This window comes from Netta rufina, assembly GCF_964035555.1.
Source record: "Netta rufina genome assembly, chromosome: 1".
Taxonomy (NCBI): domain Eukaryota; kingdom Metazoa; phylum Chordata; class Aves; order Anseriformes; family Anatidae; genus Netta; species Netta rufina.
Genome location: NC_140123.1, coordinates 110,792,893 through 110,857,564, shown reverse-complemented (window position 1 = coordinate 110,857,564; position 64,672 = coordinate 110,792,893). Strand labels below are relative to the sequence as shown.

At 46.2% G+C, this 64,672-nt stretch overlaps 2 protein-coding genes across 5 annotated transcripts; one reads left to right on the top strand and one right to left on the bottom strand.

Moving 5' to 3' along the window:
• Nucleotides 1-7,521: 7,521 nt before the first annotated feature.
• On the top strand, nucleotides 7,522-42,912 carry ILDR2 (immunoglobulin like domain containing receptor 2). 4 transcript variants are annotated; one of them, XM_084301635.1, is made up of 10 exons: nucleotides 7,522-7,657; nucleotides 15,138-15,470; nucleotides 16,534-16,653; nucleotides 25,009-25,065; nucleotides 29,464-29,610; nucleotides 30,360-30,536; nucleotides 35,764-35,877; nucleotides 37,496-37,706; nucleotides 38,635-39,313; nucleotides 39,839-42,912. In XM_084301635.1, exons 1-10 carry the CDS (start codon nucleotides 7,612-7,614, stop codon nucleotides 39,872-39,874), a joined length of 1,920 nt encoding a protein of 639 aa, XP_084157761.1. In that variant the 5' UTR covers nucleotides 7,522-7,611; the 3' UTR covers nucleotides 39,875-42,912. The 4 variants fall into 4 exon arrangements, with proteins under 4 accessions (XP_084157761.1, XP_084157760.1, XP_084157763.1 ...); XM_084301634.1 differs by having other exon boundaries at nucleotides 35,761-35,877; XM_084301637.1 differs by lacking the exon at nucleotides 25,009-25,065.
• Nucleotides 42,913-51,443: 8,531 nt separating this feature from the next.
• LOC311206556 (uncharacterized protein) lies at nucleotides 51,444-55,658 on the bottom strand. The gene is made up of 4 exons (XM_084281931.1): nucleotides 55,631-55,658; nucleotides 55,185-55,400; nucleotides 53,837-53,935; nucleotides 51,444-53,253 (listed from the first exon to the last, which is right to left on the bottom strand). The coding sequence occupies exons 3-4, from the start codon at nucleotides 53,895-53,897 to the stop codon at nucleotides 52,334-52,336; spliced, it is 981 nt and encodes a 326-aa protein (XP_084138057.1). The 5' UTR covers nucleotides 53,898-53,935; nucleotides 55,185-55,400; nucleotides 55,631-55,658; the 3' UTR covers nucleotides 51,444-52,333.
• Nucleotides 55,659-64,672: the final 9,014 nt, after the last annotated feature.

Here is a 64,672-nt window from a genome sequence, read left to right as displayed (position 1 = left end):
AGAATAGAAGATCATGTTTAAAGTCACTGTCATTCTTGTGGAAAATTACTTGTATCCAGGACTAGTCCTTGATACGTTAGTTTAAATCTCTGAAGAGAGACTGCAAGAAATAACTTATATCTTTTAAATACAAACTTCTGCAGAGTCTATTTTTTTAGCCAGAAGGGCAAATATTGCTGTTGTGTTACTATATGAGTTGTTGCTAGGAGTACATCTGTGCACAGTTGCTTTATTTTCCTTCACACCATGTTCTTTTCTTGTGTGCAGTTTTGTGACCCACCCTCTAAGAGCCCATCCTCTTAAAAAAATTAGATAATGTGTGCATCAACTCTTTAAAGAAGACAAGACTCCACTAATAGCTCTCCTAGGGCTAGAGGTGTGGTTGGAAAATAAAATTCATAAGCAGTGAAGAGAAAGAATTATCCTACGTGGATTTGGGAGAGAGAAAAAAGAGGGAAAAGGTCATCTTTGGAGCACCATGTCATCAGTATTCTTGGCTGGGACCCTGGGGAGCTCCCTGTGTTTTAACTGGAAACTCATGTTTTAACTGTTTGATTGTCTGCTGTTTAACTTAGCTGGCAAAGGAGTTCTCCAGACCATTTATGGTGATTTGTAAGTTACATTGGGGCCATTCCAGGGAATAAAAGCAAGGGTTGTGCCAGTGTTTAAGTATTATTTTTAAAGTACTTAATTCAATTAAATGACTTGATATGCCAACACCTAACTCTTAAATAGCTGGCCTTGGAAACCCAGCTCCACAACTGGGGACCTGCGCTTTCTCATCAATACATGTAGTTCGTTAGATGTCTCAAAATAGGGTCTACGTACATTGAAAGAGAAAAACTATTTGAAACTTTTCTGTCAGTAATGCATTTTCATTCATTCAGGATTCATGACTATCATCCTCCTTCCAAGATGTGTCTTACAGTTGTTCCTTAGAAAGAACGAGCAAAGATATTCTGCACAAAACTTGGCAACTACATCTGCTGCTACCCAGTGATCTGCTGCTTTGGGGCTAGCGCCCTGTCCCACAGAGTGGGAAATATTTGGTGTTCTTGTTAGGGAATTCGAGAGAGATCCAGCTTTTCTATGGCCCTGGCCCACCCCAGTGGGTCACTTGGTTTTGTCCACTTGGGTCTCTCCAGTCACTGGCACCAAGGCACCCAGGTCCTCTGACCCATCTGAGTCTCATCACTGGTGCTCAGATCCCTCATACACGCACATACACACAAAATACAGTCCCTCACCCAGGAAAAGAGCTAGAAATGAATTTAATTAGAAGATAGGACAGCCTGTGCTGAGCAGGCGCAGGGCATGGCCAGACAAGCACATCAAACTGTTGACATGCAACCAGCTCTTCTTATTCCCTCATCCCTCCCTTTCCCCACACTTGTTCCTTCCCAAATCACCTAGCTCCCTCCTTTTCTCTGCTTTTGATTCCCCCCCCTAAATGTCCCATAGGAAGTCCTGTGCAATCCTGAACTGCTCTTGCCCTTCATCCCGCAATGTGTCCTATATTCCTGGGCTGCAGTCCCAAAGTTGCTGTGGTGTTGACTTGATGTGTTTCACTCCTGAACCCAGGGGCTGTCTGAAACAGCGCTGGCAGGGGTCCAGACAAGTTGTTCCTTCCCTTCAGTTCTAAATTTGGGATTCTACCTGCCCTTTTGTTCCTGTGCTTCTCTGGACTAGTGGAGGTGGGCCTTTGATGGGCTGATGGCTTTTGTGATGGGCCAGGGAGGAGCCAGGGTGGGGTATTATCTGGGCTACCCCCATGCTATTGTCTCCCTGCACTCCTTTGTGGGTGTGCAGATGAGCTTTTGTCACATAATTTTGCAGTTTGTATCTTTCTCAGCCTGGTAAAGGAGCTTTTAGACCTGTGGCAGTTTCCCTGGAGAGTGATATAAAATGGGAACTTTGCCTTTCCAGTCCGGTAGTTATTACTGGTTTATATGTAGTGCATAAGCATTTCAGGAACCAGAACCTTCAGGCTGTCCCTCCCTCAGGCAAATGATTTAAGCAGTCCACTATTAGCAGTCAGCTTTTCTCTTGGTCTTACTCCTGATCTAATGAATCTTGGGTTTCTTTCTGAATGGTGTCACAACTGCAAAAGGAGTGGAGAATGCCGTTCCCCTCAGCTGTGTGACTGAGGATGTAACTTTGGACACCTAAGAGTCACGAGGCCTTTTTACAAAAAGTAAGCCACATGCCCCTGCCTTGTTCCCTCGCCTGCCTTTGCAGGGCTTCACTGAGTGTTGGACGTCTTGTGAATGTCTTGGATCAGGCCTCACAGGTGACATTGGCATCTTTCTTCCAGGTTTTGAGGGGGCCTCAAGTGGGTGCTGCTATGCTTCTGTCTACTCTTCAGAAATACTAGCTTTTGTGCTGGGAATTGCAGTGCAGCAGGTGATGTGGCTGTGGGATGCATGGTGCTTGCTGGGCATGTGCTGTATCACTGCTGACCAGTGTGTCCCTGAAGCACTCAACATATTACAAGGTACATGTCAACCAGCTGCCTGTGTGGGGTGCAGCTGCATCCCGTCTATGCCATGTATTCCAAATATCTTTAATGCTGTGGCCCCAGTGAAGCCACCACATTGTTCCAGTATCCTGGACAAATACTGGAAATCCTTAATATTTGGTCAGACCTCAACTAAGTTTTCAGGTGGAAAGCTTCAAGTTGGCCATGACAACCCACATGTATGTAAGCCTTAGGTTGGGTTCTTTGCTTAATGTCTTATATGCCCACGACAGTCTGGACACACAGGGAAGCAAAATTGTAAGTGTATAGTCAGTCAACTTTGACAAATGTCTCAAATTGCTGCTGAATGAGGGGTTTTTAGATTGCAGTTTTACAGTTTGGTACTGAAAAATTTCCAAAGTCTTTGTTTTGGATCTGGCCCTAAATAGGATGACCCATGTGATTATAGACCTGTCAGACTGATGAGGATCCCAGGCAAGAGAATAGAATTACTGATACAGGAGTTGCTTCAGTAATGAATTAAAGAAAACTAATGTAATTAATGTCAATCAACCTGGGTTTGCAGAAAAATAGATTCTGTCACGTTAGTTTGTAATTGCATCAGAGATATTAACTGTGGTTCCTAAAGGTAATGCATTCAGACACGTGTGAGGCATATGACTCGACCACACAACACTAAATCAAGGAAACAGAATGACACAGAGACAATGTTGTCCCCAGTAAATGCATTAAAACATTAGCTTAGGATGTCTCAAAACGTAATTTTACAGGAGGAATTGTTATTGCACGTTTTCAGCAGGATTCCTCTTATGCCATTTCTTGGCTGTGTGCTACTAAATATTTAATACCATTGAAACAAACATCCAGTTGTCACGGACGCTTGCAAATGATACAAAGATGGAGGGAATAGTTAGGAATGAGTGTGACGGAGTGGGATATCCACCAAATGGGATCTCCCCAGGTGATGCTATGTCAAAAGGACTAACAGTTCATCCCTGGAAGGAAAACGAAGTATCAGCAGTGGAGATGATGCTGTAGTACATCTGCTTTCATACTTTCAGCAGCTGTGCCTGGGATCCTCTCTCCAGATCTGGTGTTAGCTCCAGAATATAGCAAAATAACAAAAGTCTGTTGAACTTCCAAAGAAAACGTTAAAGGGTGCTTTGATCACAGTCATTGCCTCTGTTCAGAAATCCCCTAAGAAGACTTTTCCATCTGGCTAGGCAGTACTAGAAGTTGGATGAAATTAGGTGCTGGGTGATGTCTCTTCCAACTCGAAGTAGTCTGTAATTCTTTTTCTAACAGATAAGCTGTGGTTCAAACAGGATGTAGTGTGGCAAAGTGGTGTGATTTGTTTCATTAAGAAAGCTGGATAAGACTATCACAGCTGAATCCCAGTTCCCAGAAGGTATTTGTGCTGCCACCGTTTCTCTGTAGCCAACAATCACAGACAATTTAACAACTTGTTATATCCTTGGCTAACTGTAGATATGAAGTAGAGTTTGTCTTGTTTCAATTCTGTGTATTTTTTGAGTACAGTGACACATAAAAGATTATGAGCTGGGAGGATTCACTTTTGAATGTGTACTTGTATACTAACCTCACAAAACATTACTGCTGATATGCACTTAGTATTTTATTTAAGTGCAAATTTTAGGTCCCATCTCAAAGCATAGCAAATAGAAACTGTGATTTTTGGTGTCTAAGAAAGAATCAGGAACAGCATGGGAAATTTATATGGAGGAGTGAATATTGTAGAAAGATGCTGTTCTCTTTTTTTTTTGTATAATGCTGAATTGATATTACAGATACGCACATCCTATGTTCTCACTGGAATGAGAAAATCAAGTTTCTCCATTAAGCATTTCAAATGTTAGTTGTTACAAACGACATGGTTAAGAATAAAAGCAGTTTATATATCCATATCACCCACTCCTGATGTTAATGGGAAGTAAAAGCTCCATATCACTGTGCGATCAAATGTAGCCAGGCAGCTGAGAAAAAATAGCATATACAGAGAGAATGCATATATTTCTGCAATGTCTTGCTGTGAAGCTATTGAAGATTAATAAGAGATTCCAGGGTAACAAAGCAAATGAGGAAAAGTTTTAGTTAGTAGCTATTCTGAAGAGACTCACTAAACACTGTGGTTTGATGATGTGTCACTTAATAGCTTCTGTAATGTGCTGGTCTCAGTACTAAATCAAGAGAATAGTGCCTAATGGCTGAATCTAGTATGACATCCCAGAAAGCTGTTGAAAACAGTTTGTATGGTAATTTCTACCAAGGAAATTCAGGGAGCTGAATGGATATACAAAAGTACTCATGAAGAGAAATATTTTCATGCGACATGTCAGGTTTTTGGGGATGTTGCCAAGATGGATCATTCTGAGTGAGGTGCTAGTGTATATCATTCCAGATTCTGGAAACATACTAAAAAGCTGATTCTGCTTATCAACAGAGGAAATGACCACAAAAGACTGGTACTGGAAGATCAAAGAAGGAAGGGAGGAATTAAGTAGTTTGCAAGAAGAGAAGAAAGCCATCAGTTACTACAGCGTGAGTAACAAGAAGTGAGTTTGTTTGTTTCTGTATTGCTCAACTGAATTTTGCATGATCCCATTGCTTAGAGAACTGCTCCCAGGTGGTGTTGAGGTATCACTTACATCAAACAGTGTTGTAGAGTGGTATTCTTCCAGTTCAGTCTGGGGCTAAATTGTGCAGGATAGCCCCAGAGAACTGTTTTTCAGGGGACAAAGAATCCCTGCTGGACTGCAGGTTGAAGTGATCTGGGTAATTGGTTAGGAATTCACCCACTGTCCGAAGGTGAAATGGGGCTAACTGTGGTAGTGCACCTTCCTGTCTACAAGACTTGGCTAAAATGAAAGCGAACATCCCTATGTTACCTATTAAGCCAGCGCAGATGTTGCAATATTCAGATCAAAGGTCTACAGAGATCTGGAACATCTATTCCAGGCTCAGACATCTATTAATCCATCATACATGTATATATACAAATGACAGCTCACTTTACGTGAAAAAGAACCGTACACTGAGTTTGAGTATATGAAAATTTCAAAGCAGCTATAAATCTAACGTTACATGCAAAACAATGGTGCTTCCATGTATTGAAAATCTTTCCTTCCTTTGTTGTGAGTCAAAAGTTTAGCAAAACCGTTGTATGCCAAATTTATTTGCAAAAGCTGGAGTAGATTAAAAAAAAAAAAAAAAGCAGGGAGTAGCTAACAATAGTGATACATAAGGGATTGTCCTACTCCCAACCTTTAACATATGAGATAATATCACATCAACGTTGTCTCAGGAAACTGGTTCAGCCTCCTGCCCAATTAAGTTACAGAAAGGCAAGGCACAGGGATTTCACTTGAATTTTTGAGGGTTATTAAGAAAAATGATTGAGGGAGGGAGAGAAAAAATAGCTTTGTGTTCACCTTTTAGGAGCATTAGTTCAGTGCATACAAACCTTCATGGATTATATGCTACAGATGTTTAATCATGGTGAGGTAAGCACTCAGATGTTCTGAAGTATCATGTCACCATGAGTTTTCTGGAACTCCATGTATTTCTTGAGGCTGAAGTTGCAGCTCTAATAAGAGTTTCTACTTTGCCTTTCAGCTGTGAGTATGCACAAGGGCAGTCAGGTGTCAGATCTCTGTGAGCTGAAGGAGAACAGCACTGTGCTGCTGGGTACCTATGCTATTTACATAGTGAGGTCTTAGTTCTTAATTGTGGCTTTTAGCTGGTACTGCAAAACAATTAAACTAATATATTGGGTCAGAGGAACCTTCTGAGCCCCAAAAGGTCAGGAGACTATTTGGGGATGGGTGTGTATTTCTTTTTAAGTAATGCTGAATAAAAACAAACTTCTATTTGAAGTGTATTTTTAAATAACATTGAATAGCTTGGAATAAAACACTTAAAAACAGACCGGCTGCCTTGGGATTGTCTCCTTGCCCAAATCCACTATAACTACATTAGCAGAGGAACTACAACTGTTCAAAAACAACCAAAATGTTTCAACACATCTTTTATCACAGCAAACATGCTGTTTTGCTTTTTCACTTGGAAATTATTGATCTATTTTTGCTCACTGGTTTGAAAAAAGCTTCTTTTGCCTGTAGAGAAGTTCAGTCTGAAAGGCAAAATTAAAAGGAATCTACAGGCAATTGGAAAATACCTGCTAGAATGCAAATAGCTTATAAAGTTTTACTGCAGGCATCACTTGCAGGGTGCCTTTAGCAGAGGGACACACCTCGTTCTGCTCCCCCTGGGGCCCAACGTGGTGTTAGAAAATCAGGATTGTTTATGTTCTTTGGCAGATTTCGGATGAGAAGAGGTTGAAGACCACTCCCTTCTCCCATGTGGGTCACTGACATCTGCAGAATCCGCGCTTCGGTTACAAATGCAAGCCAAGCCCCTGGAAGAAAACGCCTCGAGGATGAGCAGCACACAGAGGGGATCTGTGCTGGCGAGGGCCGTGTTGGAAGGTGCTGCTCTTTGGTGCTGACCCACCAAAAGTTTAGTGGGTGGCATTGGTGGTAGGGTGATGGTTGGACCAGATGATCTCGGAGGTCTTTTCCAACCTTAACGATTCTGTGAAAACAAGTCGCTGTTCAGTCGGCTCGGAGCCCCTGAGCAGTCCCCCCGACTCCCACCGCCTTCTTTCTCTCTCGCCCGGAGTTCACAAGTTTGAAGCGCGCCGTGTCCGCATGTGGGGCCGCGCTGCGTTCATTTCGGAGCACCACCCGTCCCCTTACAAAACCATCTCCCACAGCACCACATCTACTCGGCGGCTCCCTCGGGACAACCTCCCTCCCCTTCCAACCCCGTGTTTGGCCTGAAAGCCATAAACCCCAACCCGGGACGCCTCCCCCTCAGCTCCGCTCCACCGAAAATGACGGCAATTACGGCCGCGGCCCCCCGCCCGCCTCCCGGCCAGCGGCGGGGGCGGCCCCGGCGGCGGGGGAGGAGCCGAGGGGAGCCGATCCGAGCCGTGCAGAGCGGCTCCGAGCCCTGCTGAGCCGATCCGATCCCAGCCGATCCCAGCCCAGCCACACGCAGCCAGCCCGGGCAGCGGCTCCCCCGCGGCATGGTGGCCGCCGGCCCGCCAGAAGATGGAGGGGCACGTCCTGGGCTGGATCGTCCTGCTGTGGCTCGCAGGTAGGCGGGGGGCGGCCCCGAGGGCTCCCGGAGGGTTTTTTGGGGAGACTTTGGGGGGGGGGGGGGGAAATCTCCTCCGCCACCCGGTCGGGAGCGATCGGGGGAACTTGTCCGCCGCTGTCCCGGCCGCGCAGCGCAGCACAGGAGCGCGGGGAGGGGGCTGCCCTGCCCTGCCCCGGCTCGGTGGGCTTGGGGTCGGGGCTGGGGTCAGGACCCGGCCTGTGGGGCGGCGGTGCCCGGCCCTTTGTGAGCCCCGGACCGGGCCGTCCCCCCGGCACGGCTCCCCGGGCCCCCTGGGCAGGGGGGAGCACAGCAGGGCTCCGGGGTGGGGAAGGGCAGGGGCTGAGCTGAGGGCAGCGAGGGGAGGGGAGGGGAGGGCAGCAGGGGATGGTTGTGCCTCCCGGCCGGAGCAGCAGCCAGGCGCAGGAGGCTGTGGAAAAGGCTGCAGCAGGCTGGCTGAGCCGGGGAGGCTGGCTACAGGCTCGGGGAAGCAGCAGAAGCAGTTGGATTTCACACCGCCACCGATGTATCCCAGAAAAAAAAAAAAAAAAAAAAAAAAAGAGAGACCTCAGGCTCTTCCCTCTTCCTCTTCAGATTTAGGATTCACAAGCAGTAAATTCGGCTTTTAGTCATAACACCTCTCTCCCACCACCCACCCACCCCTTTCCTTGCTTTTTCACTCTGAGTCATCTTCAGCGCTGGTGCCTGCCTACTGCTCCCTTCCAGGGTTTCACGGCCTCATCTGGGGCTCATCTTCCCTCCCTCCCCGCCTCCCTCCCTGCCATTTGGCTGCTTCCGAATGTATCCCACTCCTGTGAGTTGGTCCGGAGTGCCAGCGCACCCACAACTACAGCTCCTTCCCTACTCGCTGTAGTAGCGTACTGATAAATAGCATCCAGGGACTGGTAACGGGGCGCAAGGTGTAGATAAACACATTACATTCCTCCTTCTTTTTAAAGAGCTTCGATATCTGGACGTGTCTGGCCAAATCAGGACTTTTCCATCAAGCTAAAAGGCTGGGCTGTTGACACCTTTCTCCCTCCATTAGAGGCAGCTGGTGATTGCTGGCAGCGTCCGCCCTGTGGAGCGTGCAGGGTCTGTGCAGAGCGAGGTACCGCTGCGGTAGGAAGACCTTCCAGTCTCCTCTAGTCCTGGGCTTTGGCGACAGGACTGCCTGCTGCTGCTGCTGCTGCTGGTGTCGACCGCAGGCAGGCAGAGGCTTCTGGCAGGCAACAGGTTAGCTGTGCGCTGAGAGATGGAGGCAGCTGGTGTCAGCTTGCTCCCCTCCAGCCGCTGCCACCAAGGGATAGAGCAGGCGCCACCGGCCTTTTTTTGTGGCCGAAAGAAAGCAAATAAGCAAAGGTGTGTGTGTGTGAGCGAGTGAGTGTGTGCGTGGAAAAGGGAGAGAGGCAGGCAAACATGGATTCAAGATTTTCTTCTCCCCAGTGGCTGTGCAAAGGAATGAAAGGTCTGTATCGAGGTAAGGAGCCCTAATCCAGCCGGAGCAGCACTCTGCTCTGGGAAAGAGGAGTGGGGGCTGGGAGGTGGAGGGGCCAGGGTAGGAGACTGAGCCTGCAAGACAGGGAGGAAGCAGGGAGACAAAAGGGAGCAAGAAAGAGAGGGAGGCTCTCGCCCCCTGCTCTCCCCTCCTCCCTCCTCTAGGTGGGCTGAGAAATTTCTAATCAGCACTTGCAGTTCCTTTCCTCCCAGCAATAATGCCTCTCTGTCCTTTGTTTGTCTTTAATTTTTGGCTCTTGCGTTTATCTTTTGTTTGGTTTTGCATTGACTTCTTACTGCAAATTCAAAAAAATCCCGTGTGAAGTATGATGGGCTTGTTTCAGCTTCTCTTCTGCCCTACTCTCCCACATGCCTAAAGCTTGTGTTTTAATAACAACAGCAAAAGGATGAAGAGCAGGTCATCCATTATACCTTCATGTGAAGTGGTGTGGGTTGGGATAAGTGCAGGACTATTTGACTCGGGTTGGAAAAAGAAGGTACAGTTTGTCAAGTATCTCTAGGCCCCTCTGTAAAGCTGGTTCTCATAAACTACCAGGTGCTGCTTGACTCTGGGGTGAATTTTCCCCTCGCGTTTACCATCATTCTTATTAATGCAGTAATTCCTAACGCATTTAAAACTAGAGGGAAGTGTTGCACTGGAGACTGAACTCTGGTTTTACCCGCAGAACAGGCAGAGCACACTGTCTTTTCCTTTCAAGACTCAGCCTAAGCCTGGAAAGGTTATGGTTAGGAGACCGTGCACATTAAAATGTGACCTCTCCCTGTGAAGTCATTTTCCTCCGGTAATTTAGCACTCAGTGCCTGTTTGCTTTCTCTGTGCAGAAGAGCCACTGCAAAGCCATGGTGTAATACAAAGGTGGGTAGATTTACTATCCTGCTTTCCCCTCTACAGTTTGGAAGGGCAGGCAGAAGGGGCACAGTGGAGTATGGTTGTGCTTTGCTGTTCCCTGGCTGACTGAGCAGATTCCCTGGGAAGGCAGGAAAATGGATGGATTGTTTGATCTATCTTGATTTAAACTATTCATCTGACTTCCCTCAATTGGCTGCACCCAGCATAAGCTTAGTGTAGCTGGGAAGAAACCTCACATTTTCATTACTTTTTGTTCCTGGGAGATCACCCTGGCGGAGGACTGGTAGTGATGGAAATCCAAATGCCATCTCAAGAACAGGTGTCATGGCTCACTGTTACAAGGCTTGGATAGACTCTTTCCATCTCTTGATTTAGTTCTCAGGCTTCTGGTGGTGACCGGTTGCTGAGTGGTCGTTCTGGAAGAGCAAGAAAGTCCAAGTCTACTGCAGTCGGTTTGCAGAGTCCGATCTGTACCTTAATGGAGAGTTTTTGTATTGAGGTTCTGTGCTGGGTGTGCAAGGCTGTGTTTTCCTGCGACTGCTTTGGTTTTGCACCTGCCCAGGTTAAGCAGTTTAGGAGCCGAAAGTCTCTGTTTTGCTTTGGAGCTGTATAAAGCAGTGCCGTCTGTCCACCTCAGCTGACCTATTTAGGCATTGGTTTCCTGCTGGCTAAAAAAAGTTGACGATTAGTGGTTATGGAGCTAAGAACACAAGTCTGGTAGCAACTAGACCAAGACGTAATTAATTTCCCATAAACTACTCAGTCTGCTGGTGATGGCTCTTGCTGGTTAATTGCATGGAGTGGATGTAACCCAGCCTGAGTAGGCAAGAATCTGTACAATGCTATCTCAGTGATCCTACTTGCTCTCCGTTCACTTGATTGCATCTCTGCGTATCATCTCTGATTTCCAGTCTCAAAGCCCAGCCCTTCAATGTCCGAAATTAGGCTAGATCCACATTTGAAAATGTGGACCGAGTACCTGTATTCAAGGGAGGGAGGGGAAAGAATACAGTTGATGGGCAGTAGCCAAGGCACAATAGAAACAGATACAGCATCCTTTTACACATTAGTTTATTTTGTTTGCAGAAGTGGTAGAGACCAGGAGGAGCCCCTTGGCTTTTACCTATGAACATAAGTTTTTCTGCCAAAGCCCTTAAGCCCTTAAGTGTAGGCTAGGGGTTCAGGGTGTAAGGACTTTCTGTTCTCCCATATGCGTATCTGGCACTCATACCCGTAAAGATGCATAAAATTCAGGGGTGTAATTTCTGTAGTTTCATAGCATCAGCCATGCTGCTTCAGGCAAATGGTGATGTGGGCCAAATAATAGCAAAGGAAGAGATATGGCAATGCATGCACAGATAAGGAGACCCATGCTGACCTGAAGAACAACGTGTACTGCCTTCTCTTGGACTCTTACCTTATTCAGTAGAAGGATGCAGTTTAAGACCTATTACATTGAACGATGGTGTTTGGCTTTGTTGTTATTTACAGGGATTAGTGCTTCTGATCAACTTTATTCTATTCCTAAAGGCTAGTTTAAGGCTATGTAGAGAAGCTAAATCTTCCTGGGATTCATCTAGGTGCAGGGAGGCACAGGCTTCTCCTTGATTTTCCAACTGAAAATCAAGAACCTAAATTAGTACCTCTCAGTTGCCCTTTCTGTTTTTTTTTATTCATGGAAGGTACTCGGGAAGATCAGTCTCACAAGGCTCCAATGTGCCTGTATGAATACAGCCCTCTATAATCACTCCCCGGAATTTTCTTTAATCACAGCTAAAATGTATTAGGGATAGTTTGTGTGTAATGTTGATTGCATCGTTTGCATGCATAATCTGAGAATTGTTTAGGGAAAGAATCAGAGGAAAACAAAAAGGCAAATACACATTGCACGTGAGAAATAAACAAGAAGCATACGTGTGTTTCTGAAGGGTGATATTTTTAAGCTCTTTACATGTGCATATGCACTGACGTACAAAAATATAGATTCCTTTTACTTTCTGAGAGTGAGGGTATTTGTGTTTTTAAGATGTTCTTGATTAATATGGTCCTGCTTGTATTAAACTAGACGAAGAGCAACCACAGTCTGCTGTCACTAAGCTTGTCATCCTTTTTCTTATCTTTTCCTATTTTTTGGCTCTGTGATATAAACAACGCAGATTTCTGTCCTGAGGCTTCCGGTCTCTCATCTAGTCTCTCAAAGATTTTTGAGTTCAGCAGTTTCTTCTGGAACTAGAGGAAGTCCTAAGGAGACCTCTGTAATTCATGTGTGTAGACATAACTGGTAGGTGTAAAGCTCCCATCTTGTTTTCAGGCAGCCTAGCGTCTTCCTGGCCTTTTGGATGGCTGTGGTTACAACAGTGACACCTTACATGAATAGATTCTCTTATATATTTTTTTTAGCAGTGGAAATAACAGGTGTATAATTTCTCAGGGCAGCCATATATGATTATATACAATTTGACTTAAATAGATTGAGACTTTCCACTGCTACAGTCTCTGTCTGAGGCACTGGGTTGTTCTCAAATGCTATTTCTGGGAAAGGTCCGAAAAGAATACTTTAAAAGTTAATAAAGACCTTGGGATGGGATATAAAAGGTGCCAGATAATTTACTGTGCATCTCCCAAATGCTTTTGGAAAGAAGTCCTGTGTTTTCCCAAAAGCGGCTTACAAGTTTCTTTTGTCAATATAGACATCCACATGGGAGTGGGGTGGGGAAAGTTCGTCAGCTGAGAATTTGCTAAAGCTCAGCTAATCATTTATTAAAGCGGAGCCCGGCTTGCCAAGCTCATTAATCTCATTAACAGGGAAGGAGGGCTACAGCGCACAGACAGCCGAAAGCACTGTGTTTACCGAGCGGCGTACTTCGCTCGCAGGGGGAAGCTTTAAATATTCCCCGTGTCACTGTTTTGTCCCCGAAGCTGAAGTAACGTGGTGAGTCACTTTGTCAGCTCACGTCATGCGTCGACTTTGGCTGCAGACTGCGTGGGGTCAGGCAGAGCTGCCAGATGTAGGTCTGAGCGGGACCCGTTCGTTTTTCAAGGTGTTTGTCATGCCTCTCAGGCTCATGTGCAGCCCCAGAGGCACGGCCCTCTGGGGAGGAGGGGATAAGATGTCACCAGGAGAACCAAGTGGTGACTTTCGCTGAGTGCTGTGCAGCCCCCCCCGCTCCTGCCCCTTTGGCCCTGGGAGCAGGAGGCCTGGCAGAAACATCCCAGCTGGTGCTGCTCGAGTTGTCTCTGCCTGCACCTCGGGGGCTGCCTCTCCTGTGGTTCTGGAGAACATCAGCATTTGGATTTGGGTCCAGGCACTTTTATCAAAACTCACGATGTCCCCTGTGCAATTTCCATATAGTGCTGTATGCATAAGGCCATGCATCCATTATATGCATAATATAGCATTCCTTTTGTGGATGCCGTAGCACCCCAGTGCACTGCGAGCCTTCGCTTAGTAGTCCCCAGGGTCAGATTGTGCCTCGATTAGTAACTCTTTGTTGCTATCAGTGACTAGTTTATCTCTCTCAAATAAGCTTTCTTCCTAGCTGGTGCCCATACTGTGTATTTATCGCCTGACTGGTGTTTGCAGGCTTTGTTGTGATTTATACTGTGGACATTGATAACTTGCTGAGATGAATATTCAGTGTTGGTCTAAGCTTCTCACTTTGCTGTGGTTCTGACTCCTTCTCATGAGACCTTTCCCTGCTTTTGCTTTTCAGGTCTGCGGCTGTCTCCATCTTGACCCGCCGTTGTCATACTGTTGGTGTACTTACTGTTCTCTCTGCATTAAGCTCCACTGCTTTGTCTCTCTGCCTTTTCCCCCGATCCTAAAGACTTCCCCTGCCATTTCAGTTCTTTTGCTAGCTTCCATCTCCTCATCTCCAGCTTCTGGAATGGGTGGTTTATTTTTTGCTGACTGTTTCCTCTCTGCATGTTTTCTTCATCTCCTGCAACCTAGCTCCAGCTCTTTGAAATAATTTTGACCTAGGCTAAGACACCTTCAGCTTTTTCCAGCTGGTTCCTTGATTATCATGTCTACTTATCCTTTTGCTTCCTATGCTTATCCCAATGCTTTACTATGTTTTATTCTTTACTGGTATTTGCCCTTCTCTCCTACTGCTTTCCCCCAAAGCCTTGCTTTGTCCTCAGTCTTGCATTCCTCCCTAAGCCTCACCTAAGCCCAGCAGTCTCTTGTGATGCAAAGTAAATGCCCTCTTTTGCTTTCCTCTTTAACGTTTCCTTGTGTCTTGTCCTCTTTTTCAGTGTGCACTGCTCTGGGCCTTGGGGTATAGCATAGCTGTGTGTAGGGAGCTGCTGTCATACTGAAACTGATTCCCTTTTCCCATATGAACTGTTGCTGTTGGGCCCCGATGTTCCTCAGCAGCAGCGAGCAGACCCCCTTTACAAACTTCTTCCCTCTCAGATGCCCCACTTTGCTCCTGGGCTGTTTCTGTACTTCCACAGGCTGGCACATCCAGGCTTGGGAAAGTGTCTGTGTGTGTTTGCAGCTTTGTGTAAGTGCTGCCTGCAGTGCCGGAAGCAATGAGGGGCATGTGTGGGAGGCTTCGGACATTGTGCTGCGGGTAGATGGAGTACCTCACTCCCCTGAGTGCTCGCTGCTGGCATTGCTCACCATCTCTTGGCTTCTCCCGAAGCTACACAAGGATGTGGCAGCAGTCCTGTATTTATTTCATTCCCATGTATCTTCTCAGAAGCCTTAATACATCAGCTCCAGGCTGCAGCTTTCCCGTCAGCTGGTAGATAAACATTACGTGTTGAGGTCCGTATCCTCCGTGGGAATGTGAAAAGCTTGAGTGTTTGGGCCATTTTTCTCCATACCTCCCACGTGGAACAATTTTTCTTAGCGCTACATGCCAGCCACAGCAGGAGCTATGCGCTTTGGATCTACTCTTTCTTGCATCTCTAGTTTGGCAGAGCAAGCAGCAGTGCCTGGGCACCAGGGCGGTGTGCAGGGCCGGCGCTGCGTGCTGCCTGACCTTCAGAGAGGAGATCTGGTGCTGTCATTTTATGCACGTGGGGAGAGTGATGCTATGATAAAGTGCCATAATCTGCTCTTCGAGCAATGTTTTTTATGATGCTCATGTTTTTATCTTTTAGCTGAGGTGGAAGGGTTGCAAGTCACTGTGCCTGAGAAGAAGAAGGTGGCCATGTTGTTTCAGCCTGCTCTGCTTCGCTGCCATTTCTCTACTTCTTCCACCCAACCAGCGGTGGTGCAATGGAGGTATAAATCGTACTGCCAGGACCGGATGGGAGAAGCTTTGGGCATGGCGACTTCTGGTGTACAGACAATGAGCAAGAGGAACCTGGACTGGGATCCCTACCTGGACTGTGTGGACAGCAGGAGGACAGTCCGCGTCGTGGCCTCCAAGCAAGGATCTGCCGTTACTATAGGGGACTTCTATAAGGAACGAGACGTCAGCATTGTCCACGGTAACTCTCCTACCCACGGGATGTGTGATGGGAGCTGGAATTGATCCTTGGCAATTTGGGGTACTGGAGGCTGGCAATAATTGTTGAGTTAACTTCCTTATAAGAGTTCCCTCCCCTCCAGCAGACTTTCCTATGACAGATGTTTAGGATTCAGCCAACCAACCCTGGACCCAAAGGTCATTTCCTTTGGTGCTGCACTTCATGCTGCTCTATGTAGGTTTCTAATCCTGCTACAGTGTTATTTTCCCTTTGATGAAAACTAAGCTTTTTATTCCTGGCTTCTGCATATTGCTCTGTATATAGATTTTCCTTCACACAGGGTCGCCAGCAAGAGAGGTATAATTTCAGTCTCTATGAGCTAGATTTTTCTTCTTACAAACTCCACTGATTTTTTCAAAATAAGAAAATTACCCTACACCTCATATTCATTTAGCTCTAGACTTCACCAGCTCACCTCATTGTGAACCTAATCTCTACACAGCCTTGGGTAGTGTGGGAGAGATTTCTATGGGGTGAAGCCAACGTGGGTGGAGATGGAGGGTGGCAGGTCCTTAAATGTTTGCCCTGGACTGAGTCTGTGTGAGAAACCTTGCCCTGTCACATGTGTAAGGCTTCTGCTCTGCTCAGGAGACCACCTAGCCAGAAGTGGGGGCAGTCCAGGGCCCCTTGGTGAGGCGAGCATGTGATCAGCCTTGGCGAGAGTGAGTGCTTTCCTTTGTCTCCATATGATCTCTTTGGCAGATAACTGAAGTGCTGCAGAGGAAGGATTGTTTAATCCCTTCTTGAATGGCACGAATGTGGTGATGGGAAGGCAGAGTAACGTTAGTTATCCCTTCTGCTTTCAGTGCTTGCAGAGTGAGCTTCCTCTGTGGCATTACTTGTCTTCCCATTTACTGCCACGGAGTCCCACATCTGTGTATTTTTTTGTGAATTTCTTGATATTCTGAATGAGGTTAACCACTCATCTTCATAAGGAAATTAATTGGATTTGGGAAGCGGGGACAGACCCCCTCCACCGACTGGTGTTGGAGGGAACACCTGACTTTTTGTTTTTTCCTTTCAGATGCAGACCTTCAGATTGGGAAGCTGATGTGGGGAGACAGTGGGCTCTATTACTGCCTTATCATCACACCAGATGATGTGGAGGGCAAGAATGAAGAATCAGTGGAGCTGCTTGTACTTGGTAAGACCTCTTGCCAGATTGAGTCTTGGGTCAATAGCTGATGCATCTTTCCTTCCGCTCTCTCCCTCCCTCTCCGCATATCTGCACACCATATTACTATGGGTGTAAAATCTATGTAAAACAGTCCCCGCAGTACCTTCACCATTGCCTTGCACCTTGTGCAGTCATTCACACCTAGGCAAAGTGGGTGGCAAATGCTGCCAAACCAGAATAGTAATGTTTACACCCACGCTGCTCACACATTACACAGGCGTAAATGACTACAGAAAGTGCAGGGCTGGGGAAAGTCAGAACCCTTGTTTTTAAGGCGCAAAACAATAAACTTGCAGCAAAGTGAACACTTGAGATTGAGTCTTTCAAAAATAGACACCCAGAAGACATCAAATCATATGCTTTTTGCAGTCTTTTAACCTTCCCTTGGCTCTACTTTTCTGACCTGTGGGGATGTCAAAAAGCACTGTGTTTATCTGCTTGAATGTGACAATCTGGGATATTTTTCTGCCTGCCTAATTGTACTTGTACGTTTAGAATTACAGTTCCACAATCTCAGTCAGGTCTCAGCTGGTGCTGCCACTACAAGGACCTGCAGTATGCACTCTTGGCTCTGTGTATGTCTGTTAGGCTTCCTCGTGCAGTGTGGTCTCGCCTAGTTGTGGGATTAGCTTTCAGCCCTGGCTTCCACAGTCTGCCTCTCTGTAGGTTAAAAAAATTACCGATCCCAGCTACGAGAGAAGACAGAAAGGAATTGAGCCTTCAGGGGCATTTGTTGAGTTTGTTTTAACCCAACTGTAGTACCGTACTGCTGAAGAAAGGTATAATGAGGCTTTTCTAACTTACTGTAAGATCTGCTGACACCAGTGTTTGCCTGGTCAGTGTCTTTGTACGGTTTTTGAGCGTACAGATTCTGTACATCCTGTGATGTTAAAAAAATCTTGGGTCTGTAGTGTGTAGTGATACATGGAGGCATATGGTAGAACATGTCTGTCAAGTCGCCTTAATCTCAAGGCTCAGGTGAGAATTTATTTGACATTTTTATTTGGAGATGCCATCACAAAATAAATCAGATGGAATGGCATGGGTTAGGGACAGTGCAATTTCCTCTACTTATTCCTTCAGGTGGCAGACAGCTGGAGAATAAGTTCCTCCAAAACGTGGTGTCATACCCTCGTTTAAATCCACAGCGTGCCTTTGTATCATGTGCTGGTTAATAACAGGCCCAAGGTTGACCTGTGTTTAGTTCAGGTGAGGTTCTCTCTGCCCTTTGGAGCTGTAGCTGTCAGGTAGCCTCAGAGGAGCTGACTGTGACTCTGAATTTTGTCCTTTCCTCACCTTCCTTGCCATGATTTGGTGTCTTCTTGTATCTGTATCTACAACTGCGTTCAGGCACCAGCGATGATACAGTGCCATGGTAACAGGGAGAATCTGGTTTTCATGTGTACAGAGGACTACATGTGGGAAAACAAAGAAATCCCCTCCTCTGAAGCTGGCTTGGTGATGCTCCTGGCCCCGGTTTGTGGTGGTCTTGTTGGGAGGAAACATCACTTAGGCTATATTATCTTGACCGCATCTGCTTTTCTGTTCATTGCAGCCTGTGGGTCTGACCTTGCACTTTGTGCAGCGCTTAGCTAAGTTTGGCAGCAGCATGAAAACATACTTATCGTGGGCATACTTTGTTCTGCCTCATGCTGTTTGATGCAGCCTGTGTGTATTCCTTTTCCTGAGCAATGTGTACAGAGGCAACATTCCAGCTTTTGGAGTGAGTCCAGGTTACCTAATCATCTTCCTTCCTTTCTTCCTCTTCCCACCTTAGACTTCTCCTTCTGCCTATGCTGGTATTTTTTCTCTCTTTTCCTTTACCCTCTCCCAGTGATGGCTGGAGGAGGAGGAGGCAGCCATTGGTGAAATTACCATTTCTCAATATTCTGGCACCTTCTGGGACATTTTTATTTCATATCATTGTGCTCCCAGATATTAGTGACTTGCAGGGAGACACTGAATATAAATGTAGATGTGAGCACTTTACAAGTCCTAGGAGACACATGGTAAGAAATTTTTGTTTACTGTTTGCTGCTCTTTGAGTGGAACCCAGGTTCCTTGTGAGAGGGGTTGGAGGATCAGAGAGACAGTGTCTGCAAGAGATACTGCCATTCACACAGCACATTGCTGTTTGCTCTGTGCTGGCAGTGGTCTTTCAGATGCAATTTACATTGCTTGTTTTGGGGCTGCTGCATACTAATGCGAAGATATACAGGTGTGTTTAGGTCAGAGAAAGATGTTGCTTCGCAGGACAGTTTAGTCTCGCTCAGAACCTTGGAAGGTCTGAGAGGCAAAAATGGTAGGTGCCTAGTAGTGTCAATACATGGATAGAAACTTAGCTGAAAGTAGAGAATCCTGCTTTTACGCGGTGAATCACAACATAGCATGTGGTCAAAACCTGCTTTGTCACAACTTGGAATAAATTAGTGTTCCTTTTTTTTGTTTGTTTTTTTTTTCTTAGGGAAATAATCACAGATTTCTGGCTCTATTTACAGTTTTCTGATGGAGTCTAAGTAGCCAGTCTGCCTAGGTCATGGTGGGATTGCGTGTTTTGTTGCTTCAGTGTGTCACATTGGTGCACACACAGACTGGGCAACTGCAAGTAGCTGCAGAGAATCCCATGTGCTGTCTTCGTTTCAGGCCTATTTCAGAAAAGCACATAAGCATTTATGTACATCCAGTCATGCCCAGCAAAGCTGACAGGTTTTATAAAGCATACCTGATGTTAACTGTGTGCTCACGTACTTGTCTGAAAAGACCCTTCAGTAGGTTTTGCTTATCAGGGTCTTCAACCCTTATTAAGGAAATCGGTGCAGGCAAGGGAAGTGGGATGGTAACCTCTGTGCCTCAGAAGCACAGAAAGAGAGTGAACCTACTGTGGAGAAACGAGAGAATTTCAATATAAAAGTATTATTACACTTTTATCAAATATTTGTATTTTGATTTGGCATCTCCTAACAGGGTCTAGCATGCTGGAAAGTGTATGAACTCCACTTCTGCTGAATCAGGGTTAATGCAGGGCTTAGCAATTGCACGACAGGAATCATCTGAGGCTTGCTGCACTTGTATTTTACTAGAATTTTAAAACTCTTTGCAGGCATTACATCTGGGCTAGTGAATCCATTTGCAACTTCATACATTTTTTTTTTTAAAACTGATGTATGATTGAGCCAAAAAGGCTGAATCCTAAATTTAAAAAAGTCTACATTTCTGTCTCGGTAGCTAGCAGTGGAGTGACCTGGTTCTAGAAACACAAACAGTGCTATTAATCAAGTTGTTATTCATAGCACCTATGAATGCTTTTTGTATGAGAACATCCGTGGGCTTTATTAAAGTCATTCAGCGCAGCATTTCCTTCATTGTTGAAGGAAACTGCGAGTGCACTGCCACAGTGGATGCAGGTACCTGGAGTAACCTTTGAATCAGGAGTGCAGGGCGGTGCCAGAAGATACCCTGTCCTAGCTTCATGTGGCCCAGCTCACACTGAGAAGCTGTCTAGCTTGATTGCACAGCACTGCATATAACCCAGTAAGCCTTTCTAAAAGCCAGAACTCACTAATCAGCTGCGGGGTCCTGTGAAAGCAGCTGTGCTGCTCCCTTCCCAGGCTGTTAATATCTGGAGGGCAATGGCTGTAGGTGTAGGCAGGCATAGCTGGCTGCCCTGAAATGCATAGGTCTGTGCAGACTCGGGAATGTTTGCTTGACGAGATCATGCATTGCTTAGACATGCTTCAAGACACAGCGGTTTCATTCCCAAGAATATGTCAAGTTCCTGGATGAGGCAGGAAAGTGATCTACTAATCCTGGTTGTTGGTTTCATGCTTTGGTTGGTGAGCCATGTGCTTTGACAGACAGCTCTTGCCTACTTTTTCTCCATCCGATTCGGCAGCCTGCATAAATGATATATTAGTGAAATATTATTTTATAAGTAATCTTTCAGATGCTTCAGCTTCTATCATTATTGTGTTTTAGCACGAGTTTTTCTTAACTTCTGAAGTCAGCAGATACTTACCTGATTGGTAAACCAAGATCTTTGGTAACTTGTATTACTAGCCAATACTGATGCAGTCTAAACCCAAAATTTATCAAGTGCAATACCTATAGGTAGGAATGAAGGTAGACACACATAAACACAGCACATTGTACAGTAACTAATGCGCTAATAGAGACGTGCGTTGGCTTTCAGAGAGGATAAGTCTCTCCTGGGACGTGAGTGTATGGCAAGGAGTGCTAATAAGATGGCTCTTACTCAGCAAAATGACTCAATACCTGGGATAAATAAAGGGAGGTTTGGAGTCTCCTGCTTGCCAGGAGAGACTTCATTATAAAAGTTGATGTGGTTTCGGAGATGGGAAAGTTCTTGGCAAAATTTTCCCATTCAAGATGACAATTTTGGGATGTGCTGTGTTTCACTGAGAGGCTGCCAGCAGCATCAGAGCCAGCACTTGGTCGCAGCAGTTGGCGGGGATGGTGGTGCTATCAGCCACGTGCTGGGGACCAGAGGGCCAGATCTCCGCTGGGGATGTGTCTGCGAGCAGCGTCCCAGCGAGGGCTCTCCGACCTTGAGCTGTGCCTCCGCAACCGACGGCGGGTAGCGCCAGCAGGCGAAGGGAGCTATGGGCGTGGGAGCCTCTGCTGAGAAAGCTGGCTGAGGCCTGGAGGCCAGGAAGGCCGTTGGCCTCCCCCCAGCCCCGGCACGCACGTCCTCCATCCTCCTTGGGCGTCCTGTGTCCACTGCTCCTGCGTGCCCCGCACCGCTGCGCTGCCTCCTTTGTCACTGCTGTCCAATCCCGCTTGTCCCAGGCCAGGCCGCTCCTGGTTCTTTATTTCACGCCATTTACAAGTGCTACTTGTTGCCAAGGATTTTTTTTTTTTTTTTTTTTTTACCCCTCTTTTCCTCCCTATTTGCCAGCGACAGCCACACGCTGCTCACAAAGGAGGCTGGCGTGATTAAAAGGCCTCCGTTACCAAGGCAGCCATGGCAACAGCCTCCTCGGAGGTCTTTGTTGCCTGCTAAAACTTTGATCTCCGAGAAGGGCTGCTGCTGTTTCTCCCTCCGAGTGAAAGAGGGAAGAGAAGGATGGGAAGAAAGGATAAAGTTTACAGGGCTCTACTCGCTGCGGAGCCCTGCTCTCCCAATAAATCTCACAGCAGCTTCCCTGGAAAAGCGGCGGGTTTACAGGCGCCACGCTTCCTCCCCGGTGCTTTCCAGCCTCCCCTCGGGGCAGCGTCCCGTGCCAAGGCCTCTGGCCGTGGCATGGCTTGGCACATTTTTCCGCCTCTGAGGAAGAAATTGTTCCCTCTGCAGCTGCTGCCTCCCGTGGGCCGTGCTGCTGCAGGTGGTTTCCAACAGGGACACCAATTCAACAGTTATTCCCGTATTTACCCAATATTTGTGGTATTTATGCAGTTGCCAGTGTTTACCATGTTCCTGTATTTACCCTATTGCTGTGTTCCTGACTGCACCTGCACCTCCTTTATTCCTGCTCTCACTTCTTTTTCAGCTGTACCACTTTCCCTAATTATTGTTGTGTCTTTTCTCTGCAGACTCTTGCTAAGTAGCTGCTTGATTCCTGCTTCTCCTTGAGCCGCTGCTGTTTGTGCCCTCGCGCTGCCACCCGCCCTCCTCTTGTGTATTGACTGCTGTCCCCATGTGCCCCATGTATCTCTGCACCGTCGGGACCCGCTCTGCACCCTGTCAGCTCTTCCCTCATCCCTTTCTCCTCCACTTTTCCTGCCGTGGTCCTTTGCCACAGCCTGGGGGCTGGCGGGCTGCCTCCCCCCTCAGGGCTGACCAAGGCCTGGGGCACAAGGGGTGCCTGCTGCGGGGGGAGCGCAGCCTCCAGCGCGGTGGGAATAGAGATGGGAACGTGTCCCAGATCCGTGCTGGGATGAGGACACGCTCCTGGCTCAGTCAGAGCCTCCTGGACGACCCTGGTAAATGGGGCCATCCTCTATATCCTGTATTCCCTCTTGCATCCCGCAGTGCCTGTGGGGGCTCAGGGGCGGGGGCTTGTACAGAGGACACAGAGCCCTTGCAGATGGGGGACAGCACTGCAACTTGGCATCTGTGGTCTTCTTTGGGGTGTTTTGGCTTTGCTCCTTGCTGCTGGCAGAGGAGGAAGGTCAGCCTTTGTGACGGTCACTGGCCTGAGCCTCCTACCTCGTCCCTGTGGCCAGGCCTGGCCTCACCCTCCTGGACCTGGCGGTGGGGAGAAGGATTAATGGGGAATTAATTTGGGATGGGGACAGAGCCCCCAGTTGTCTTTGTAACCAAAATTCTCACAGCACTGCTGTGAAAAACAGCACTGCTGTTTCTGAGGGATGCTGCTTACGCCTTGAACATGCAGTTAGTTCCTCCTGGGGATCATGAGGCCCCAGCACGTGCAGGGATTGAGGCTTTCTGGGTAGGTTCAAAACAAAGCAGGCAGCCTCTTGGGCCAGCAAGATGGAGCTTTTGCTCTATGCTGTTGCTACCTGACCTCTGCCACCCCAAACCCCATTAGGTCTTTACTTCCAGCTGTTTGGCCACTGACATCTGCTGTCGGGCAAGGACTACACAGAAGCTTGTGTGGAGGTGTATGCCTCAATGCTCTGCGAGCTTGTGACCCATGTGTATGCTGTTCACAGGCAGGTGCGGAGTCCTGCACGAGAACTGCATATTGTTTGTGCATGCCGAGAAAATAGAGGATATATTTAATGTGCGTATGGAACATAATGTAAATGTGGTACATCTCGACACAAGGCATACGTTTGGAGCCCACTTGTGACACCCGACACTTACCCTGTGCGTGTTATATGCATGCTCATATCTAGAGAGCAGAGAGTATGCATAAGTGTTTTCATTTAACAAGCTCCCTGTGAGCAGTTTGGACACTTGAGCCTTCCAGCAAATGGACTACCAGTGTCGTGAGACTCTTTGTATATGCAGATGAAAATATTGCAGTAGGTGGATGGCAGGAGTCCTGTTTTGAAGTAGTAAATGAGGAACAATTGCCTGAACCGTGTCGTTTGGTAAGGCTTCGGGAGCACCTCGTGGTGGTGGTACAATGAGCCCTATACAGCTTTGATGAGTTGCAACTGGCTGCAAAGCACTGCCTGTATTCAGAGGATGTTTATTATGGCTTCAGCAGGCATCCTGGTGGATTTTTGATCTCTACAGAAGCTCAGCTGCAGCACTGAGGAAAAACAGAGAGTGGCAATCTCTTTTATTATAACACACTTCAAGGACAGGCTTGAGGCCGAGGAACTTGGGGCCCAATTCATCATTGTGTCTGAGCACTGCTCTGTGCGGGACCTGGAGGACACGTGGGGTTGCTTTCTACTGCCTTTTTCACTGGCTAACCCGCAGCTGCATCAGCTAAGGTCCAGCCACAACGTATGCCTCTCTAGAGCACTGCTCTCCTACCTTCTAGCATGTCTTAAAAAGACTGAGCACGATCCCAGTGCTATTTAAAAGAGGGACACAACGGCACACAGTCCTGTTCTGCCAATGCACAAGTGTGTGTGAATTATAGCTGAACACTGTGTAGGATGTTTGCTGTGTATTAGAAATATCCCAGACACACAGTGCCAAAACAAATAGGCACCAAGCTGCCTTTGAGCTTGGATTCTGTTTGTGTTCAGTTCTAAATTAAAAGTCAAATTTTTTTTTTTCCTTTTCCTTTTGCAAAATGATTCTGTGAAGTTGTACATGAGTCCTTCCCTGGTTGGTTTGCTTCACTCCAGAGTTGGCTTTATATTATACAGCCTCACCAAGCTGCTCGTGCATCTGGAAAGAAGTGGCACATACTTGCAGTTGTGCTTTCCTGGAGCTGTCTCTGGAGCTGCAGAGCCCCACAGGGAGGGCACCACCTGTGGGTGTTGAATGCATGTGGCTGTCAGGGGCCTTGGGTTAAAGATGTTGCACATCCATTCAAACTGCATCAGTATAATTTTAAAGTAAACCAAATCTTTCTGTTGGAGGGATGTTGTATATTTCCAGGAGCTTTTTGCATGTGTAGGGCATAACTCCAGAAAGATGCTACCTTCTAATCACACTAAGGGGACCCCCCTCTTCTTGTCATTTTGTGCCTAACTCAGAGAAGCTCTGTTCTGCCCAAGCACTGCTGGTGAAGAGAGAAATTGATAAAATGCAAGGGCAGAGAAATGGTAGAGGTGCTGAAGCAGACACCAGGCATTGAGCACGATGACATCTGTGGTTGCCAGGGCTGTGAGTGGGCTGATGAGGAAGGGGACTGGTGGCAAAGGCAGGGGCTGGGAAGTGTGTTTTTCTTGCAGTAACCTCTCTCCTTCTTCTCCTCCTTCTGTCTTTTCTAGGCAGGACAGGGCTGCTTGCTGATCTCTTGCCCAGTTTTGCTGTGGAGATTATGCCAGGTATTCAGCCATTTCACCCTTTAATTATGCAGTCATCTGTCATCTTGTCTGTTTATCCCTCTGCAGCATCTTTTGTGTGGTGTACATTTTACTCTTATGTGTACTTTATCTGGGGAAGAAAAAGAAAAAAGCCTATTGCTTACTGGGAACGTGTCTTGGGTTGAGAACTGAGAGCTGATGCTGGGACTGGGGGAGGAGTGGCCATGCTGGGAGGTGACTCAGAGAAATGGTTAATGCCGTGCCAGGGTCAGCGTGAGAGCAGAAAATCCAGCCCCGTTCAGAAGTTGTTTTGTATCAAGCTCTCAGCTAGAACAAAGGCAACGCTGCCCCAGCCTGTGGAGACCTCAGCAGCCTCGTGTGCCCATATGGCCCTGTACGTCATCCTCTCTCGTGCACCAGTAGCTTCCCCTCCCTGGGCTCTGTGCTGCAGGTACTGTTACAGCCATCGCCCCAGATGGCAGCACAGGAGGTGCTAGAAATAGAGCACTGGCTAGCAACCCGGCGGTGGCACGGGCCCTCTTGCACTGTGTGTCCTGGACATTGTCCTAGGTAACTCCAGGTGGCTGGGCCGGCTGCGAGGGGTCTCTGCCCGTGATGACTCCCTCGCTAGCCAAACTAATGAGAGCCACCAACTGGGGCACTCCTTAAAGAGGAAACAGACTGCAACACGCTGTCCTTGGAAGGGAAGAGCTGTGGGAACATCTAGCCCTAGAGTCATGATCATCCCCTGACGGTGCCCAAGAAGGCATTCTTTCACACTTCTGTGCAGAAATACATCTCCATATAAATGTGTGAAGCTATTTTCAAAGCTGTCCTAGAGATGCAAATGGAGAGAAGGCAGACACTCCTCCACCTCCAGTGAAACCCAGAGCTCCCTGGAAGCTCAGCATGGTAGGAGAGGGATCGGCCTTTTCAGTATAGACAGAGATTGATTCTCTGTTGCCTAATGCCTTTTTTTCCCCACTATTTACAGTCCTATTGAATGGCTGTACAATTCCTGTATGTTGGCCAGGTAGCTTTCTGGTACCCCCACTGCATACGTATAAAAAATAAAGTATAAAAGGCAGTGACAGACCACACATCACCTGCATTACCTGTTACCTGAATTAACAAAATCAGATACTCTTGCAAGCACAAACCCCTAGTTTTCAGACAGTGAAGTTCATAGCGTTTCAGCTTGGTAAAGGTTTACACCTCAGGGTTACACAGTTGTATCTGGAAGGGCAGTGAGAAAAGGTAATGGCTGTTGTAGCAGGGCGAGGATTAGGGAAGTGCAGGTAAAACTGGTTGAACTCCCAGTTTTGTGCATTCAGGAGGACCCAGTGAGCTCTTCTGCTGTTGTTTTAACCTAATCACAGAAGCAAATGGTCTAACTCTGCGAGATCAAATCATCCCTGTGACTGGGATATGGATTTCAGATGTTTTCTCCTGGTGCTGAGTAACACGTAACATATATACTAACCTGATCTCTTTTTATATTCCTAGAACATGTTCAGAAGGACCACAAGTACACTTACAGTGGACTTGCTGTTTGTTTTTTTCCTCTACCAGGCTTTTATCCTTTATTAGTGAACAGTTCACTAACAGCTCTGGAGACCTGACACCTGAGCTGCATTGCATAGCTGTGGCTGGCCACTTCCATCAGGCAGTAATATTTCATGACAAGAACGTGACAGAAGAAAGCTTCTGCCCTGCTCAGAGTGGCGTAGACTTCAGAAGTACAGGGAAAGAAGTCTGGCTTACTGTCTTACATGCTATCCCAAGCACCATGTTATTTCATGCTTTTCATAAGCTTAGCAAACTTAAAAAAAATAATAAAAAAACTTAAAAGTAGCCTGGTTTTGACCTTTCTCTCTCACATCAGATTGCCTTCTTTGATGTGCTGCTTCTAGCTTCCCTCTACATTACTCATAGCCTGTTTATGCTCATTTATTTAGGGCCCTTAACTATAATAACTGCTTTTCCCCCTAGCATTCATGCTCCTCGCGTATTTCCAGGCAGCGACTATGTCTGCTCACAGCCTTCTCTATGATAGGCTAATGCAGCAAGCTTCTGCTCTCTGTACAAGGCAGGCTGTCGAATCCGTTCTTCACTCTTGAATCCCTGCTTTGCATGAGCTGCAGCCTGAATCCATCTTTTCTTGTACAAAGATGATCAGGGTTGTATAATGTCAGTAACTTCAGATGAAGTTACTTGGAGGCCTTGTATGAAGGCATTCCTTAACACTACTGGAAATTCCTCCTTTGTGGGGCACATGATTACAATCAAAATTTTTGTTGCTGTAAAGCCCAAGTGGTTACACTTGTCCTGTGATGGAATAGTATAGCGTGTCCTTTATTTTTTGGTTGCTTTCAAGAAATGAAGTCCTGTTCACAGCAGAAACTGTTCTTGATCCTTGAACATGTGACCCTGGAAGTATTGCCGCACACCCTGAAATTCAGCATATATATGTTGTGTTACATGTTTCTTATTGTAGGCCTGCCCAAGGACAACTTGCCCTTTCTGTAAGATAGATATTCCAGTCTTCATCTTTGTTGGTAATGCTTCCCTACCTCTTCCCCTTAAGCTGCATTAATGCATTCTTATTTTCTGTGTCAAGGTCATTCACGCAAACGTTAAACAAGATGGCTCCTAGAACTGGTACCTGAAGAACTGTATTAACAATTTCCTATCAGCTGTTACTTTTCCATTCATGAATGCTTCCCTCCAGCTATTTCCTTATTCATTAGCTGAGTTTTTCTCAACATAGAGTAACTTCACCAAAAAATATTCCACAAGGACCAAAATTATCTGCAAGTTTAAATGAAATTCATCTGTTTCAGCCAAGAGAGAAATAAAATATTCAAAAAACATAAAATGTTTCACTTTACACTTCTGAAATGAAGTGTTTTGATTTGTAAATGCCAGATTTTTCACTGACATTCGTAAGTTTGAAATTAAAAATTGCATTTACAAAAGACAATTATTTGTAGAAGAGTGAAGGAAAATGCTAACAAAGAAAAGAATTCTGCTTCTGCTCAAACAGAATGCTGTGGATGAATCAAAAATGAGATCTCTCTTTTTTTTTGCGTTTTATTAAGAACTAGAAATAATTGTATTTTGGTTGTTCCAAGCTGAGCAACCTTTTCCTCAACTTTTCATCTCACTTAGTGTCATTCCATCCTTGCATTGCAGCTCTTGTACCAACCCTTCTGCAGCCCAAATCCCATTGTGCCAGGAGGCCACGTAGAGAATGCTTGACTTCAGTTCAGAAAGATTGGCCCGCTGCTGATGCTTTTCATGGTGTAAACCCCACCCCACTGCTAAGCAGCCCCACCGCTTCTTTCTTTGCCTTCTTGCCATCTTTCCAAGGTGGTTGAAGAACCACCTGGGGACCTCTGGTGTCCCCACAGGTTTTCCCTCACCAGTGGGCTGAGTTCCAGATAGGCTGGTACATCTCTCTGATGTAAAACCAACTCCAGGCTTCCTCTGCATTCAAAGTCTTGAAATTTCTTGGTCCAGATGTGTTTGCTGACCATTCCCTTGATCCAGGAAACTGCCATGTGGCAACATGTGCACCCATGTGCCCACCATCCCCGGTGAAGTGAAGGGCTGAGAGCTGCCCCATGGCAGGCAGGGCACCTGCCCTCACCTTGGCTGCTGCTGCTGCTACAGATTTCCTGGCAGCAGAGTGTTAGGGACCTTTCCTAGCTCCCCTTTCCATGCAATGTAAATAAGAGCCCATTACAGCCCCATCACGGTTTTTGTGGACCGTCCCTTTTGCCCTGTCACTTGTACAGACTACATCTGAGGCTTCAGCGAAAATTAAAAAAAAAAAAGAAAAAGTGGTTGTTAGGTTTCCTGGCTGGCTGCAGCGCCTGAATAGGATGTTCGTTCAGCACATTCAAAAGAATAATTGTGTGCGTGGGCCTAGTTGTGAAGGGGCAGGCCTGGCTCATTTACTGGGCTATTTATAGCCTGCTTTTCACCGTCGTTTGTCCCATTAAAACTGGAATATGGGTAGGGAACAAACACATAAGCAGGGCATGAACATGGCTGAGAAGAATGAGTCTTTAATGAGACCCAAATGCTAATAGGGCATGTCCTGCAGCATTTGTACAGGACTGCCATGGGACGAAGGGTTTCCGTGGGGAGAATCAGAGCTCTTGCCTCCATGCTGCTTGCCTCTGAGCCAGCCAGAGAGGCTGAGAAGGGACCACATTTTGGTAGCTCTGTTTCTCACTACCATGTGCCATTTCTGCTTTGACATGGTCCTAAACCAGGAGGGAATCCATTTCTGTACAAAGCCCCACCATCTATTCTGCCCCTGTGCTCTCCACAGGGATGATGTTGCTGCTGTTCGCTTCGCCAGCGATGTGCAATCCTGTAACTATCTCTTTTTCTCCCCGTGTTTTCCAGAGTGGGTCTTTGTGGGCCTGGTGATCCTGGGCGCGTTCCTGTTCTTCCTCCTGGTGGGGATCTGCTGGTGCCAGTGCTGCCCACACAGCTGCTGTTGTTATGTCCGCTGCCCCTGCTGTCCTGAGTCCTGCTGCTGTCCCCGGGCACGTGAGTGACCCCGTCCAGGCCTGGCACGGATCTCCTTTAGCTCTTCTGCTCCCTGGCAGAACAGGAGGAGAATGTGCTAGTGTTGCTCCCTTTGCCCTGAGCACTCTGCTTGACTCAAGAACTAGTTCTCGGGGAGTGAAGCATCTGACCTATTGCTCAATGCTTGAGCGCTCAAAGTTAATTACAAATGTAATTCTCCGAGGCCTCCCTGCCTTGGCAGCTGTGTCTGCTTCTCCAAAGTGTCACGCTCCCCTTCCAAAGTTGCTGTCATGTCAGTGAGTGTTGCGGGGGCAGAGCTAAAAGCATCTTGGGAGGTTTCTTCCCAACAGTGCGAAGCAGCTGCCCTCTGCAACACTGCAAAATCCTTGCAACCCAGCAAGGTTCCTGGTCAGGCTCAGGCAGATCTGTCAAGCTTCATGAGCCTCATCCCTGCAGCTTGAGACATGAGTTATTGTTAAAGCTGAACTGCCACTAAGTTGTGGCAGCAGAAATGCTGGCTCTAACATGCCAGGTATCTTCCAGATGTTGGGCATCTTGGAGTGTTCACACAATGTGCCGTGAGCACTTTTAAAACTCCCCTCATGGCTGTTTGAGGCTTAGAGAAATTCATGTCGGCCCTTGTCATTTCACTTGTCCAGTGGTCTCCTGCTGGGTTGTCACCAATGTCAGCGATGTGCAGGTTTCTGCCACAAGCCGTGTGGGTCTGGGGGAGGCTGGTGTGATACTGACTGCTGTTTTTTCTTTTTCAGTGTACGTAGCAGGCAAGGCAGCAAAGGCAGGGTACCCTCCTGCGGTCTCCTCCATGCCAGGTCCATACTACATCCCCAGCGTCCCTGTGGCTGGTGTCCCATCTCCTGCTGTGCTGATGGACAAGTCACACCCACCTCCCTTAGCCCCAAGCGATGCCACTGGAGGAAGCCAAAATGGTAATTTGCAGTGCCAAGCACAGCATTCAGTCTTCTTCCTGGGAGCAGGGCTGGGAATGGGAGGGACAAGCATCTTTGAACAGGATAAACACAGACAAACTGCGTTTTAATCCTGATGCTGACAATGACATTTGCATCCCGTAGGGCCATGTGGGCCAACTTCTCTAGTGCCATCAGCAAAGTGTTTGTTTGGGGGTACTGAATTAGGCCAGCAGAGAATCAGAGGCCAGGTTCATGCTCTGGGCCCCTTTCTAAACCTTTGCTTGCAGGAGAGAAAAGGATGAATGAAGGTGGTTGCAGGAGAGCAGAGGCAGTGGCTGTTTTCCCCTTAGAGCCGATGCCTTGCAAGCTGCTCTGTCTTGGTAAACTGCTTTTGCTGCTCTTTGTAGAGCATTGCTTCCCCTCCGGCAGCAGTTTTTGCTGCAGCATGTTTTACTGTCCCTGTAGCAATTTGAGCGCAGGTACGTGCTCCCTTGTCATTTCTGCCCAAGAGCATTTGCAGCTGGATCCCCTCCCATACCTTACAGAAGTCAGTAGGTCGCTTGGCTTGTTCAGCCTTCCCATTTATGAAATGTGAGTGGTAAAAGGCTTCTAACTGGAAGGTAGTTACAGATCAATGTCAGACAGAGAGAATATGGGTATGGTGCCTCTGTCTCGGTGAGGGTCACTTCTGCTGTAAAGGAAGTTGTCTTCAAGGAAGAAGAGGATGGCTATTTAGCCACATCCTAGAAGCATTTCAGGGCCAGAGTGTCTGCCTGAACTCAAACATACTGCAGCAGCAGCAGTGACTTACCAAGATAGTCACCAAACTGACACAGTATGTTAGCCCTTGATCCAGCCACATGTCTGATTTGAAAGCTCTGCACTAATTGTCAATTGTTAAATTTACTCGTGACAGTGTGTTGATAAGACAGTTCCAAAAAGTTCCACAACCAAGTAGCCTACTCAAATAACTAAGCTTTTGGAATAACCTTCCACATTCTTCCCCTGCTCCAGTCAGTATATTAACCTTTCCAGAATTACTAGAAGTATTTTCATTCAAGTCATACTTTTTTTTTTTTTTCCACCAAAATCAAAACAGAGCTCTGGAATGGTGCATTTTGAAATAGGAAATAAATCAGTCACTGATCCAAAGCAGAATGTACCCAATTCAAAAATCTTTGTCAGAAAATGATGAATGACAAGCCGCAGTGCTTATTTTTTTTTTCTCTTGTGCAAAATGTCACTGCTTGTAGAACACAGTGTTGGCTGTGGGAACCTTAGGGATTTTTTAAGAGTCAAATCACAAACCCAGTGCTTGTCTCTGCTGTGCTTTACTAGCAGAGCACAAATGCTGAATAAAAACTGGATGTGTTTAGAAACCAAATGGAATGGCTCTTAGCATCCATGGTTATGACACGGAAAAAATGCATTTATTATATAATCTGAATCAAACCGTCAAGACTTAAACCTTCAACTAGGTATTTGACAGGCAATACTACATATTGCAAGTGAAACTATTACTATAGTGAGTTTTGACTGTTGTGGAGAGGCAACACAGGTTCTTAAGCTTTTTTTTTTTTTTTTTTTTAAATAATATTTATTGTAATAATATGGACAAGCCCTTAGCCTGGATCATGCTTCTGTTGTGCAGGGTCCACACAAAGAAGGTGTTCCTTGAACTGAGAAGCTAACGGAGGTTGATGCCCTGCGCTCTCTTCCTTGTCTCTTAAGCTCTGTTATCATTCCAGAATATCCCCTAATTACATGCAGTAGAGGAGAGAACACGTTACATGGCTCTTCCAAGCTGCTTATTTGCTGTTTGGCCAGACAGCAAGCTAAACAAAACAGATAATAGTTGAATGGATAATGAAGGTCTTTGCTCAGAAGGAGCACTAATTATGGTCTCTGCATCCTCCACACAGCTATTGTAGGTCTGATCTGAAACTTGTAAAAACTTGATATCTTTGATACCAAAAACTTCTGTCTAGTTCGTTTAAAAATGGTCAATAGGATCAGAAGCGCTAGGGGATGGAGACTGGAGGATTCTGTAATCCTGGCTGCCAGTCTAGAAAGCACAGCCTTTGCCCTAGTTAGCTTGTGTGCTTGTAGCTGACCCCTGTGAGGTGATCTAGTGAGCAAACTAAGGCACGAGAATATTAAAAAAATTTGCCTACAGTTACATAAAAGCCATGTGACAAAGCTCCAGTGAAGCTTAGGAACTCGGTCCTGAACTTAGGGCTGAGCAGGAAATAAAAACGAACGTTCAGTTTTCATATTTAGGACTGCTGGCAACACATAATTTAGGATGTATGCTCTCTATTTTAAATGCAGTGGTTACCTGGAGACTCTGGCATAGATTCCCTAAACCATGCGCACAGGGAAGCTTTTAATTTGAGAGCTGAACTCCAGACCTCCAGTATAGAAAGTTAAAAAAAAAAAAAGAAAAGGATGACAAATCACTTGCTTCCTAACCACGCTTGCCTTAAAAAAAATAGTAGTGCTGTCCTTTCTGGGGAGGGAAACAGTTTACAGTTTTGTCTGACTTGGTTCCACCCACAGAAGAATAAAAAAAGTGTCCATAGTTACACAAATTAAGCATTAGAAATTTATGAACTGTTGAGGAGAAGAAAATATGCTCTAACAGGGAAGAATGTTCCATTCCCTTTGACTTAATGGAATGGTTCTGGACAAGTGCTTAACATCTTTGCATCTTCATTTCCTTATAATTGAGATGGGTCTAAAAATATGCAGACTTTATTAAAGGATTTTGGCAATTTTTGGATGACGAAGGGTATGAGGAGGAAGCAATAATATCTTTGAATCTCACACAAAGGAATAATAAAGAGATTTAATAAGTTGAGCATTCAATATCATTGCCGGAAGTATTTAATAAATAAATGTAGAGACAAAATATGCCTTATCTGTAATGGAAAAGCCTTTTTATGGGCTGCTCACAGTCATCTTTGCAGATTTAATTCCGAAGTTAATTTCTGGATGCTTACAGAATTACCCAAGAAAGTCACTTTCCTTTTGATACATAGCTGCAATAGCAAGTCAAGCATGAAGCTAGCATGAAGCCTAGCTAATTCTCCCATCAGTTCCAGGAGCTGAAGATGTTGCCCAAATAGATACTTGGCACAGCCTCAGCATGATTAGTGGTTCTTGTGCGACAGAATCTGGAAGCTGCCTGCTCAAGTTCCCCAAAGACTATCAGTAGGTCAGAGTCATTTCCAGCAAATGTTTGGTTGTTGGCCTATGTAAAAATGAGGTGGTGGCTCAGCTGAGCTCCTAGGAGATGCATTGGAAGGAAGAACAGCGAGATGACTCTTTGCTGGCAGTGTATCAGACCAGAGGTCAACTGTGATGGTGAGGCAAAGCGGAGAACTTGCAGTGCTGTTGCTCGTGCTGTGTCAGTGCAGCAGGAGTCACCACTTCTGCCACCAGTCAGTCCAGCTCCTCTTTGTAGCAGCAACCTGACCTGGAGAGACATGCTGGTCTTCCAGTTTGGAAGGCAGAGGCAGGGTTCCTTGTGTTCTGTAAGTCATGGTGTGCATTTACAATCATTGTACACATATTTATGGTGATGATAAACAACTGTGAAACTCTAGACTGCCATCAGGTGAGCTATCTGGATTTGTCCTGGAGACATGTTGAAAGCAGGACTGTGAGAGACCTGTACTACATTTTAACACCTAATACCTTTCCCAAATACAAATACACTAGGCAATATTTCAAGATCTGTTAATTTACATATACACATTTAAAATCCACAGTAAAGCACTTCCTCCTGAAGCAATTTGCAGGATTATTACAGGAATTGTTCCACCAATTTCTATGGCACAGCCATTTCTGAGGCAGAGCATGGTTATTTCATCGTGCACAGGCACAAGCGCAGCAGTTTAGGACAGAAGGTGCCTAAGAATACCTCTGCCAAGTCCTTGTTCAGCCCACACTGCATACTATGCAACGTACTACCAAACCCATATGTTAGGTACTGATGTATCGGGGTATGGGATAAAACAGAAGGAAGAGGTTGGCTCACTACCACCGTCCAAGTATTTTTTAAAATAGTGTGTCAAGAGGAGGGCTCGTGCAATGCTGCAGTTTTCACACAGGGGAACACACTAACCCCGTGCAAGGCAGACAGGTTAGCGATAAGCGACTCATCCTTACAGCAGTGCTCTAATGAGGCTGAGTTTCAGGGTTAGCTCCTTGGGACTGAGACCTGTGTTTCTGTCAATCTTCGAATAGCCCCAGGCTGAGACATTTCTTAAACAATCTGCTATAGAAGCCTTATTTTCCTCAGAGTCCTAATAGGTGGAGTTCTTTGCTTGCTGACTGTAGACTGGCCTTGAGGTAGCCGGGCTATTCATAGGCTTAGCACATAAAGCATGCATGGAGCCAGCCTGCCAGAATTAGACCTGCTGAGGCTCTGGGTGTGTAGGAGCTTCTCTTCTATACACAGGAAGGTGATAAAGCCAAAAAAGCTGTCCAGACTTCCCCCGCAAGTGGAGTCAAGCACCTAATGCCTGTGTGAAACCTACCTTTTCTGTAAAATGCGGCATGTAAAGAGTGCCAGAGCAAGCAGTTTCACAGTTACCCAGTGACCTGATTGGCCCCATTATTGGATTTGGTATAGATCTCAGTGCGATGTGCTTTGTGGGACTTTCTATGTTTCCTTCCGTGTTCTGGAGCATCTCCTGCCACATGCTTTTCAACCTGTGTGAGCAGAATTTGTAGGGCTGGGGTGTGTGGAGCGCTCCTGCAGAGTGACAGCTCCCACATGCTCAGCCACCTGCTTCCCCTGCAGCCTGGGAGCTCACAGCCTCTGCTACGTAGAGGAAGCCTGATCTTCTGGCACTGCTTTTCCCATACCATGACAAATCCTTTCAGTAGCGCTAAGAAAGGGGAAGCGACTTCTACCTTTCTCCCTGCCATCCTCTGTAGGAGGTGGAATCACTGTGGCAGTGTCACCACTTGATGCATTTGGCTGTACAGATTGGGCATTTCCAAGCCTTTTTTTGCTGTTGCTGCAAACTTTCTAAACGATGCAGCTGCTCACAACTTCACATCCCACCTTAGAGACAAGTTTCTTCTGAAGCAAGGACTGACTCACTGTTTTGGAAGATGCAGCCTACCTGCCTGCAAATGTGAGCTCAACTGTAGAAGCAATGTTGTCTGAAAGTCTCCTCAAACTTAAATGTGTTTTCCTCTAAATCCTTTTCTTTTTGTCTCTCCCCAGCAGTGCGCAAAGGGTACAGGATCCAGACTGACAAGGAAAGGGACTCCATGAAGGTGCTGTACTATGTCGAGAAAGAACTGGCTCAGTTTGACCCAGCTAGGAGGATGCGAGAACGATGTGAGGAATGAGAATGGTTTGATTTTGTTTTTCATTGACCTGAAAAATACCCTGCAAATTCATAGCTAAAGGTTCACTGGCTTTGTATTCAAGCTAGCCTCTAGGATATTAATCTTGGGATGGATAAAATCTGGATCTTAGGAATCTACAGTTGTGTTCTGATTTTAAAGAGTTACTGGTCACCTAATAATCATTCTTCATTAGACTGAACAAGGTGTGGGAGACTCAGACTATCATGAAAATTGGCTGCTTGGGCAATTGAACTTTTGGATCATCATGGTCTGAAAAGCCAGGTCTGTTTTGTGTGCTGCGGTGTCCTCGATATGGTTCGAATGATACATAAAGGTAGTTTGGAGTGGTTATTGCCCTGCAATAGGGACTACAAGAAAGATTTAGGAAGCAAGGAGATTGCCAGGAGGTTTGGTGACACTGGTCAACATAAGATCAGAGGCGCTATGAGCAGCAGCTCTGATGGCTTGGCAGTCAGACACTGCCAAGTGAAAGGGAGGGGCATGATGCAAGCTCAGAAAGGAGCTTCTGCATGGAACTCCTCACTGTCTGCCTATAGCCTCTTGCAGGCTTTATTTTCCTAAATAAAGACTGAAGGGGTGTTTAATGGGTGTCAGCACAAACCGTAGCGAGGATCTTCCTGCATTAGGAGACAGAGGTGCAGTGGTGGGACAGTTTATGTGCACGAGGAGGGCCTGCAGTGCTGGTGTTTGTCCTCTAGCTGTTCTGAGTACAACAGCAGGCTGGGGGGCTTGGTTCCTCCGTGCAGCATGCAACTGATGCAGAGCTAGCCCATCTTAGGCACTGGCAGAGGATCTTTTAAAACAGACACGTGAGATCCTGCAAATCAATGAAGGTAGGGGTTTTAGGGAATGACATTACATCAAGGCTCTGTACTGATTAGGCATAACTAAGAAATTATATGTACTTCTAAAACAGTCATTGCTGAGCACACTGTCTTCTCCACCCACAAGATTTACTATAAAAAGACCTCTCCAGATTGGTATGTCAGGCCTCCAGATGTCAATGTGCTTGACAGGGTAGAGACTGACAGTGATTCAGACAGTCTCTTACTTTTTTTTATTTTTTTTTTGAGGGGGTTGTTTTTGTTTTAACTAAGCAAGTCAGGCCAAATTCAGAGCCAGCTTGTCTCACACCAGGAAAGGGGGAGGTGGCACAATTGCTGGGATGATGCACCACCAAGCACAGTGCCCACCTCGTGAGGGTGTTGAGCTCACACGTGCTAGTGAAGCAGGGCTGAGGGGGGATTTCTGCACAAAGACTGAACTTTGTTGTCCGAACACAAGCATATGATGCCAGTTGAGATACCCTTAGAATATCCCATCTGGCTACTGGTTAACAGTTCAGAAGACCTGTAGGTCCAACACCAGCTATGTGTCCAAACTGAGCCCCAGGAGTCTCAGGCAGGATCACACAAGGGTTTGGACCTTGGGTTCCATTTTGATTTTTTTTTTTTAAATGGAGGGCAGCTCAGCTTCTGTCTGAGAAATCTGCAGCCAGGCTTTCCACAGCCTTCCGGTCCTCTCTTCTCTTCCATATGCTACTAGGTGATGCCTATCTCATTTCTTTTCTGCATCCTCCCCTTCAGATAACAACACCATCTCTGAACTCAGCTCCTTGCATGAGGATGACGTGAACTTCCGACAGCCGTACCGCCAGGCGCGGAGGAAACCTCTGCCTCCGGCAGGAGACCTGGATGGGGATGCTGAGTACTGGGCAGGAGTGATTGGCGGGGGAAGCACGTCAAGGTCACAGGCTGTCTCTGATTACAGAGATGAGAGGGACAGTTTCCGGCACAGGTGAGGAGTGCTGTGTCTGGGAGGTTACTGTACATGCCAAAGTAATAAGTTAAGGAGAAGGGACAGATATACTGGTAGCTCTTCTCCATGTCCTACTGCTCTGGTCCAGCCTAGTAGGATGGAGGGGTTGCAGCTGGAGAGAAAGGTGGAGATGGAAGATGTCTTAGATGAGGACAGAATTGATCTGATTTGTACAGGTCTGCTGGAGCCTCCCCAGCTGGGCAGTGCTAGGTCCTGACACCATTCCAGGTAGGATGGCAAAGTGAGATAGATAAGAAACAAAGTCGCCTTCTCAAAGTGCTTCATTGAAATCTGTACCTGATGCCTCAGGCAATTCTCAGTGCTGGTGCACTGTGTTAGGAATCGCACCCTGGTGCTTTGGTGCGCCAAGACCTGTATTCCAGATCTAAAGGACCGGCACTTTGGCACCTAGAAGAGATGCTTCTTCCCTCATACCAGCAGCCCAGTCCCCCAAAATCAATGGCAGGGATTTATTTCCCTCAATACTGGGCTCTTGTGCCAGTTCACTCCCTTTAAACCTGCTTCATAATTGCCCTCCTGTGAGCTTCTGTAGCTAGGTTCTTGGGTTTTCCCAGCAGAACATAGACCTACAAGTGCTGGGGCTAAGGGAAGAAAGAAAGTTCAGCCCTGCATAGCGGAGGACAAGGAAGGTGCATCCCGGGGTTAATCTCTGGGTAACATTAGGCTTGTAGAATCTGAGCTCTCCACACTAGGCAGCCCTTACAGGCAGCAGAGAGAAGTAGGCTTTTCTAGGATGTGATACATCTCTTCCTACAGAAGGGGATGAAAACAGGTCAGATGATTCATGTCCCAGGAGCGCCCGTTTCCCTCCATTGTCTCTGAAGGCTGCCGAGGGGATGAGTGCAGCTGAATCCTGGCCTCTAACCCTACCTTTTTCCTCCTCCAGCCAGCAGAGATCCAAATCCGAGATGCTGTCCCGTAAGAGCTTCTCTGTGGGAGTGCCGGCCGTCTCCATGGACGAGCTGGCAGCCTTCGCGGAGTCCTACAGCCAACGGGCCCGGCGGGCGGACAGCCAGGAGACTCGGCGTTTCGAGCGCTCGGAGTCGCGTGGCGGAGGGCTGCACCACCAGGACAGCTCCCTGGAGGAGTACTACACCAAGCGCAGCAGGGGGAACCGAGAGCCGCTGATGGACTCGGATCGGGGCTGGTCGTACAGCCCGCCCCGCAGACGGGCCCACGAGGAGAAGCACCTGCCCCGGCTGGTGAGCCGGACGCCCGGAGGGAGCCAGAAATACGATCACTCCTACCTCAGCAGCGTCCTGGAGAGGAAATCCCGGAGCTACGATGAAAGCGGTGACCGTTGTGAAACCCCCTCAAAGCTGAGCTCGCAGCCCAGCCAGAGAGGAGGGGGAACGTATTATGCCTGGTCACCACCCTCTACCTACAAGCCCGAGCCGTCGCAGCAGCAGTCGCAGCAGTCACCGTCATCTGACCAGGAGGATGGGGAGGACACCCTGCCTCCCTACAGCGAGAGGGAGCTGAGCCGAGGCCCTTCGTACCGGGCCAGGGAGCAGGCCTACCTCAACGCCTCTGACAAGAAGAGGAAAAAGGAGCCCAAGAAAACAGTGAGGCCATGTCTGGTGCTCCTGATCCAGATACGCTGAGGCGTCAGCCGCCCGGCGGGGGTCACAAAGCAGAGTTTAGGAGCAGGGGGCTCTCCAGGAGAGGGCAGCGTGTGGATGGAGTCAGAGTGTGGGGAACCCCAGATAGCATGAGGAACCCTGCGAGAGACCTCAGCGGGATCATTATGAAAGGGGTGAGGTGACAGATGCCTGTGGGTGCGTGCCCATGGCCCTGGGCTCATGTGCCATGCACACCAAAGGCATCTGTCACCCAGAATGCCAGCAAGTGAGAAACATCCTGCTCCAGTCAGGGCTCGTGAGGGCTGATGAGACTGTGGCTGTTGGGGAGGGGGAGCCAAGAGCTTGGGTCTTGGCCCTGAGCAAAGTGGCCTGTCCAAGAAAGAACAGGGGCGTGAGCCTGAAAAAGTTGTCACTCTCCAGTTGTGTCTCTGTCGAAGCTACATCTGTCTCTTTGTCCGTTCTGTGGGTGCTCTCCTATTGACACTTGTCTCCTCTCTTTCCTCTCAGAACGATTTCCCAACGAGGATGTCCCTCGTGGTGTGAAGTTGTGGACATGTCATGTTGATGGGCTGGATACCACGAGGTGACTGTGGTGGAAAAGATACAGAGCAACAAGCAAAACAGGCCCCCGTGAACCTTTGCAGCCACCAGCCTCGGACTCAGTTCATATCGTTTATTTCATCAGGGGAGCAGAGGCTCTCCTAAGAGACAGACTCCCACGAACAGCACCTGATCTCAGAGGCTCTGGGAGTCTGCAAAGAAAATGAGGCCAGGGCTCTCTCTGGCATCCTCCATTCTGCGCTGGAAGGCAGCCATATCCCTGCTGCCCCTGCAGCCCTGAACTTCGAGCGAGGCTGCCGTTGTGCCTCTTGCCCTGCCTCACGTGCTGGGAGAGGCCCGTGTGCATACCTCTTGCTCTCTCTGTCTCCTCTCTTCTCTGTTTGGATCAATATCATCCCATGCTTATACTTGGAGCCTATTCAGCATCATCCCCATGCTGGGAGGAGGCCTTGTTCTTACAGCTGCAGACCGCCTCCAGTTGATCAGGCCCTAAATTATGAAAGAAAATCTACATCCTTTCAGACACCATACAGCAGGGACTGATGAGGTGTTTCTGTGGCAAGGGCTGAACAGAGAGAGAGAGACAGAGACAAGTATGGGCTGGTTTGTTCAATATATTTAGTTACATTCATTTTGTGATGAGAGTTGCAAGTGAGATTGATGTATTGTTTTGAAAGTGGATCAAAGTAGCTTTTCTTGTGATGAGAGCATGATGTGTTTTTCTCCCCCGTCCCCAACTGTGATTTGTTTTGATAAAGTTGCATTTTCTTGCAGCTGAGCTATGGCCCTGTAGAGCTTCAAGCTAGAACATTTACACCACCATATCAGAAGCAGCGCTCTAGTTTTGCTGGCGTTCTGCTTCCAGCACCAGCAGACCTCTCTGCATAGCGGCCTTTTTGTTTTAAAGAAGCAAAAGGGGAAAAATTGCAGTGAGAAGGCTGCAGATCTTCATTCTGTGCTATTGGTATCACTCTTTTCTGGTCATTGTTCTCAGGCACTGAACAGAGCAGTAAGAGCAACGGAGAAAGAATTAATGCTGTGGATGAACACAAGCTTTGAAAGTCACTTTTTTCAATTACACTTGTTTCAGTCACTACAGTTGTGACATGATTTTAGTGGCTGTTGTCTCAGGAACAGCTGAATTTGGAAGTGAGTGCTTCGCACCATCTGGAAGCCTTACATTCTGGATTTCATAGGGTATAATGCAGTCATTTCTTTAATTTTTAGCTGCTAAATTCATAATGTGAGGGAAAATGGTGGGAATATTTTAAGGTCCAGTATCTTGATTGCTGTCAGGCCCAGAAACGATTTAGTGCCATATTGTGTTATGGACACTGTCAGCTTCTGAAATGCCATCTTTCTTAACTCTGGAAATTTGGTAGCTACCTGGCCTCAAATTTGTTAGGTGCTCGCTCTAGCAATATGTTTTTGAACACTGGATTAATGAACATCACTGCAGTTCTCCATAAAAATTGCAGATTACTTTCTGTACTACTCCTTCACCATATAGTTCACCAGGAATGGTCAGAGGAGAGGATGAATGATCTCCACAGCTGTCATGACATTCCAGTTTTTCACACTAGGTGAATGACACAAGGATGTCTTCTCCACGCTTCTCTAGTGGTGAGTGCAGATTTGTAAATTCTAGTCCTGGGTCTTCCTGGCCAAAGGATTATCCTGTAGGGGCATACTATACCTGCCTCTGCTTTGCATTATGGCTGGAGAGACAAAACTGTAAGTATTTTGATCTTTTCTCATCTTTAACATATGTTCCTAGGAGAACCACAGGATGGTTAACAAAAGGCTGGCAGGTGGTTTCCATCTCAACTCCAGTGCCTCGAGAAGAATACGCTACGTGCCATTTAAAATTAAATATTTCACCTCTGACATATGCTGATACAACCAGCAAAACTGTTAACGTTTTGTTGGAATGAAAAACCTTGGGAACCTCTATGTTATGATTTTAGGGGAGTTTATCCTGCTGTCCTGTCATCAGACATCCAGCAGACCCAGGAACCATTTTACATGGAGATTTGAATGTGTGTCTGCAACAATAATTGTGTCAGAAAGGGGCCAAAACAGTGATTTAACATTCTCTGAATACCTGTACCTTTTAAATCACTCTGAAAGCCAGAGCTTTCAAAATCTCATTTCATTTATGTCTGTCCCTTATCTCAGTCACTGTAGTTGATTTGATCAAGCCCTCAGGAATGAGTTGTGTATATTAAAAATGCAATCCTTCCCCTCGTTTATCTGAATCACTTTTGTTTGCTTGATGCCTGGTACTTTAGTGTATTTGCACACTGTGTTTAGGAAGTTGACATTTTATTTACTTAGCATGTAGAAAAGTAGTTGTAAGCTAATTCTCTCAAGAGAACAATTTTATCCGTAGAAACAATTGTTCGTAAGAACTGTCCAACATTTCTTTTGAACCCTAGTACCTGGAATAGTACTGAAGATTTTATGATTAGTGATTCTACAAGTTTTACCAGATGATAAAAAAAATCAGCCTAAAAAAAAAAAAAAAAAAGCAGGTCTTAATTCCCTAAAGTCAGATCTGGGCAACACCCATCAGTTGGCTGTGCCTTTATTCTAAAATTTTATATTTTCCAAATATTTTAGCAGCCCATTCGTATCTCCCTATACAAATCTGAAGGAGTTCTCAGTTACTGATGGTGTCTGTCCTGAAGCCATCTCTATTTTTCCCACAGGAAATGTATCTGCATAGGCACCAAATGGACCATATCAGAAAGCAAAGGGTGACGTAGAGCAGGGCTTTCATCTCCATAGCTACCTAGCCCTAGTGACTTGTGACTCTTGGGTAAGCAGCAGAGAGGAACAGGGAGCCAGAGGCTGATGGAGGGGCCATGAGGAGTCACTTGTTTCAGAGAGGAGGTAAGGGTAGCTTTGTGCCTGCACCATTGTTCAGAGCACCTGCAGGATGCAGGCGTTGGAAAATAACGAGCCTGATTCCTGCACTTAATCTGACGTGGGTGTACCGGGGTCTCAAATTATAAATTTTCCAGTGATCAATTTTTATTGCTGGCATAAAATTAAAATCCTTTTCATACAGGATATGGGTGTCTGAGTCATGTCAAGGATGCAGATGGTTTTGTGGCCTTAAAATGAAGCATCACAACAGTGACTGGCTAAGAAGACAACTAAGATGATGAGTGAATCCTGTAAAAAAATTATGAGCCCTTAGAGCAACAACAGGATCAAGCATGAGCAGTAAATCTGGCGGTGCTGTCGAAAATGTTATCTGGGCTACTGAAAAAAGTTTTGACGGAATGGGAAAATAAATGCCAACGGTGATGACTTCTTAATAATCCCATTATTCCTTTAAGGTACATTGTAAAATTTCCATGTGGTGGCTTTAGTGCAAATATCCTCAAACCAATCCACTTCCACTGAAATGGAAAGTTAACAAAGCTAGCACCTTGAATACTTGGAAACTTGGAGAAACTCTACCATACATCAGCTCAGCCAGCCAGCCAGCATTATTCTTTGTGTTAGCATATAATATAGGGGAAGGGACTGAAACTAAACATCATAGCCCGAGTTATTAAGTTAGAGACAGCCATCGGCAATGTGCTGCAGGCCCAGCTCACCTTTTGTGAAACGTATGCCGAGTTTCCCTGGAAGGTTTCTGTTCCTGCTTTGATGCGTGGGCCCCTCAGCAGCTCACTGCATCGTGGCTTTGGCTCTGGCTGGTGACTCTCTGGGTACCACTGCCATGGACTAGCAGTTACCCTGCTTCCCTGGCCTTTTTTTTTCTGACAAGCCCACTCTAGGTGCGTAATACCAGTTCTCCTGCAGAAATAAGACGAATGGTTTTGCAGCCAATGAAGACTTTAACATATGAATCTCCTTCAAAGAGTTACCTAAAACTGGCCAGAGAAATTTGTGGGAGGGAGCAGCAAAGAAAGTATCCAGATCAGGCATATTAAGATGAAAAACTGGCCTTCTAAAAATGGATAACTCTCATTCTCAGATAATTTTTTGAGGGGTTTTAGGACAGTTAACCACACATGGATGGCACCACTGGCATGTGACCAGCCTCCTTCTGGCATTGCACAGAAGAACTTTTCTCGGCCAACTTGCCAGCCTACTCCTACGGTTGCAGGTTGCCTTGGACACACTGACTGCTCCCTCCACACATACTCAGAGGGGTCTGTGTGTCTCATTTAACCCAAGGTCTCCTCCCAAGCTGCTTCTCTGAAGAGATGCAGGGCAGCCCCTGACCTGTATAGATAGGAATCTCTAAGAAGAAGCAATCACACAACATTTTGTAAGCCAAACATAGCTACAAACTTTTACAGGTACATGGACACAGTGTTTATCATGCCTGGGCTATTCTGAAAATAAGTACAGTGTCATGGACTGTTCCACTGAGGAAATGCGTAGATCTACCTTCTTTCTCTAGGGGCCTTTCACATTAAGTTGTGGGGGAGGATCCACTCTGTGTCACTAAATACAGGTTTAGGACATGTGGAAATGAAAGCTGAAGTAGATATAGCTCTTTCCTTGACTGGGTCTAGGAGCAAAGAGGCCTTTGGCATAAGCCAGGCGCTGCAGAACTGACCCTGACTCCTGAAACCTGTGGTACAGCACCGGCATAGGCACTTTCTGCAGCAGCTGTGTTGCTGAAATCATCCTCATCTTCACTTGGAGCTCATGAAGCCACTTTCCCATTCCCTGGGAGATCAGGAAAGACATCCCTGTACATAATGGGATGGGTTGGCTATCAGTTTTGATACCACCTCAAAAATGCCAGCTGAATTACCAGCATCAGGCACAGAACAACCCTAAGAATAAAGTTAGCTGCTACTAAAGGAAGGACTCTGCCATGACTCCCATGCAAGTTCTCTTGCGATCCTTACAATTGCTTTTGGACATTTGCCCCAGCCTGTGCAGGGACGTTTGCCAGGAGGGACCTTTGCCTCCTCTCCCTTTCTGCCTGTCATTTTGTGTCATGCTTGTAATCCCTCCCTGACCAGTTCCAGTCAGTTTAGATGTGGACCAAGTGGCACTTTGAAAAAAAAGAACAAAACTAAACAAAACAAAAAACAATACAGCAACAAACACCACCAAAAAATAAAAACAAAACACTATAAAGGCAAAAAGTACAGAAAACACAAAAGAAAACCCCAAGCCTGCTCTATATTCTCCCAAGCCTAAGCAGAGATGTTACTGGAAATATTTTAAAAATTCTAGCTGAACACAATTTCAAAACAAGTAAATACTGTTTTCAACCCCAGGGCAGCTGCAGTAAGCTCTGGAGTACAGACAACAGAAGCAAATCCGTTCAGATTTCATTGTCCTTGGTGAGAGCAGTGGCAGAGGGAAGCAGTGTTTCATGAGTCATAGAAACCAAATGGGATTCCAAGATGCTGTTAGTTACATTTGAGTTTAAAAGCATGAATTAAAAGCTGACAGGCTCATTTAAAAATCAAAACTCGGGTTAAGGAAATGGCAAGGTTTTAATCTCCAGCGCCTCTTGGTGGATCTTTGCCACACCTGCTCACTTTGAGAGATTTTATTTATTTATTTATTTTACCCTGCAAAGCCTTTACTTGTGCCCTGAGAACCGCATTCCCTCTGTGCCCAAAGCACCAAATGAGTGTGCAGGCGACAGGAGGCTCTTATGCACCCCGTCCCTGTCACACCCGTGGAGCACCAGTGCTGCCCTTCTTACATATCCCAACAGGTGACTGTGGCTCTGCTGTACAAATCGTGCAGTGCGGAGCGCTGGGTGGGAGCCAGGTGCCCTGCTGCCACGAGCTTTTCACAGAGCCTATCGAAATCTCCAGCCAGGGATATAGTCCTCTTGCTGCTTATCAAAGAGATATGTTTGTTTTATTTTCCATTTTTTATTGTGGTTGCTTATCTGCAATAACTATTTTTTCCCCTATTATGCAGTGAGTGAATGGCTTTCTTTGCTGTACTCAGCTTTTGCTATTTTCCTTAGATTTCCTCTCTCTCCTGTAATTAATCTTCAAAATGGGAGATGGTGGTAAGAAAGACCTTACAATGAATACTCTGTACAATGAAAATACAACACTCTTATAGCTTTTTGGGACACATCCTCATCCCCAATTACCAAGCATTATACATTTACCATGCTTGCAGTTTCACAGTTGTCGCTTTTGAGTTGTCACCATGGCGAATAAAAGCAGGAAAAGCTACCACCAATCTGCCTTTTTATTATCCTGCAGGCAAAACAATTTGCCCACTTTTTGCTAAGAAATGAGCAGTTGACATGAGTGGTTTTCAACCTTTTTTAATTAATGGATGATACAACAAAAATTTTCCAGGGGAGCAGCAGAGCCCTTCATAAATACCCTAGCTCATGGGATAACATAAAGGAGCACGTTCTGCCCACACTCCCTTCATACAAGAAATGCCTCAAAGTACCCTATGGAGCTTCACTGGATCCTTCCCTGGTCTTGCAGACACAAAAGCTTCTTCCCTGCAGATTTTATTGAGAAGCTTTACCTTTTTTTTTCTACAGACACACTTTTTCATTTTGGCAGTTTGACCTTTTTGTCCTTATGTCTGCAATACTCTGGATTGATGGTTCTCCTCTCTCATAAGCAAGTACCTTCATTCAGCCCCCGTCTCCCTGCTGTAAATAATGGGTGTGGGTTCTCACAGTTTGTGGGTGTAATCTGCACAGCATTTACATGTTCAGATCCCTATCTGGCAGGCAGTGCCAGCAGACAGGTGCAGGAGCAAGAAGAGTGTGCAGTACCAATGGTGCAAGAACCGTCATCTCCTGGCTCTTCAGTTGCCTCCCTGTGAAGTGGGAAGCGATGCAGTGCCACCTGCTCCCTAGGGCAGTGCTGGCCAGGCCCTGGCAATCCCTGTCCCATTCCTGCTGCCGCTCACAAGTGCTGGGCTGTGTCACCAGTGGCCCCACTGCACGCTGAGACCATGCCTTGGCTTCTTTCCTTGGCAAATGTGGATCCAGACACAGGCTCAGTCCTCACATTCATACCCTACCAAGCCAACAGCCATGTCCCCTGGCCTACAGACACCTGTAAGCAAGCTCCATCCTTGGGGACCCACCAGGCCCCTCAGCTTGGAGAACAGCACTGAGGGGATGCACACCTGCCCAATGCCGCCCCTGACCCCTTTGTGCTGGGGACAGGATTGGGGGGGACTCGATTCTGTCCCTGCTTCACCCACAGCTGCCTGCAGGCCCGGCCACCCACCCCACTTTGCTTTTGGACATCCCCTCACACACTGTGGAGTGGCCCGGGCCTGGACCCTGCTGCTCCACCGCTGACAATGGGGACGGGCACACGGGGGCCATGTGGTAAGGGCCCTGTCTACGTCCAGGTCAGGGGCTCAGAGGCTCTGACAGCTCTGCCAGTGTCTTCCAACCACCCCCTGTACATATGAGGCTGCTCTATGTTCAGATCCAGTTGGGCCTGCGTGCTCCGCTCTAGGTGCAGGTTGGTGTTTCAGGCCCATTTCTGAATTAGAGAAATGAGCTTGAAAAAAAAAAAAGCCTCACATGGCAAAGGACCACTTATTACAAGAGGTGTTGTGCTTTCAGTCAGTCCTCAGTGTGTGGTAGAAATCCTTTCTGGTTACCGCCCAAGTTCACTTCCACCAGCCCCTCTCCTGAGCAGCTGTTGGTGATTTTTTGTGTGCCTTTTATCACATCTTCTCTGTGAGCAACAGACTTGTCAGCATATTTACCTCTGAATAGGTACTCCAGGGTAGCGAGAGTCTGAGCTCCAACTGGATGCATTTTATACTCAAGAGCCTGCTAAATGTTTGATTTATTTAGTCACAGAACCATGGAAAGACTTGGGTTGGAAGGGACCTTAAAGGCCATCCACTTCCAACCCCCTGCCACGGGCAGGGATGAAGTCTTTTGAAGTCCTGTTTCCTGGCAAAGACAGAGCTTGTGTTTCTACAGGCCTCAGTCCTGCTCACCTTGGACTTAGAAGGTTTGGCAAGGATTTTAACCTCCAGGAAAGTGGAGATCGGGTAAAACTTAAAATGCTAAAGACTTTACCTCTTGCAAATATACTGTCATGTCCTACCTAAGGACAGCTAGTACCTATTTGTTGCCACTAAATTGATGTACAACCACAGAAAAGACACTGGTGGTCCATACAAACAGCATCCCTCCTGACTGGAGGATGTAAAGCATGGCTAAAGCACATTAGCCAACAAGCACTGCCCAGAGGCCTCTGGCCCCAGAGGACCTGGCTTGCTGCTGCCCCTCACAGGCTCCCCTTAGGGAGCAGCCCCCTATCAGCACCTTGACAAGGAGCACCTGCCACTCATCTTCAGACCAGTGACATTCTGCAAGGAGGATGAGCTTAGCTATATAAGCTCTTCCTGGTTTCTCTTTCAAGCTTTGGAAAACAGACTTTGAAGCATAGGCCTGTACAGTTAAAGTTCTGCATTTTAGGAAAGTATTCCTCAAACTTAAAAGTCTCTGTGTGTACCTGGTTACTGTGATTAAGTGTGTGCCGAAGGGCCTGCTACCTGGAACAGTTTTCTTTAGGACTTGGAGTTCTGCCACCTAGTGCTGAAACCATCAGCAGAATCAAGCACCCAGGATTTCTGAGGTGAAACAAATTAGCAAATACAATCTGCAAGCATCTCGGTGCAGCCTATTTACAGAGACTGCATTGTGCAGCACCAAATGATGCAATGTGGGACCTGTATCTCTGCTGAACAACTGAGCTGCCAAGACCAAGAGGAGAGCACTTGGTCCTGTACACAAATAGACCTTCATCTAATGACCAGAGCGACAAAACATGTGTGGGTAGCAGACCCGGAGACTAAGGTATGCTTTAAGTAGTGCTGGAGGAGCGAAGTAAGTTGTTGTTTTTTCTCTAGAAACATGGTTTTATATTTAGTCATTTTTGTGTTCAGTTCCTAAGCAGAGAGATCAGAGGCTGCCTTCTGTTCAGCCCAGTATGGTGCCTGAATAGGGAATGTGACTCCCCAGTTTCCATAGCATGCAACTCAGGCTGGTTCTTGTAAATAGCTGTAAAACAAAAGTTATTGCAGCAGAGCTCTGTAATCAAGAGGTCTCCTGCTCTTCTGATATGAAACACTTCTTAATCAAGCTATGATACTGTATTGTAGCTAAAACAAAAGTGTCTCAACTTTCCTCATCACAACAAGGTGTGGAGTTACAGTGCTCCCAACAGCGTGGGGTATTAGAGCCTTCAAACAACTTAGAAATCTAAAAGTTTCAACACTTGGGCATGTGCAGCACACTTTTCAAAACATGCTTGAAAAGCATTAGCATGGTTTTGTACCACTGCAATGATCTTTGAAAGGAAAAGTGCAGGTAGCATCCCAAGTACTGCCTGGCAGGCCTGAGATCTGGGCACTTCTGTGAAAAGCTCATCTTCACTTGTAGGCAATTAATAATAATAAAACACCCACAGTCTTTGCAGCTAAGTTTAAGTGGTTCCTGTTTGAGCATCTCAATTACTCTGATTTCATGATTAATCTTGTTCCAATTAATAGCAAACCCTGGTCAAAATATTAGATAATCTATTTAAGCTACTGGGGGAGGACACTGTGAAGCAGCTGGTAGTGAGAGCCTGGAGGAGGACAGGAAGGCAGCTGTCTTCAGATAAGCACTAAAAGCAAGCACAGGAGCAAAATGGGGTGTGTGTGCTGTTGTGCTTCAACACATCAAGTGACAATGCAAGGAACTGAGAAATGCTGCATGAATGTTGATAATCTTAGCTGATTACTCAGGTTATGTCTGCACTGGTGTATAATATAGTCCCAGGGAGTGAACATAGGTGCCATGTCCCCAGTCATCTGCTCTGAGTAAGATTTGTGCACTTCTGTGCTGTGTTGCAGAGTGAAATTGCAACAGTCCAGAAGCCATAGCTCTAAATTGCTCCCAAAGGACCACTAGTTGATCAGGGCTGTCCACTAGGATATCCTGCAGGAGTGACATGTCTCAGAGAGCAGGGAACAGATTACCAAGAGCAACATGTGCCCTGTCTAGCTAGGTGGCAACCTGGCACTTAAGTAATGTGAAAACCAGCTCTCCAAAAAATGATGCAGCAGTTACAAGCAACTCCTCACAGAATTTTAGTTGCCTTTCCTGGAAGGCGGCTGGCCCCAAAATGGCCTACTGCCCTTCCTACCTGCTGAATGCATGACTAAGTGCATATATGAAAGGTGTAGGAGAGAAAATGTCCTCAGCTGTTGTTTCTTAACAATATGCTGACATTCCAGCTCAGAGGGAAGAGAGGTTTTCAGCCAGTTTATGGGGGAGAAAAGCAGCTGCCATTTAGAATCAATAAACTTTTTGATAACAGGACATGCACTAAGGGCACCAGAAATGAATTGCAGTTTCCATCATGCTGTGGCACCGGGGGGTACACGTCCTCCCACTGTGGCTGAGGGAATGCAGTAAATAAAGGCAATGTGTCAGGCCTTTCCAGGTCTAAGGTCTAATCTTCCCTAGAAACATTGATGAAAAAACAGGCAAACCCAAACCGGTAGTAAGGAAACATCTTAAATGATGTCTTGTTTGGGAACTAACGGTATTGGCCATGTTATTTGCTTGTTGGCTCATCCATTTTTATGTCACCAAGTCTCTCGGTAGTATGCACCCTACTGCTCGTGAGGCTGTGGTCTAAGACTCTACTCGTGCAGTTCAAAATGAACTCTCTGAAATCTTTCATTTTAAAAATGTGGATCATTTAATGGATTTGATTTAGGGCACTGCCATGTGAACGGTTAGCCTGCACAGTTACATTAATTCAGGCTCTGGGGGAGAAAGTGGGAGTAGAGTGAAACCAAATGACTTAAACCATCTCTACTGCTAGTGGAGCATGAAGCTGAGCCCTCCACAACACCATCTGGAGGTTAAGGGAGGTGTAGATGTGCCTGCAGTACTCAGCCAGTAATTCCCATCACTTTGCTTTTGCTCACAGCTTGCTGTTTTCCCCAGGATCCTGAGCTCTTTGAGATGGGCTTCTCCTAGCCCTTAGACATAACTGCTACTTGGGAGCTCATCTCCATCTGAAAGCTCACTGTTAGCATTAGGCCCATAAGCAATGCTGAAAATAAAAAATTCTATAGCACAACAGATTCAATCACTTCATTTTCTTGCCTAAAGCACACGGTGATTTCTTCCCCTGTTTGGCTCCGTGGGTGGAACAGGCATTTCAGTATACACTGCCACGTTCATTACAAGGAGTTCTTCCGTGCTGGAGATATTAACATCTTTGTTATTACTGCCAGTTCTCTCCTCCCCCGTACCAAGTGGTCGTCTGAGCTAGAATTCCTTTTAAAGACAGATTCCCAGTAGTAGTATTTTCCTCCTCAAAGTGAAGATCATCTCTTTAGAGGTCAGCTCATTCTGCTTTCTCAGAATTCTGCCTCCCTCATTTTCCTTAGAAAGTCAATACTAAAGACGACATCAAAACTGCTTGCAGAAATGCACAGAAATTCTAGAAATCCATGTCATAGTCACCTCTTTGTAATCATTAACAGCTCAAAAATGGTGTTTGAGTTAAAAAGTTTTATGCAAGAAAAAATGTTTAACATTTAATATGAAGTCAAAGTTTGACATAGCTTATTTTTCAAACATCATTAACATCATTCTCTTCCTTTTCATCAACTGACAATTAGAAGATCACAATTTAAAAAGTCATCCTAAATACTTTTAAAAGCCTTATAAAAACATTCATAAAGTGCCACCCACAAGAGCGCCTAAACAAGAACCTGGGAGAAATGCCTAATAGGATGTTAATTTACTTAATTGCTGCTGAGGATTAAGCTGTCAAACAGCAGCATGATTTCTGGGACTGTCAATTTAACAACCATACAACCCAGCAAAAACACAATCCCATAGACAGGGCCTCCACAGAGTATCAGCTGGGCCTACAACACAGGCAGTGTTGTGGGGGTTTAAAATAAATAGCTGCTAACACCACCTAAAACCATGAAAACTGTCAAGTGGGAGATGTGGATTCTAAGGGGAGCAATCATGTAAGGCTGTGGCCTTACCCCAAGGGCAAAATCCTGGCAGCTTGTAGAGAAAACAGATTTCAGCTGGTTTTTACCAGGGCAAAAATCACACCCCATAGAAAAAAAAAAAAAAAAAGCAGAAGGCACTGATCCTTGGAACGATTGTGTTCTCCCCTCTTGGCCTTGAATGTACCATACCGTAAGCACCTTTTTTTTTTTTCCCTTGTCCCTGAAAGAGGGGCTGGGAACAGCCACCTCACTGCAGTGAATGTGCACTAGTTCATTTGGCAGTGGCTTCCCTCTTTTCTTGTGCGCATGGGCAGTGCTCACAAACAGGCCTACCCAGAAGAAAAGGGGATGGTCTCTGAGGGCTCCCTCCTCCCAAATCCGTGCCCCACATGAGGTGTCCAGGTGTCTTCACAGCACCATGTAGCTGCTGCCCATGGTCCCCAGGGCCAACTACTCTGTGTGGTGTTTCTGGTGGCGCACCAGCTGGGGCTGGAAACGAAAGCATTCCCCACACTGTGTGCAGCGGTACGGCTGCTCGCCTGTGTGGATGCGGGTGTGCTTGATGAGGTTGGAGTTGCCGCTGAAGCCCCGGCCACACTGGCTGCATTTGTAAGGCTTCTCGCCCGTGTGGGTCCGAGCGTGGTTAATGAGGTCAGAGCTCTGCCCAAAACATTTGCCACACTGCCCGCAGGAGTAAGGCCGGACACCGTCGTGGGCTCGCTGGTGCTGAAGGAGGTGGGAGTGTTGGCTGAAGCATTTCCCGCAGGCTGGGCACTTGTAGGGCCGCTCGCCTGTGTGCATGCGCTGGTGCTTGATGCAGGTGGAGCTGTCGCTGAAGATCTTCCCGCACTCGCTGCACACGTAGGGTTTGAGCCCCGTGTGGATGCGCTGGTGCTTCAGGAGGTTGGAGCTCTGGCTGAAGCTCTTTCCACACTCCGTGCAGGTGTAAGGCTTCTGGCCCGTGTGGACCCGCCGGTGCTGGATGAGATGGGAGCTCTGGCTGAAGCCCTTGCCGCACTCCCCGCACAGGAACGGGCGCTCCCCGGTGTGCATTCGCTGGTGCTGGATGAGGTGGATGCTCCGGCTGAAGCCCTTGCCACACTCGGAGCAGATGGTGGGCCGCTCTGTGCGATGGGCTCGCCGTGAGGCTGCTGCCACCCCTCTCTCTTGTCTTTTTACAAGGCTGATGGCAGAGCAAGGCAGCTTAGCCTCCTCTGCCGGCCTATAGTCACCTCGCTGTGCCTCTGAGGAGCCGCGCTGACTTCCATGGCCATCACCCAACTGTTGCTCTCCTCCTCTGGACCCCACTGCCAACATATCCTGCTGATCTGCGCTTGCAAAGTGGTTGCGAAGGGGATCTACCTCACCACCTGGAAAAAATGCACAAGTAATTGTGATTATTGCTTGGAGATGGCATGGCAGAAAATGGGCAAGCTCTTCTCCCAGGGAGCCTGGCCTGCACTGTGTAGGAGAAGCAGTAAAGGGAAGGACTGGGAGCAAAGCAAAATCTAGCCATAGGAGCATAGCCTCACCATGCGACCCAGAGCATGTGTGCCACAAACAGCAGGATGCTATAGGTGTTTGATAGAATCATGGAATAGCCTGGGTTGGAAGGGACCTTAAAAATCATCCCTCTCCAACCCCCCTGCCATAGGCAGGGACGCCACCCACTAGATCACACTGGCCAAGGCCCTATCCAGCTTGGCTTTGAACACCTCCAGTGATGGGTCTTTCCTTGCCCCTGGGAAACCTTCATATTTTGTCTTAATACTATGTCTTCTTATACATATTTTTAACCGTACACTGACAAGGGCAGGTGGTCTGCCTGCCCTGGGGAGCAAGGAGCAGATTTCAGGATGAGATGGATGAAATGAAGCAGCTTAAATAACTTTGAGGAAGCTCAAAGAACAATTTGCTTGCTCTGTTTGTAAACTTATCTGATTTATTTCTCACCCATATGCATCTCTTCCAGCACCTCATGATCTTCATGATCTTGATCTTCTCCTTTGTCCATCTGGGCATTTATGTCAGGTTCAGCAATCAGGAATCCTTCTTACAAAAGTAAACAAAATTAAACTTAGTTGAATATTCAGCAAGAGTGCATCACAGAATATACCTTAAAATTACTGCGCCTGCTGAATATGGGAACAGGCATCACTTCAGGAACATATTCCCTGAACTTCAAGCTACCAATCCTTCTTGTTTACTTATGGCTGAGCCAAATGAAAAATACATCTCTGGACAACTATTCAAGCTCCAGATGCAATTGGCTAACTGGACAGTCGGGCTCTGGTACAAACACCATGCAGTGATGGCGCCTCATTGTGGTCCACTTCATCACTAGCAGTTATTTACCGAAAGGTAATTGTTAATAAGGGATTAGATAATGCCAGAATCAAGGAGACAACTGAGGTGATGGGAATGGTTTTGGACCTCAGATGCCAGTGATTACAAAAGCACCAGTCTTAAGTCTTTGATCCTGGGTGACACAGCTGGGACAGAAAGAAATGGAGCACACAAAAGAGAGACTTCTTGAACTAGAACCTTGAAGAAAGAAAACAACAAAAAATAGACGTGCAAAAAAGAAACCTTAGACGTTAGAATAATCTGAGTTCCTACTTTAAATATTCCCTGAATGCTGAAGGGGACTACCCCTGCAGATGCATCATTTCAAGCTGTTCCAAGGTAAGGCTATCTGCAGCCTTACAGCTCTCAGGACTTTACCACTACCAAGAAACTGCTGCAACAGGTTGATGGTACAAGCCAACTGAGCGATCTACATGCTGCAGTGTGTACCAGATGGCTTGCCCTCACTCTAAAGCAGGAGGAGACAAAATCCTGTCCACACAGAAACTTTCCCTGAGGCAGCTAACCACAAACAGCAGGGTTTCTCTGAGAAGGCTGTCAACAAGCAGGAACTTCACAGAAGGAGATCTCTCCGCATTTCAGAGGTGGTACCAGCATCTTGATAAATGTCCAACCACAACCACTTGGGTAAGCCTCAAAGCAAGTGGACAGGGTAGAAGGAAGAGTTAGTTCCCTTCTGTTACTGGCAGAAACACATCCTTGGTGTTACTGTTTGAATGTGAAAACCAAGACAGTAAGAACATCTGTGCACGTAGGTTTGGGAGGTTACTGTATGCAACGTTCATAGCTTTACTAAAATGAGGTGGGAAGAGTGTCTGACCCGGACCTCCGACAAACACACCGTGCCATTCTGGGGTCCTTGACTTTAGTACAATAATAGCACATATCACAATAGCAGATTTTGTGGTTGGGTCCAATGACTTATTTTCTTTACCTCGGCTACTTGCAGGCGGACATTCATCCTCTGACCGCTCAGCCCCGCAGCCCTCCTGTAGCTGTGGCTGTCTGTGCCTGTGCAGCCTGCGGGAACCAGGGCAGCGTGGCGCTCCATACCTCCAGCTCCTCGGGCTCCTCGGGCTCCTGCCGCCTGCCCCCCAGGCGCTGCCGCCGCGCTCTCCGCATGGTCACCCCGGGGCACAAAGGCACGGACCTGCCATTCAGGAGAAGGTGTTTAAAGCTTCCCTTCCCTAACCGGTATCTGGAATACACAACGCTGAAATCAAAAGGTGAGCACGTTTTCATCACCAAAAAAAAAAAAAAAAAAAAAAAAAAAAAAGAGTTAATGGCGCAGCTGCACGGTTTCACCAGCACATGCTGGCTTAGTGTCGGTGCGATGGGAGCCCCCCTCCCCACACCCGAGCCGAGCCGAGCCGTGCCTACCTGCAGGGCGCCCGGCGCCGGCCCCGCTGCCGGCGGCCGCCGCTTCCTGCTCCGCGGGCAAAGGGCGCCGCTTCCTGGGCGGAGCAGCCGGGCCCAGCAGGGCCGAGCCTGGCTGTTTTGGGGCCGGCACGATGGGGTGGCGGGGGGCGACTCCCAGCCCTGCCCCCCTCCCCCGCCCCGAGCCAGGCAGGAGCTCAGGCCGAGGGGGGCTTGCGGGGGGCGGCTGTGGGAGGAGGTGGCCGGGTCTTCCCTCGTGAGCGAGCTCTGCCCTCAGGTGTGTTAGGGGAGCCCTCTTTCTTGGCATGGTGCGTTTGTTTGCTCGCTGTGGTGACATTTGGGCTTCCCTGCTGCCTTACCGTGGGCCTGGACCGCTGCCACACCGCTCCAGTGTCATACTACAGAAAACTACCCAGCTTTTTTAGGAGCTAAAACGCCCGAATACCCAGCGCGAGCTTCGTGGTGGTGCACAGAGACTGACAGGCTCAGCACAGGAACGAGCGGTTTTCAAGGAATCTGGGACTCTTTCCTAGAAACAAAGCATAAAAACACCCCCAAAGCCACTCAGATTTCCTTTTCACTTAAAGCAATTGTTAGCAAGGCACGAAAGCGATTTGAATTAGTCAGAAACCTTAGTGACTGTGTGCCCTAAACAATATGGGAATTGCAATTAAGAGTGAAATGAGAAAGGTTGTTTTGTCACACTGAGGCTTTGTTTGTTAGGTTTAAGCATCAATTTGCATTAAAGACTTTCTGTTGGAGAAGTCTGTCTGATACGGGCTTGTTAGGCTTGCAGTCTGTAATTTCTCTGGGTCCGAACAGATGGAGAAATGGCCATCAACAAAATAAGCTGGGAATACCGAAATAGAATGAAAGGGAAAACATATCCCCATCAGTTTGTAAAACAGTACGACTGTCAGGCGCATTGCTGCATCCCAGTCATGTTTGCAGCACAGCACATCTGCTTAGAAATATGGAGGGTAGAGGACCAATATGTTCACAGTCAAAGTACAAATGCATAGAGACAATAGAGAGAGGAAAGTAGTCCTGCACATGAAACTAAAGTACTGCCCATGGCTTTGACACTGATAGGAGGAGACACTGTAGGCTCAGGCATCAGCCTGCTGTCCAGCATCAGTGAAGAAAACTGCTAAATTCATTTCCAAATACATATTGAAAAAGAGGTGATTGGAAAACCTCAGAGTGGATCTACTGTGGACAAACCCCAACTGACCACCCTGATTCCCATCAAGACATGGCTGGTGATAGGGATGAAAAGAGAACAGGGGATGTAATACACCTTGTTTCTAATAAGGCTTCTGATGGGTTACTGCACCTGCTTTGGAAACTGAGAGGCTGAAAACTTACTGGTCCTCCAGGCTCAGCCAACGTTTTAATGTCTAATTCATGACCCATAACAGCCAGTGGTTAGTAATGACTTTTTATTTTTTTTTTAATGAGCAACTTGGGTGATGAGAAAGAACGCATCCAGGTGATACTGAAATGGAGTGGGAGCTGAGATATTCATACATCAAAGATTCAGTTCCAAGGAAACCTGAGAAACTCAAGAATTGGGCCTGATGTAGTTTAACAAGGAGAAGGGCAAAGTTCCTCATGCATGTCAGAGGATGTGCATTAGCACAGGCTGGGAGCTGGCTGCTTGAGTAAGAGCTGTGCTGAAGAGGATCTGCACCAAGGTCCTACGCCAAGCAGAATACGGCTCAGTATGCTCAATTCAGGCAACCTGCTTACTGGGCTACATCCAGAAAAGCATGGCTGGCAGATTGGGAGGTTATCATCCCTCTCTGTTCAGAGCTGCTGAGGCCACAACTGTAATACTGTGTCCAGTTTTGGGCCCTTCAGAAAGGATGGACCTTCCTTCAAAAAGGATGTGGAAGAACTGGCAAGGGCTCCTGAGGTGGTTAGGAGCCTAGGGCACACAAAGAGTAAGCAGAAACTGAGGGAGCTGGTGCTGTTTGCTCTAGCAAAGATGCTTGAACAACTACTTGAAAGGATGTATAAAAGCAGTGGAAGCAAAGTGGGCTTTGCCTACAAGGGCAATTGCCCCTAAAATGCCAGCTTAGTGGGAGATGATAAAACAAAGGCAAATGTGGTTTGAAAAATTTAGGCTGGATATTGAGAAAATCTTCATTTTGAGGGTAGTGGATGAGAGGAACAGGCTACCTTAAAGAGGTTGCTGGATCTCATTCTTGGGGGTTTTTCAAACCTGACAAAGCCGTGCCTGACCGGATCTGGTGCTGGTGATAGCTCTGCTTTGAGCAGGAGGTTGTACTCTGGAGGACTCTTCCAATTGACATTTCTGTGATTCCATGAGCAAGATATAAGCAATTACATGATACAATACATATATCATCCTGCAGACCATTCGTTAATTACAAGTTGGTAGTTTGGGATAAATCTTCCCAGGAAAGTTTAGCTGTTTTAAAAATGCATAAAGCAATGAAGTACTCAAAATGGGTAATGCAATCATATTTCAAGGAAGATAAAAAGAAGCAAAGCATCTCCAGGTTGATAAAAATGGTAAACTGGCATTTACTAGGTCACTCTTAAATATAACTGCCTGAAACTGGACATATGCTCTCAAAAAAGTTCTTGCATTTCAAAGTAGTTGTATGAGTACAGATGCACCACCATGTCAAGCCTTGTCTCCATTTTTTACTACTTCAGAACAACTTTACTGTTCAGTGATTTTGAGCTTCAGATTTGGAAATACCTCTTTTTGTTTTGATAAAGCTGATATAGCAGCTTTAAAAGGTTCTACATGTATGCATTTAGTGTTAAAAGTACTTTTTTTCTTGTTAAAAAAGCGAACAGCACTTCAACAGCTGAAATGACCAAAACCCCATGTCTAATGAAGAGTTCATTGAAGCAAAACAATATAAAAACCCTAATGAGAATTACAGTAGAAAAGGAGAAGCACTACATGGGGGAATAACCATTTTTCCACTTTGCTGCTAGCTCTAGCTAACCTTTGGTGTTACCATTCTCTGGATATTGAAGAATACTGTATCTACCCAACAGTCTTTATAATAATTATTTTACAATCAGCTAATCTGCCATCCGAATAGAATGGAGGAAAGTTTTAAAGACAATTGAAAGATTGTGGCTGCACACTGAAGATTGTTTCTTGAACTTACCTATTGATCAACCATTTTCACCTGCACTGAAAGAGCTTTCTGTGCAGAGTGATACATTAATCACTCATATGTAGAGCACTGACATTCTGCACAGCTGCTAAAAGAGAAATAAACAATGAGAGCAGTTTGCTGTCTTCTTCTTCATTTGACAGAAAACGCTCCTGTAAGTATTTTAGCTTTAAACCAGTGACACATGCGATTTTCCACAGCTTAGGTAAGATTGCTTGTTTACGCTGCAAAAAGTTAAGTGTAGTGCCTTCCAAGAGAATAATGATATCCCCTGGTTTGGATTTGAAGTACAAAAGCATTTCTCCCCCCCTCCCCCCCAGATCTTTCTGACATGGGAATTACAGAATCTCCAAACGGCTGAAGTTGGAAGAGACCCCTGGAGATCATCTAGTGCAGCCTCTTCCTCAAGCAGAGCCTCCTAAAGAAGGCTGCCCAGGATCACATCCATTCAGTATCTGAATATCTATGTCTCCATTACATCCATGTTACATTTCACAGGAGAAAAAAAAAAAAAAAAAAAAAAAAAAAAAGACAGGAAGCAAACTACTACCAAATTGATTAAAAAAATGGAAAGCAAGCAATTGCTTTATTAGTGCAAAAATGCAAGTACCTGAATCTAGGCATATGCTCACAAATAAACAAGCCAGCGAACTTCCAAACTGTAGCAGCATCATTGTATCATGTTCCATTTTTTAGTATTTCAGAGCAGCTTAATTGTGTTTCAAAGACATACATTCTTCAGCCTACAGTACGTGCCAGTTATCTGGAAGGATTCCAGGTTGAGGTATTCATATTGTGTCTGGGTAGTAACTGCTGCTTTAAGCATGTTGCATTGAATCAAATCTGCTAGCAGTCCTGAATGCAGAGAGAACTTTCTGCTAGAAGTTTCAAGGACACCTGTGACCACCTGGGACTAAAATGACCATCAAAGCTGTTATATATCAGACATGCTCATAATACATATTGGGTCAGGGCTGCCCAGGAATAGCAGCAACCCATTGTTGTAAGAAACTTCTTGCTAGGTTTGGTTCAAGTGTGCCTAATTTGCTGAATAATTTACAGATTTTCCAAATAGGAATTAAAAAAAAAAAGTTCATGTCCATGCATCTGTTATTTTTAAGGTCTTACTTTGTTTGCAATAGGTAACACTTCCTTTTTGAAGAAATCAGTAACTTGAATGTGTTTGGCCAATTACATACATATGAGATGCACTGCATAATTCAGCAAGTGACCTATAGCTGAGGAGACTTGGTGTTTAAACACCCTGTAAAGCAAAGTAGTGACTGGGGGTTTGCCCAGGTACAGTCTTGTAGACCAGCAATCTGTAGCTGTGAATGATGGTTAGCATAAGCAACCTGTGAGTGGTTCCTACCTTAGCCAAACAGGGTAGCTGTCACTGTGTAGTAATTTTAAGAATCCTTAAGTAAAACAGAAAGAGATAAGGGGAAAACCAAACCAACCAACCAAACAAAAAACCCACAACTAACCAATCAAAAAAAAATGTAGAAGGGAAGGTAATATATGAGGGAAGAAAATCAACCACTGTACAAGCAGACGCATTCTGAGTGTCATGTAAATGGAAAAATTATACGACAGGACTAGAAAAAAGAAAAAGCAAACACAACTATGTAAATCTCTGCATGAATTCATTGGAGAAAATCCTCAGGCTCCCAGGACTACTGAGACAGATGGCCAATGGACTGGTGAAAGCTTGCTTATGCTTTATGCAGTCAGGTATTTACCCAATAAAACTTGTGTGCTAAAGGAGTCACTTTATCTCAGTTGCTGATTACTTCATTGCCTGTTACCTAGATTTATTGGTTTGGTAATGCTCTTACAAAACCAAGTAGGGCCAAAGAAACTACATGGAGTCTTCCTACAGGTTCTGAATGGTGTTTTGTCTTTAGAAGACACCCAGTTTAGGTAGTTTGCTCATTAAACAGTCTGAATCATCTTACTTCCCTGTGCATCCCATTTCCCTGTTCCAGAGGAAAGGAAGGCTCCCTTTCCTGTGCTGGTGGCAGGTGATGCTTTGCTGTGGTAGTACAGTGCTCTCCAAGGTCTTATTTCATCACTTTAGCCCCATTTCATGGCTGCCCCAAGTCAATTTCCAAGGAACTGTTATAAAGCACCAGTCAGCAAGGTGAAAGAACAACATATCTCACCAATGAGAAGACTAAAAATACATTTCTTCACAGCTAACCCCAACCCACCCAACCCTTAGCATTTGGGCAGCACCTGCGAGTGCTCCCCAGGGTTGGGTGGGCTCGAGGGCCCCGACCTGGTGGGGAGGACCCTGAGGGGGCTTAGGCAAAGGGTGGCTGCTTCAGGTAGAGCTTGCATTATGGTTAAACACGTTTTTCTGTCCTCCCTTCCTCACGGGTGTCAGTACGTTCTTTTACAAAATGCCTTACTCTCTGGGTTTTCCAGGTCCGTAAACAGCGCTACTGTTGTAATAAAGGTGAGAAGGTGGGGTCTGTGGGAAGGACTTCATGCCAACAAGGGGAATTGCCCCTAAAATACCTGATGCTGTTCTTCATGCTTTTGAGGTGTTTCAGACTGCAAGAAGGATAATGCAGTCTCTGGTGACACTTCAATCTGGGGGAAGAAAAAAGGCTTGGTTACTTGACATAGAGGAAATACACTCAAGGAAAAAAAAAAAAGCATAGGTTAGGCACTACATAGTGTTTTGAGTCTTGTATTGCTGAAGCTTGGCTTTTGTTTGTGTGTTTTCAATAGCCAGGACTATTTCGGAATTGTACATACTTGACCAGTGAGTCAGTGCTCTCATTATTTTATGTTTGTCAGAAACAGTGACAGAAACTTCTTTGTACAGTTTTAACTATTATGTCTTTTTATATGTGTATATATATACATGATTTTATTTTCCAATTACATCAATATTCCAAGGTATACTAAGAAAGCTAGATTTTTGCTTTCAACTATCCAGAGAATTACACATTTGTGCACAGGAGGGGGCAGTCTTTCACTGTTTCTTCCCTCAGGCGGCATGGTGTTGAATTATTTAATTTTAGGTGAAGGCTGGTACAGGAAATGAACTATATTAACGTGGTTATTTGTTTAAATATGTATTTTGAAGCCCTCATCAGGGTAATTGTGTTATGCAAAGTAAAAGATAGCAGCCTCGGGTCCCGTGGCAGCGTAATTTCAGCTGGAATTGATTACTTCACAAGTTACAAGTGAAACTGTGTACCCAAAATTGCACACACATGCCTTATCTGCCTGAAGGTAATGGTATGCAAATTCTTTTGGCTTCAGTGGTCTGTGAGTGGGCTCTGAGAAGAAGCGATTAGCAAAGGAGACTTGTTTTAGCATTTGAGGTGATTATGAGAATGCTGGAGGCTAGTATCCAGGGAAGGCTCTGTATGCAAGCCTGTCAGAGGTGAGCTGGAGTCACTCAGCTGGTTTCTGTTAGCCTTTTCTATTTATGATGACTGCCTGAGGGCTGAACAAGCCAGGCAAAGCTTAAAACAAAAAAACCTCAGGTATAGCTGCACATGGACACATGCACATACACACGTGTGCACATAGCTCTTCATATAGCATGAGAATTGTGAAGGGCACACTGAAGTTAATGAGACCAATGTGACTAAAGGTGCAAGCCAACATCTTTCCACTTTGAGCGTGGCATGAATCTACATCTAAAAAGTTGACTACCACTATTTAGTAAGTCTTGCTACAATTTTTGGCTGTGTAAAGACCCAACGAATTACTGACCACCTAATAAACATGCTGCCCTTCTTCCATCTAACAGGGAACATCACCGGTTTAGAATGGCAGGAAGGAAGAGCACCTGTGCCATCACCAGCAAACAAACAGTAGGTTGGATGGATGCCTTTTGGGCCTGCACCATTTGTGGAGCTCATTTAGCTGGTCCAGGCATAGACTACCATGCCAAGATTGATAATGGGGGGATGCATCTGAAGCAGCATGTTGTTCACCTTTGTTATGGTGAAGGATGCTAATTGTTGGTGTAGCTGCTCTCCTTCATAGGGCTTTTGAAGCTTAATGATGGCTTCCGATGGCACCGACAAACCTATGGCTACCTCTCTGGCTTCATTAAATCACCCTGTTCATTTATATTTCTGAGCTGGAACAGGACTGTTTAGACTTGTATTTGGTGGCTTTTCGTGCTTGTTTCTTACTATTGGTTTGAATGCTTTTGTGTTGAATGCTTTTTGTGAAGAAAAGTACTCCTTTTCTTCTGAATGTGCATTCATAGCTTCTTAAGTCTTCAGAGTGCCATAGTTTCCACAGTGTTTGCATTTGCTGAAACAAGGCAGTAAAATGATCCACAAAGCCATATTTTGTGGTTGAACACACATCCAGTGAAGAAGGTAGCAGTGAAGGTTATGCAGACTCTGCTCAAGTTTACATAGCGGAAGTGGTTGATTACCTGTATGGCGGCATGCATTTTTAGTTGGGCTGTGGTCTTTAGGACGCATGCTTTGGATGTCCCTCATTTTCTATATGAGTGTGAACCACATAAGCTCTTATTTTGGATTGTCAGTGCTAGTCAGCTGACATTCGTTTCATCTTCCGGCTCTCAGATGCATGCCTTTCTATGGCCCTGTACTTGCTCTGCTCAGATATGAGGCATTGCTTCGTAAGCAGAAAGAGAGACAACGTGCTTTCCTCCCCAGAAATACTGTCCATTTTGTTGTTCATCTTGGGCCTCCGATGCAGCTCTGCCCTATGTGCAGTTTTGCTTCTTTCTTGTTCAAGTGGAAACAGTCATTTCTGGGGCAACCTGGAGACTGCAAAGATAAGTTCAATCAATAATTTAGTGCACAAATTGCAGTCGTGGTGCTGTGCCTGCACTGCAAAGGCAAATTCACCCTAATTTATGACTTGAGAATGAGAAATCAGATGGTGTGCACTCCAGAAATAAATTCACTTGCTGAGCTGACTACTCAGCTGACAGATGTGTCGGCACCACAGACCTCTCTGGAGACTTGCAGAAGTTCCTTTGGCCTATCAAGAAGCACTTTGCATCATCTCCCATGGCTCACTTTATTAGTGTCATGTGCACATACATGCAAAACTGGAAGCTGAACGGGATGTGTGACGCTATTTTGGGTTGCTGTGTAGTGTGACAGTATTTCACATAAATGTTTCCTTGGGGGAAATTCCAGTATTGCAGATAACTGATAAGTGTTTTTTTTTGTTTTGTTTTGTTTTGGTTTTTACGTCCTTACACTTGTGATTATAAAACTATGCACCTGTTGTGGTTTAACCTGACTCTGGCAGCAAAGCACCACAGAGCTGCTTGCTCACTTCCCACCCAGTGGGATGGGGGAGAGAACTGGGGGGGAAAAAGTAATACTTGTGGATTGAGATAGACAGTTCAATAGGAAAGAAAAGGCAAGGGAAAAAAAAAAAAAAAAAAAAAAAAAGATTACTCAGAATAAAGCAACGCACAATGTAATTGCTCAGCACCAGATGACTGATGCCCAGCCAGTCCTCAAGCAGTAGCAGCCCCCACAGTCAACTCCCTCGTTTTAGGGTTGATCAGAACACTGTATGGCATGGGACATCCTTTTGGGCAGCCTGGCCAGCTGTCCTGGCTGTGCCCCCTCCCAGATCCTGCTGCACTCCCAGCCTCCTTACTGCCAGGGCAGCACCAGGAGCAGAAATAGTCTTGGTCTTTTGTACGCACTGCTAAAAAAACCTAAAACATGGTTGTGTTATCAACAGTCACATCATAAATCCAAAACAAAGCACCATACCAGCTACTAAGAAGAAAATTAACTCTGTCCCAGCTGCAACCCAGCTGACCTCCATGTCATGATTTGCTCTAAGATTCTACACACAGTAGAAATGGCAAACACGTTTTTGATGGACTTTGCTGTGAAAA

Bases quoted from the DNA above. Each gene is read 5' to 3' on its own strand.
- LOC311206556 (XM_084281931.1), bottom strand. From the start codon at position 53,897: ATGGACAAAGGAGAAGATCAAGATCATGAAGATCATGAGGTGCTGGAA. The intron at 53,254-53,836 runs GTGAGAAATAAA...CATTTTTTCCAG, and splicing joins GCTGGAAGAGATGCATATGG to GTGGTGAGGTAGATCCCCTT.
- ILDR2 (XM_084301634.1), top strand. From the start codon at position 7,612: ATGGAGGGGCACGTCCTGGGCTGGATCGTCCTGCTGTGGCTCGCAG. The intron at 25,066-29,463 runs GTATTCAGCCAT...CGTGTTTTCCAG, and splicing joins TGCTGTGGAGATTATGCCAG to AGTGGGTCTTTGTGGGCCTG. The intron at 29,611-30,359 runs GTGAGTGACCCC...TTTCTTTTTCAG, and splicing joins CTGCTGCTGTCCCCGGGCAC to TGTACGTAGCAGGCAAGGCA.